Source organism: Capricornis sumatraensis, chromosome 13 (genome assembly GCF_032405125.1).
Source record: "Capricornis sumatraensis isolate serow.1 chromosome 13, serow.2, whole genome shotgun sequence".
Lineage (NCBI taxonomy): Eukaryota > Metazoa > Chordata > Mammalia > Artiodactyla > Bovidae > Capricornis > Capricornis sumatraensis.
The window spans coordinates 77,880,168-77,952,256 of record NC_091081.1 but is presented as its reverse complement, the minus strand read 5'-3'; the positions used below and the strand labels follow the sequence as shown (position 1 = coordinate 77,952,256).

Here is a 72,089-nt window from a genome sequence, read left to right as displayed (position 1 = left end):
GTCCCCCCACCCTGGCTAGTAAATGGATTGAGTTTATTCAAACAAACAAAATCATTGGTCAGTTTTTCACATTAACCCGTTTTTTTCACTGTTGTTATTTTGCTCCAGTTCACACAGAAGTTACATGATTGGTTTGCAGACAAGCAAGGGGATCCATGTGCCAGGTTCTACTATTTGCAATATTGAGTTTATAACTCTTGAAAATAAAGTCATTTGAACCTAATTTATATAGATCCAGTCACTTGCATGGAAAGTACCCGGCTGGTAGGAGGTCTATTGGTTTTCTCCATTCCCTTGAGAAATAAGGGCCATGAATTTCCATAAAGCAAATGAGTTTTGAATTAATGCAGCAGTGATCAGTAGCAGCTTTCCACTGAGTCAGAGGGCCAGGTGAGCCTGGGAGCAGATGGGAACAAATTGTCTCAGCCAGAGAGAGCAGCGGGAAGACTTTGTTATTTTTCTGAATGGACCCCTGTGGAGGCTGGAGCAGAAATCAGGCTTTCCACTTGCAGAGATGCAGCTGCAGAATCAGCTGATGGGCTTCCTGTGCTAGACAGGATGTAGGAGATTGAATTCTGACCAGCTCTAAAATCCAGATGATGTAGGAGGAGGGGGCCGTTGTTTGGCGAAAGGATGTAGGTGGCCCCACCAGGGTGTCTAACTATCCGCAGAGATGTGCCTCGGTTTTCCACTTTATTCCAGTAAGGATGCTAACCTCCTACACTGGTCATTACAAAGGGAAATCCATTCAGTAGGGAGAATAGAGGCACATGAATTTGTGTGGTGACAAACGTTCCAAAGAGACCTGAAAAATCTTGAACAGTAGCAACAAAAACCCACACATCATCTAGCCAACCAGCCAGCCAACAAAAACATCTCCAAGGGTCAACAAATGAGGAATAGGCATTCTGAAACACCTAGCTGACCCTTTTGTTTCAAAATCACGTTATAAATGGGAACTCTTTTCTTTTGGAAGTCTTTAGTTATCAGAAAGCTTAGACAATAATACATGTGTGGTCAAGGCATCAGAGCAAAAGACAGATGTTAGGTTTCCTGCACATGATAGTAGGGTGAAGGACAAAGTATATTTGATTCATGACATAGCTTTGAATGATAGCAGGTCATTTAAAAGCGTGATCACCGAGCAATCCCACTGCTGGGCATATGCACTGAGAAACCAGAACTGAAAGAGACACGTGTACCCCAGTGTTCATCGTAGCACTGTTTATAATAGCCAGGACATGAAAGCCACCTAGATGTCCATCAGCAGATGAAAGGATAAGAAAGCTGTGGTACATATACACAATGGAGTATTACTCAGCCATTAAAAAGAATACATTTGAACCAGTTCTAATGAGGTGGATGAAACTGGAGCCGATTATACAGAGTGAAGTAAGCCAGAAAGAAAAACACCAATACAGTATACTAACGCATATATATGGAATTTAGAAAGATGGTAACAATAACTCTGTATGAGAGACAGCAAGAGACACAGATGTATAGAATAGTCTTATGGACTCTGTGGGAGAGGGCAAGGGTGGGATGATTTGGGGGAATGGCATTGAAACATGTATAATATCATATATGAAACGAATCGCCCATCCAGGTTCAATGCATGATACCAGATGCTCGGGGCTGGTGCACTGGGATGACCCAGAGGAATGGGATGGGGAGGCAGGTGGGAGGGGGGTTCAGGATGGGGAACACGTATACACCCATGGTGGATTCATGTTGATCTATGGCAAAATCAATACATTATTGTAGAGTAATTAGCCTCCAATTAAAATAAATAAATTTATATTAAAAATAATAAAAATAAAAGGGTGAGCATTGAGATGTACAGACAAGAGCCAAATTTAGCTACTGAGAAAACTATCCCCTTTTATGAGATGTACTTATATACTTGTAACCGAAGTGTCAAGAACGATTGTTCAAAACCAAAACTAAAGAGGACACACCATTTGAAAAATATAAAAATATTTATACTTCCATTGAAAAATTGGAGGCTGCTTTGATGCATATTGGGTAATTTTTACATTAACATAGGGCTGTTTGTGCTATTGCCACAAGTACAGAGTTTTTCCAGAAACACTACTTGCACTCAAATGTGGTTTTAATAGGACTTGCTTCTGGTCTGATGGATCCCATAGACCCTTTGCAATTTTGAGTAGATTGCTACCAGCTCTATAAAATATCCGAGTACTTTTTATAGATAATCTCTTTGCATAAGGGTACTACTGTGGGAATTCCCTGGTGGTCCTGTGGTTAGAACTCAGTGCTTTAACTCCTAAGGTCTTGGGTTTGATCTCTAACCCAGGATCTCTAACTAAGATCCTGCAGGCTGTGCAGCATGGCCAAAAGAAAAAAAATGTATCATTTTTCTAGATTCCATATATATGTGTTAATATATGATATTTGTTTTTCTCTTTCTGACTTACTTCACTCTGTATGACAATCTCTAGGTCCATCCATGTCTCTACAAGTGACCCAATTTCCTTCCTTTATAAAGCTGAGTAATATTCCATTGTGTATATGTACGACATCTTCTTTTTCAAAGTTTTAATTGAAGGATAATTGCTTTACAATATTGTGTTGCTTTCTGCCATACATCATGGATCAGCCATAGGTATACATATGTCCCCTCCCTCGTGAACCTCCCACCAAGCTCGCACCCCAGCCCATCTCTAGGTTGTCACAAAGCACTGATTTGGGCTCTCTGAGTGATACAACAAATATCCTCTGGCTATCTATTTTGCATATGGTAATATACATGTTTTCACGCTACTCTCTCCATCCATCCCACCCTCTCCACCCCTCCATGTCCACAAGTATGTTTTCTATGTCTGTGTCTCCATTGCTGACCTGCAAATAAGTTCATCAGTCCCATCTTTCTAGATTCCATATATAGGCATTAATATATGATATTTGTTTTTCTCTTTCTGACTTACTTCACTCTGTATAATAAGCTCTAGGTTCATATACCTCATTAGAACTGACTCACAGGCATTGCATTCCTTTTTAAGGCTGAGTAACATCCCATTGTACGTATGGATCACATCTTCTTTCTGAAAAAGAGGGGGTGTGTGTATACATACAGCTGATTCATTTTGCCGTACAGTAGAAACTAAAGCATTTTAAAAAAAGAAGAAAAGGATGGTAATGCCAACTACTTTCTCTGAGTGGCAGTGAAGTGTTATGCTAATTCATTCTAGTGATTATGGTTAAAATGAATAAACTCTCTCCTTCCTGCTTTATCCCATATTGATTCTTCTTGATTCTTAACTCACTTATTCCAAATAAATAATAAAGCTTTCCTATTGTCTCACACCTAGTAGTACATTTTAGGAATGTCTTAATCTACTGCTATAGAGTTTTACTGTCTTTAAGTATCTGAGAAGCTCTTGGATGTGAATGGAAAGAGACTTGCTAAGTTTCTGGAGGTTGGGAGAGAAGAAAGGAGATAATGCTTTGTACCGCATAAGATTGTAGAAATATTTTTTCTAGGCTTGGGTTCTGGAATACGGTGGATCTTAGAACTCCGTAGCATTAGCATCTAGATGACTTTTCTATGAAATGCAAGCCTGAATTTCTCTCAAAGTTCAGAAGAAACAGTAACTCTTCCCATTTCTCTCTAACTTTGTAAAGTTTAAGTGAAATCCAAAGTGCTGACTTTAATGGAGTTCTCATTTGCTATAAGCTGATAGATGATGCAAAGTGAGTTGAAAAGTACCTTATCAGATTTCTATTAAATGTGTGATGGGGAAAACCCCATAAAAATTTTCTTTTCTCTGAATATGTGCCCAGGGTCTAGAATTATCTTCATATAAGTCAAGAGATGCTTTTGAAGATTGATAGATTTAATTTAATGATTTCTGAACTCTTAAAATTCCTTTAAAACACATATGTAGCTATCCAATGTTACTTGAAAAGTACCTTGTTCTCACAAGATTCATTTTCAATCCACCTGCAAGCCACTTTTTGTAATCTTAAAATTTTAGTGTTGATGGTCTTATATTTATAACCCAATCACCCATGATGCAATAATATTGGTTGAATTAAGCTGAACTTGACTCCTTTCAGGGCTTGGATATTTGCCACATACTGTAGCACACTAAACTTTGGGCATTTGGTTTTGCTTAATTTTGAACAGTGAGTAATATATATACTTCCTAAAATTTTTAATATTTTGATCTCACTGGAAAACAATGACTGCAGGTTGAAATTATTTTAAGTTAAATTCTATCGGCTCCTGGCTGAATGTCCCAAAGTTAAGCCTTTTAATTAACTTGTCAATTTAGCCCCAAGGTCCTAATGACAATAGTCTTAAAAATAATCTGGAGGCTGTGTTCCATGACTACGAATCCTAAAGCATCTCACACGAGGGGAAAAAAACAGTTGTTCTGCATTGATGAAGGTTCATGTTCTCACCCTTTCCCTAACCCAAGCAACATGGTTCATGAGAAAAGACTTATGTTGAGAACCTAGACAAGAATTTTGTTGCTTCTATAATGGCAATAAGGATTCTCCAAGACACTCCTTTCTTGCTGTTGAATATTCTGTGAAGAGGATAGTGTTTTGAATTATGACCAGCCTCTGGAATTACACAGAACAGGGGCATGTGTGACATGTAAAGAGGTCAAGACGCTGAGGCTGCTATGTCCTGTTCTCAGTTTGCTCTGGTTGGAATGCTCCAAAGTTTGGAAAACCCCAAGGGACAGCATCAGCTTCTGCAGTATTCATGTCTGAAGCTGGAAGAGCCACTTGTGAGCCATCTCATCTTGGTAATTACCAGCAGACAGAGCATAAGTCTGTATAAATGGATTACCTCCATTACATGGGAGATGCACCACATATCTTATCATTTCCATGCATCTTGAATGAAACAGTCCAACGTTTATCAAGAAGGTTTTCTTTTAACTTTTGAACATATAAATATACTTGACTTAAGGACTTTGAATGCTTTGGGGGATCCTTGTGATAACTATGATCAGACGGAATCTTTTCAGAAGTACTTTCTTTGTATCTTAGTTACATTTCCCTAATAGATTTTGAATCTGTGCTTCTGAATTTCAGCCTTTGCCTGGATCCTGAGACATAAAGTGTTGGCTATGATAACGCTGGAAATTGAACTCTGTTAGCATCATTTTGGGGGGAGGGTAATATTAAATAAGCTAACTGTGCTTTTTCAATAATGAAATTTGCAAATGAATGGATATCAGTTTTAGCAAGACCTGTATTATTATTTAAGGAAATTAATATCCTCTTACCAACTCAAAGCTGTTTTTTTTAGATGAATTTATTTTAAAACTGCCAACTGTCTATTTCCGTGTTGACAGTATTTCAAGTGGCCAAGTTAAGAATCCCATTCTACCAATGGCAGTTGGGATGCCATCCCATCACAGTAAATTCTGCTTGAGATACTTCCTGCCTTTTCAAAAGAGGTCCCTCTCAGGGTTTTGTGCCAAGGGTGATTAGAGGTGATTTCCAACAAATTCACCTATTTACTCTAGCTCTTTTTTTTTTTTTTTGACATTGATATTTTCATGTATAAAATGTTCACTACACATAAGAAGCATTTGCTATGTGGTAGGTCAAGTTTTTTATAAACATTATCTGACTTGATCCTGAACACGACTCAATAAGTGTACTATTATAAGCCTACTTTTAAAGCTAAAGTCAAAAAGCTGAAATGTATTACTCAAAGCCAAAAGATGTCACAGTGTGTTTCAGACATGGCTCTAGATGAACTAGGAGCCCATACTTTTAGCCTCTCTACTAGACTCAGTAAAAGTTTGACATCATCAGATTGTTAGGGTGGATCTAGAATAGTACAGGAAAAGTTTAAAACGAAAGTGTGATCAAATCCCCTTCCGGAGGACCCCATCCATCCAGCAGGGAGATCGGCAGTAAAGTCCTGATGACTCACTTTTGCTCCAGCCGAGCCTCACCTGCTTCTTCTTTCCTTTCTAGTGACAGGCACGGAGAGAATCAGGAGCAAAATATCCGCGAAGGTAGAGAACAAAGAGGAAAGACCACTACCTACTGGTGATGAGAAATTCCACAGCAAGAAATCAGACAAAGAAGCCAAACTTCCGCTTCACATCTAGAGTCTGCATTACTAGAAAGCCAAACTAGAAAGACATCCCATCCATAAGGACAGAGTGAGATACAAGAATAAAAGGAGGAACAGAGCAGAACATTACATTTTCTTTATCTTCACATTGTATAAGAAGCTTTAGCTCATCCATCTGGGTCTGGGCTGTTCTTTCTCTATTTGCAAAGGTAGTGCTAGCAAATTTATGATAAAAAAAAGAGCAGATACATGCACGTGTGCAACTGACTCACTTTGCTCTACACCTGAAACTAACATTGTAAACCAACTATAACCCCCCAAAATTTTTTTTTTAAAAAAAGGAACAGAAGAAATGTTTCTTTTAAAATAAAAAAATGGCTTTGAATGAAACATATAAAACCCCACTAATGTACTGTTTAGAGTGTCTTAACTAAGAGCTGGTCATTAGACAGAAATAATGAATACTGAGAAACATTCATGAGCAGGAAGTAGTGTCCTGTCATCTCTTGAGAAAACCCTTGTTATTATGGCCCATTAACAACAAGAACTTTCCTCCGCAGTACGCCAATATTTCATTTTCCCTTATTGGTGGCGTTTCATTTGAATTAGCACTTGTACTTGTGGAAGCTCTAATAGTGTGTATATGTATATAATGTACATAAAACAAATGCATTTATTCACCACTCTAAAACTTTTCAAGGCCCCAATTTTAGTTATTTTGATCTGAAAATCTAAAAGATAAAAAAATAATGCATATCCATACTGGGACATTATATTTGAGAAATGAAGATTATTAGAGGCAAACAGAAGACTTCATAGAAGGAAACACTAAAACACCCATCTTGCATCCTTTTTTTTTTTTTTTCCTCATCCAACAGATTCATGGGCGATATCCACATATGGCCATATAACTACAGCCAATAGGATCTGAGACAGTAAATTCATTTAGTCCAATCTGTGACAGCTGTCTTTCTGAAACATTGCCCTTAGATAGCTGGTGCATATTTGTGCCTTGTTAGATTCAATAATGAAGACAGATTGTAAGGTTGAGACTCTTGGCAGACCATGGACTCAGGAATATTCTTACAAGGGAAGCTGGCACCCCGTTTGCTACCATGTCTTCACAGAAAACTATGATGTATTTGATTCATTTAATCGGTGCAGTCAACAGTTCAAAGTGGAGAGCTTTTTGGCTTGGACCATCTAACTCGATTGTCTGTATAGATTAAATAAAATGGGTGGACTGCCAAATCTCTAACTGTATTTCATGCCAAAGAAAACCTGTCAAAGAGAATTGTCTTAGAGAAGCTACTTAGAAGACTGACATTTTACAAAGGAAATCTTGACATTTAGCAAAGATCAAAAAGACCAACATATTGGTGATGCCATTATAGAAACATAATCTTCAGGAAAATATTCTTGGGTCACTGTTAATATATCATGTCCAAGGAACTACATAGAAGTGAAAAGTAGATAACCCATTTTTCTCCACGGTCTTTTAGTCTTTCAAGTTTGAGATTAAGCTTACTAGATCCATATTTTCTTAGAGTTTAAACTTTTGAAAATCAACAAAAAACAGCTGTCATTTTGTCGTGTTGATTCAAAAGGTGTAAGTATTCTGAGAAGAGTTAAAAAAAAGAGAGAGAGAGAAAGTATGATGTAAAGAGCATTTAGTAAGAAGAAATGATCAGAAATAAAGAATCCATTTTAGGGCTTGACTTCCTGTGGGGATAAAGCAATGAAATGAAGGTGGAAACTATATTTTAACTCTGAAGATAATTTTGAGGTTAACATTAGAGGATAAAAATGGGACAATTAATTCTCTTGCAGACATGGAAAGTCTTGGATGTTCACATAAGGTGCTTTGATCAGAGGTAGCATTTAAATTACATTATACGATGAATTTAACAAGTGATGGTTTTCCTTCGATGAGGCTGTAAATATTTGCTTGAAAACAGAATATTACATACAGTAGGGCCGTCTTCCATGATGACCTTAACGCACATACCACAGCAGGTTTCGGCCCCGTGGGGCATCTTCCTTGCGATTATGTACACACAAACTCAGAGTGGTTTAGTTCTTTCCTCCCCAATACTTGATTTAGTCTGGATGTCCCTCTCATGTGCAGAGTGGAGGGGCCAGAGAGGAAAGAGTTTTGATGACTTTGGGCAGGAACAGGCACTTTCCCAGGAAACCAGAGCTTTCCACGCATTCTCACAGTGACCTGCTTCCACATAGACGGTGGCGTCTAAGCTCAGTGAGGGTCTGAGTGGTATGAGACCCAGTTAGGGTAATGGAGTGGTTTCTGCTTCCAGATTTTCTAGCTGAAAGAAGAGAAAGTGCAAAGACAGTGAATATTTCAGGTTGGGTTGCAGTACACCGTTATTAGACATCTTCTGTGTCAGAAAATACGTTGAGAATCTTCATGTATACTTTCGTCTGCAACTCTCAGAGTTTTTCCTAGATATCAAGACATTATTTAATCTCTTGGGTCTTTGTGAATGTGCTATTGCACCTGTATACACTGATGAATAAGAATTATATGCTAATCATAAAAGAGATATGATATGATGGCTCTTGAAAAAAAATAATTTAACCCAAACTGTTTCCCTCTGTGCTTGATCCTCTTCCCTCCTTGTCTTCAAAAATTATTCACGATTTGGTCAAAATTTCAAAAGAAAAGCAACACTTCTCTTTGTAGTACTTTTTACATTCTTTCTTTCTAGATGAAGAACTTTTATTTTTCATCGAACTCACTAAATCAGTGGATTTTTTTTTTTTCCTGAAGCCACGGATTTGCAGTTCAGAGATATTTTCCCCTCGCTACCCCCGCCATAAACCTAGCATATCTGCTGAGCACTCACTGGACATTTGTTCACACACAAAAATGTGGCTTGATATTTTCTAGTAAGGGAGGAGGATCACAGACATGAAGTGAGTTTTACAATGAACAAATAGTTGTTGCTGTCATACTGGTTGCTAAAAAAAGGAGTTGTTTGTATAGTAAGTGGAAAGACATGAGATTTTTTTTCCTTTAACTTTAGTTTGGTAACTTTCACACTTCAGGAAAAGTACAAGAATTAGACTGGTATTAATACAAAGAACACCTGCGCACCTTTTACCCAGATTCACCTACTGTTAACATTGTACCCCATTTGCTTTACCACTTGCTTCCTCTTCGTTTTTTTCCTCCTTCAACAGACACACAGACTTACAGACACACACATACACAGACATACACACTTCGTCTTATTGAACCATTTGATGCTAAAATTTGATCCCTAAATATTTCACGATGCATCTCTTAGGAGTAAGGAACAGAGAGCTCACTATGGGATCTCTGTGGGAGAGGCAGAGTCCGCCATGACCCCTGGATGCTCCTGTTCATGCTTGCTGATGGTAGGGCTTGACTGATCTCTGACCCAGAACCATTTCTGCAGTGGTAGCATAGGTGATTAAGTAGGTCGAGCTGACCACAGCATTGATCACTGTGTGACTGCTTGCTCCTAAGAGGCTGGTTTATTACTTGTTACCAAAGGGACTGAGATGTCAGCTCTGGTTCCCCAACTGTGATACAATCATTGTGTGTACAGCCACCATCTGGTCCCATCGCATCACCCTTCGCAACAGCTAAAGTTTCTACTGTTCATTGTGCTATGACTACCTAAGTAATTTTTATCTACTTTTGGCAGATAAAAGTATCTTGCTTGCTTGCTTGCTTGCTCTGTCATTTCCCACTTTGGGGTCTTGCTACCTCCTGTCCTCTTCTAAGAGGCTGAGGTTCTTCCCCAACTGGTACAACGAGCAGTATGTTAAGATGGATGATGAGTGTTTGAAAGAGAAAAGACAAGGGCTCATGGAAGAGATTTGAGGATGTGAAGAAACTCCTTGGGAGCTGGTGGCACATGTTCTGGCCCACGTGGTGAAGAGAAGGTGTGAACACTCCACCCTGTCCTTTGTTGTTGTTGCTGTTTAGTCACTGAGTTGTGTCTGACTCCTTTGTGACCCCATGGACTGTAGCCCTCCAGGCTCCTCTGTCCATGGAATTTCCCAGGCAAGAATACTGGAGTGGGTTGCTATTCCTTTCTGCAGGGGGTTTTCCCAATGCAGAGATTGAACTCGAGTCTCCTGTAAGGGCAGACAGATTCTGTACCACTGAACCACCAGAACAACTCTGTCCCATCTGTTGATAAACAGGAGTTGAGTGGATGGATGGAGGCTGAGCGCTGAGGGGTAAACTCTAACCAGATGCCCAAGTGGTGCCATGGTTGCCGCTTGGGCTCCTGTGGGCTAGGGGGCTAGGAGAGCACTCTGACACCACGAGGGAGGAAAGTCCAGCTACATCCAGTCTTAAGTCACAAGTAGAAACATCTAGAGGACAGTGAGTCCCTATATTGAGCACCAACATATAGACCCTTAATGAGAGGGAAAGGAAGCACGCTCAGGAGCATTTTGATCAACAGACTGAGCAACTTGTACACCCGTGGATGACAAAGGAGTGAGGAAAGTTATGCTTTTAGAGGGTGAATGAAGCACCTAGGCTGTCAAAATCATGAATGGACTATGACTCAAAAGTGGATTCTGGAGGCAGTAAAGAAAATATTCTTTGCACTATGACTCTCTATTATCATAAATGTCGCCCAGCACTTAATTGCACTGTCCAGCTATTGGAGACAATATGTGCCTTATCTATGCATGCATTTTGTTGTCTGCAAGTTAATCAGATAACCTGTCAAATTTTGCTGAAGACCTAAGCAGCAGGTGACACCCTGGGGCTTTTCTGAACTACAGATTTCTGTAAGAGGAGGCAGCCTCCGTGAGGAGTGTCCCTTGGAACCTTCCTGGGACCATCAGTATCTACTTCAGCTGGGGAAGGAATAGCTCAGGCTTTGGAGCTACTGGGAGGGGAACATGATTAATGCTCTCTTTGTTTCCAAATTCCAGGCTGCAGCCTGGCAAAGCAATCACATGGTCCACTGGTCAGGGAGCAGCTCTGATAGCTAAACTGACCTCCTGCAGGGTTTATCACCCCAGACTGTGTGCTGTGAGATCAGAGGAACTCGTGTGGGTTTGGCTGGTCTTGAGTTACTCTACGATGCCTAATGTTATTAAAGGCAGCTCTTAAATGTGAAAATCTTGTACATGTACAAACACACACAGATAGACGCAGCCATAGAGTTATAACTAGCTGACCTGCTTAGTTGCTAAGATATCTCTCTTGAAAGCTTGCAACTCCCTGACATTTTCTAAGACCAGGCTTCTTTCCTGACTGTAATCACAGTTGCTGTTATAAATTCAGTAAATTTAACATTTGACATAGATACAATATTTTAATCTACCATCAGCTTCCCATTTTTAAAAAGAACTTCTTAAACTGTTATGTTCTCCAGAAAGTCAACCAGCAAATACCCTTGAGCTGTTTTTTAGCCTACATTGAAAAATAAAGTTTCCAAAAGCTTTTAGGTTCAAACTGAAGCTTATTTGGGGCACTTTTAATCTCTAGTGATACAAAGATCAGTACGTGCTTCCTATCACTGGAAGGAATTTAAAAGCCTGCCTTTTCCCATTTTATTAATCTCTGGGAGGAAATAGAGGTCTTGAGTGGTGAAGTGACAGGCCCAAGAGTACTGCTGGAGGAAGGCCCCTTTAATATTTTTATTTTCACTCTTTGTAGTGCTCTCTTCCACTTTTGTTTTCTCCTTCCCATCCTTGATGACACCCAACGTTGCAGGTGAAGCCAGTACCAGGCTTGGGATATTTCTGAAGCTGATCAATGTTTTAGTCAGTCATAGACTTCAAAATCCCATTCATGACAGAATCCATAAAAGCAGAGCCACCCACCCACAAGAAAACTTTGGGAGTGGATTACTCATTGGCAAAGATGTCTATTTATGTAGGCAGTAGAGAACTCACCCTCTCTTCCATGTTTCATTGCTAGAACCAGACACTTTGGAATGTAGAGTGTAACAAGGGGTCATACTTTAGTAAGGGAGAATTCAAGGAGAGGTGGAATTTCAAAGGTTTTTGTTTAACTGCTAAGTCATGTCTGACTCTTCGCAACCCCTTGCACAGTAACCCAACAGGTTCTTCTGTCCATGGGCTTTCTTAGGCAAGAACAGTGGAATGCGTTGCCATTTCCTTCTCCAGGGGATCTTCCTGACCCAGGATCAAACCCATATCTCTTGCATTGGCAGGCTGATTCTTTACCACTGAGCTAGTAATCTGGACTCAAATATGCCATATGCTTCTTTCTGCTTTTAATATGAATTTTTGTTCAGTATAATAAATTCTTTTACAAAAGGAAGCTTTGGTGGTTACCTCTTTTGTTGTTCACTAGGAGCAGTTAGTCCCAAGAGCCTGAATGGGGGTAATTAATCAAGACCAGAAATGAGTCTGATTCATTGGCTAGCAAAAGCAGGTAGGAAAGTCCCTTCCTAAAGGTAGAAGAGAGCCCCTAGGCAGCCAGTAGCATGAGATGCCAAACCCACACAGCTGGCACCAGAACCCAAGTTTTTTGATTTCTGATCTTGTATTGTTTCACAAGAAAGACTGTAATTATTTAACCTTTGGTATGATTTTCACAGTTAAATATAGATCACTCTTAAAAGAAACCTATTTTCTAGAGGGGCCTTGCTGCACAGCACGGGGAGCTCTGCTAAATTCTCTGTGAAGACCTAGATGGGTGGAGTGGGATCAGGGTGGGAGGGAGGTCCAAGGAGGGGATATATGCAGAGGTGTAGCTGATTCTGTTCATTGGTCAGCAGGAGCTAATACAACATTGTAAAGCAATTATACTTCAATAAAAAGGAAACACATTTTTTCCTCCAAGACGTTTCATTCAAAACAAAAGAATCTGTCCGTTGTAAGGCTTCTTACTAGCAATGTGTAGTTTAAAGCACTGAAAACATATCCCAAAGCTATGTAGATTTTTTCCCGCTTTAGGATGGTAACCAGAAAGCAACAAGCTTCAAAATGAAACAAAACAAAAGTGAGAACCCAAACAAAATACAATCTGTTCTATTTTCAGATGTATAAAGTTTCATTATCTTGTTTGTATTTAGACCTTACGTTTTGAATGAGAGAGAATAAGAGATCAATAATCAATTTTAGAATCCTGGTTAGTGCCTAGAATTATAAGACCTTGTCATTCATTCTAGTAAAACATTGAATTTGAAACAGATTTGTGCCTAACTGGAACTAATGCTCTATGTTGGGCTTTTTGAAGTGCTTAAACCATTCTGTGATTTGTTAAAGAGAAAAGCAAATATCATATATTAATGAATGTATGTGGAATCTAGAATCATGGTACAGATGGACCTATTTGCTGGGCAACAACAGAGATGCAGACATAGAAAACAGAGGTGTGGACACAGGGAAGAAAGGGGAGGGTGGGACGAATTGGGAGTTTAGGACTGAGATATGTACACTACTGTGTGTAAGATAGAGAGCTACATGCTAGCAAAGTTATGCTCAAAAATTCACCAAGCCAGGCTTTAACAGTACTTGAACCATGAACTTCCAGATGTTCAAGCTGGTTTTAGAAAAGGCAGAGGAGCCAGAGATCAAATTGCCAACATCCACTGGATCATCGAAAAAGCAAGAGAGTTCCAGAAAAACATCTACTTCTGCTTTATTGACTATACCAAAGCCTTTAACTGTGTGGATCACAACAAACTGGAAAATTCTGAAAGAGATGGGAATACCAGACCACCTAACCTGCCTCTTGAGAAATCTGTATGCAGGTCAAGAAGCAACAGTTAGAAACAGATTGGTTCCAAATAGGGAAATGAGTACATCAAGGCTGTATATTGTTACCCTGGTTATTTAACTTATATGCAGAGTACCTCATGAGAAATGCTGGGCTGCATGAAGGACAAGCTGAAATCAAGATTGCCGGGAGAAATATCAATAACCTCAGGTATGCAGATGAAACCACCCTTTTGGGAGAAAGTGAAGAGGAACTAAAGAGCCTCTTGATGAAAGTGAAAGAGGAGAGTGAAAAAGTTGGCTTAAAAGTCAATATTTGGAAAAAGAAGATCATGGCATCCGGTCCCATCACTCCATGGGAAATAGATGGGGAAACAGTGGAAACAGTGTCAGACTTTATTTCTTTGGGCTACAAAATCACTGCAGATGGTGACTGCACCCATGAAATTAAAAGACGCTTACACGTTGGAAGAAAAGTTATGACCAACCTAGATAGTATATTCAAAAGCAGAGACATTACTTTGCCGACTAAGGTCCGTCTAGTCAAGGCTATGGTTTTTCCTGTGGTCATGTATGGATGTGAGAGTTGGACTCTGAAGAAGGCTGAGCACCAAAGAATTGATGCTTTTGAACTGTGGTGTTGGAGAAGCCTCTTGAGAGTCCCTTGGACTGCAAGGAGATCCAACCAGTCCATTCTGAAGGAGATCAACCCTGGGATTTCTTAGGAAGGAATGATGCTAAAGCTGAAAGTACTTTGGCCACCTCATGCGAAAAGCTGACTCATTGGAAAAGACTCTGATGCTGGGAGGAATTGGGGGCAGAAGGAGAAGGGGACGAGCCAGGATGAGATGGCTGGATGGCATCACGGACTTGATGGATGTGAGTCTGAGTGAACTCCAGGAGTTGGTGATGGACAGGGAGGCCTGGCATGCTGCGATTCATGGGGTCGCAAAGAGTCGGACACGACTGAGCGACTGAACTGAACTGAACTGAAGACCATGGCATCTGGTCCCATCACTTCACGGCAAATAGATGGGGAAACAATGGAAACAGTGACAGACTTTACTTTTTGGGGCTCCAAAATCATTGCAGATGGTGACTGCAACCAAGAAATTAAAAGACGCTTGGAAGAAAAGTTATGACCAACCTAGATAGTATATTAAAAAGCAGAGACATTACTTTGCCAGCAAAGGTCTGTCTAGTCAAAGCTATGGTTTTCCAGTAGTCACACATGGATGTAAGGATTGGACTATAAAGAAAGCTGAGCACCGAAGAATTGGTGCTTTTAAACTGTGGTGTTGGAGAAGACTCTTGAGAGTCTCTTGGACTGCAAGGAGATCCAACTAGTCCATCCTAAAGGAAACTAGTCCTGAATATTCACTGGAAGGACTGATGCTGAAGCTGAAACTCCAATACTTTGGTCACCTGATGTGAAGAACTGACTCATTTGAAAAGACCCTGATGGTGGGAAGTATTGAAGGTGGGGGGAGAAGGGGATGACAGAGGATGAGATGGTTGGATGGCATCACCAACTCGATGGATGTGAATTTGAGTAAACTCCGGGAGTTGGTGATGGACAGGGAAGCCTGGTGTGCTGCAGTCCATGGGGTCTCAAAGAGTCGGATACAACTAAGCAACTGAACTGAACTGAACTGAATGGGAATCTGCTGTGTAGCCCAAGGCACTCAGCTCAGTGATCTGTGACAACCTAGATGGAGTGGGATGAGGAGTAGGTGGGAGGGAGGTCCGACAGGGAAGGGACCTGTGTATATGTATAACTAATTCATTTGGTTGTTAATGTTGAAATTAACACAACATTGTAATGCTTTTATGTCTGTGTTAGTCTCTCTGTCATGTCCAACTCTTTGAGACTCCATGGACTGTAGCCCACTAGGCTTCTCTGTCCATGGGATTCTCCAGGCAAGAATACTGGAGTGGATTGCCATTCCCTTCTCCAGAGGATCTTCCTGACCCAGGGATTGAACCCTGGTCTCCTGTATTGCATGCAGATTCTTTACCATTTGAGCTACAGGAAAGTCCCAGAAATCAAGTACCCCATGGACTCTACAGTCCATGAAATTCTCCAGGCCAGAATACTGGAGTGGGTGGCCTATCCCTTCTCCAGGGGATCTTCCCAATCCAGGGATTGAACCCAGGTCTCCCGCATTGTAGGCAGACTCTTTACCAGTTGAAGCACTAGGGAAGCCCAAGAATACTAGAGTGGGTAGCCTGTCCCTTCTCCAGCAGATCTTCCTGACTCAGGAATTGAACCAGGGTCTCCTGCATTACAGGAGGAGTCTGTACCAGCGGAGCTACCAGAGAAGCTCAATGAAAAAAAACAAAAACAAAAACAAAAAGACCAGACTGTGTTCAGATAAGTTTGAACAGTTTAGCTTAAAAACAAGATGTGAGTACATATACGGAACTAAATGCAACACATACACGTACACACACATAAACACACAGTAGGGCTTTTCAGAGCCTTTAAAATGCTCATCCGCAGCATCAGTCCCCATGACCTAAATAAGATATGCAACATTTCTGAATATTCACCTAACACCTATTTTCTCATGGACCACATATTAGCATTTCACTGTAATAGTGTTCTGTAAGAACTCAGTGGAACTTGTAAAAACTAAAAAACTTATGAAAGAGTCATTTGTTCTGATTCCCTAAATATCAAATCCTAACACTTGAATTTTTGTAGCGTCCCGTTTTATGCATGCAAAATGTGATGTTTGGACTTTTAAGACTGCCAGGGGCAAGGGAATCCTTGTGTCTCTAGGCTTAGAAAATTAGAGAGTCCCATTCAGTTCAGTTCAGTCGTTCGGTTGTGTCCGACTCTGCAACCCCATGCACTGCAGCACGCCAGGCCTCCCTGTCCATCACCAACTTCTGGAGTTCACTCAAACTTATGTCTATTGAGTCAGTGATGCCATCCAACCATCTCATCCTCTGTCATTCCCTTCTCCTCCTACCTTCAATCTTCCCTGGAATCAGGGCCTTTTCAAATGAGTCAAATGAGATCCCCATCACTGAATTTCTAATTCCCTATGCTAGTCATTAAACATCATTTGACTGCTTACTTTTACACACAGATACAAAAATACACTGAGTACATCTAAACAAACCTATATAAAGGTCTTATGGCTTTCAAACTGTCAGTATATAAATGCTATAATCTAGTTCTCAAAGCCACCACTAAGTGAAGGGGAAACAGACTGGGAGGAGAGTAGGGTAGGTCTATAATATAAAATTTAACTGGATTCATTCCTCAGCCACTACTTTTTACCTATGACCTTGGGCGTGTTAATTCCTTAAACATTGATTTCCTCAACTGTAGAAATAATCCACACCTTATATGATTAAATAAGATACAGTGGATACAAACTGGTTAATAAATGTTATTTCTAACAGTCTTATTTCAGACAAGCCTAAATTTATCCAAATGCAAATATTGTAACTCTGTTTTCTTTTCTTTTTTTAGCCATTTTAAACAGAAGTATAGTTAATTCACAATTTTGTGTTAATTTCAAGTGTACAGCAAAGTGTTTCAGTTATATATGTACATATGCATATTTCTTTTCCAGATTCTTTTCCATTATAGCTTATTACAGGATATTGAATATGGTTCCCTGTGATGTACAATAGATTTTGTTATTTATCTACTTTATATATAGTAGTGGGTATATGTTACTCCCATAATCCTAATTTGTCTCCTGCCTCCTGTTATCCCCTTTGATAACCATACATTTGTTTTCCCTGTCTGTGAGTCTGTTCCAGTTTTATAAATATATTCCCTTGTGGCTCAGCTGGTAAAGAATCTGCCTGCAGTGCAGGAAACCTGAGTTCGATCCCTGGGTTGGGAGGATCTCCTGGAGAAGGGAAATGCTACCCACCCAGTTTTCTGGCCTGAAGATTTCTATGGACTGTATAGTCCATGGGGTCGCAAAGAGTTGGGCACAACTGAGCGACTTTCACTTTCATTTGTATCATTTTTATGTAAGTGATACGTATGCTATTTGTCTTTCTCTTACTGACTTATTTCACTTAGTATGGTCATCTCTAGGTTTATCATGTTGTTGCAAATGGTGTTAATTTAATTCTTTTTTTTTGTGGCTGAGTGTTATTTCACTGTGTGTATATATATATATATACCACATGTTTATCCATTCGTCTCTTAATGTACATTTAGATTACTTCTATGTTTTATGTTACTATAAATAGTGCTGCAATAAACACTGGAGTGCATGTATATTTTGAATTAGAGTTTTGTCTGGATATGTGCCCAGGAGTGAGATTGTAGGATTGTATGATAACTCTACTTTTAGGTTTTTAAAGGAAACTCATACTGTTCTCCATAGTGGCTGTACCGATTTATAGTCTTACCAACAGTGTAGGAGGAGGGTTCCTTTTTTTCCATGCCTTCCCCAGCATTTATTATTTGCAGACTTTGATGATCATTTTGATTTATGTGAAATGATACCTCATTGTAGTTTTATTTTGCAGTTTTCTAATAATTAGTGATGTTGAGCATCTTTCCATGTGGCTCTTGGCCATCCATATACCTTCTTTGGAGAAGTGTCTATTCAGGTCAGTTATTACTAATAGCCAAATATTTTGTGGGGAATAAACATACTTCCAAGTAAACAAGATTTTCTTTTCCCAGACCGTAGTCAATTTACAGAAACATGCTATTTCTTCTGCTACTTGTGAATGGTGGCATTCATTTTAAACTTAGATATACTTTAGTACTACACATGCATAGAGGCACACCTGTATCATGCACAGGTATGCTCTCTCTCTCTCACACACTCATCACTGGAACTGTTTTCCTTTTAAGTCAAACAATTGCAGGCATAGCCACTTTGACCCCATTCATAAAATATGTATTAATGTAGTCAAGTGCGGTAATTTTGCCAGCTATTCTCATGTTGGGTCTTTTGTCACAGAATTGAAATACTTTTCCATCTTAAATTGGCTCTCCACAGATGTCTTGTTAAAAAACAATTGAGAGCCGAATTTTGAGAATAATGTAGTTGATTTGACAAACTAGGCTTCCGCTTTTAGTTTAGCTAGGGATAATATAGTTTTATAGTTAATACAAATACAAAGTATGTCATTTCTTGACCTGCTACTTTGATTAAAATGTCAAGAAACTGCTTTAAAAATACTAACCCAAGGATTTAGGAATGGGCTTGCCATATCGAAGAGGAGTTGGCAGGAGGCAACTCTTCACATGAGGTGGCCAAAGTACCGGAGCTTCAGCTTTAGCATCATTCCTTCCAAAGAAATCCCAGGGCTGATCTCCTTCAGAATGGACTGGTTGGATCTCCTTGCAGTCAAAGGGACTCTCAAGAGTCTTCTCCAACACCACAGTTCAAAAGCATCAATTATTCAGCGCTCAGCTTTCTTCACAGTCCAACTCTCACATCCATACATGAACACAGGAAAAACCATAGCCTTGACTAGATGGATATTAGTCGACAAAGTAATGTCTCTGCTTTTGAATATGCTGTCTAGGTTGGTCATAACTTTTCTTCCAAGGAGTAAGCGTCTTTTAATTTCATGGCTGTAATCACCATCTGCAGTGATTTTGGAGCCCCCCAAAATAAAGTCTGACACTGTTTCCACTGTTTCCCCATCTATTTCCTACGAAGTGATGGGACCGGATGCCATGATCTTTGTTTCCTGAATGTTGAGCTTTAGGCCAACTTCTTCACTCTCCTCTTTCACTTTCATCAAGAGGCTTTTTAGTTCCTTTTCACTTTCTGCCATAAGGGTGACGTCATCTGCGTATCTGAGGTTATTGATATTTCTCCCAGCAATCTTGACTTGAGCTTGTGTTTCTTCCAGTCCAGTGTTTCTCATGATGTACTCTGCATAGAAGTTAAATAAGCAGGGTGACAATATACAGCCTTAACGTACTCTTTTTCCTATTTGGAACCAGTCTGTTGTTCCATGTCCAGTTCTAACTTTGCTTCCTGACCTGCATACAGATTTCTCAAGAGGCAGGTCAGGTGGTCTGGTATGCCCATCTTTCTCAGAATCTTCCACAGTTTCTTGTGATCCACACAGTCAAAGGCTTTCGCATAGTCAATCAAGCAGAAATAGATGTTTTTCTGTAACTCTCTTGCTTTTTCCATGATCCATCGGATGTTGGCAATTTGATCTCTGGTTCCTCTGCCTTTTCTAAAACCAGCTTGAACATCTGGAAGTTCATGGTTCACGTATTGCTGAAACCTGGCTTGGACAATTTTGAGCATTACTTACTAGCATGTGAGATGAGTGCAATTGTGCAGTAGTTTGAGCATTCTTTGGCATTGCCTTTCTTCGGGATTGGAATGAAAACTGACCTTTTCCAGTCCTGTGGCCCCTGCTGAGTTTCCAAATTTGCTGGCATATTGAGTGCAGCACTTTCACAGCATCATCTCTCAGGATTTGAAATAGCTCAACTGGAATTCCATCACCTCCACTAGCTTTGTTCGTAGTGATGCTTTCTTAGGCTTACTTGACTTCACATTCCGGGATGTCGGGCTCTAGATGAGTGATCACACCATCGTGATTATCTGGGTTGTGAAGATCTCTTTTGTACAGTTCTTCTGTGTGTTCTTGCCACCTCTTCTTACTTTGGCCACCTCATGCGAAGAGTTGACTCATTGGAAAAGACCTTGATGTTGGGAGGGGTTGGGGGCAGGAGGAGAAGGGGATGACAGAGGATGAGATGGCTGGATGGCATCACTGACTCGATGGACATGAATCTGAGTGAACTCCGGGAGTTAGTGATGGACAGGGAGGCCTGGCATGCTGCGATTCATGGTGTCGCAGAGTCGGACATGACTGAGCGACTGAACTGAACTGAACTGAATTGAACATAACATTAGCTTTATCACTGTTGTGTTACTTTTTCCTATAAGACTCACTGATTGATAAGACTTTATCAAAGGATATCTATATCTTTTTGCTAAACACAAGATTCATTTGGTGAAAAACATAGGGCCAATCATCTTGACTGAATGGGTTACTCAAGTTAGACACACCAGTAACTGTGATAATGTTTGGATGAAGTCATATTTTAATTCGGAGTTTTCAGTTTAGTACTTTATTCAACATTCAGATTTTTGGATCCTACCCTGACTCAGTGAACCAGTCTTTCTTAGAGTTCCCCCCAAATTATTCTGGAGTTCATAGTAAAGCTTGAAATCGTCTGCTTGAGGCCACACCCTAATATTTGAATGCACAATGGTATTTTGTGGGATAACAGGAAAGTTTTGGATTTGCATTAGAATTCTATCTAAAAAGAAATGATACAAACAAACTTATTTATGAAACAGGAAAAGACTTGCAGAGAATGAATTTATGGTTGCTGAGGGGAAGGTTGAAGGGAAGGGATAGTTAGGGAGTTTGGGATAGACATATACACACTGCTATATTTAAAATAGATAACCAACAAGGACCTACTGTATAACACAGGGAACTCTCCTCAGTGTTGTGTAGCAGGCTGGTTGGGAGGGGAGTTTGGGGGATAATGGATAAATGTATATGTATGGCTGAGTCCCTTTGCTATCCACCTGAAACTATTACAACATTGTTAATACTCCAGTACAAAATAAAAAGTTAAGAAAATATTAGAATTCTACATGTCTTTCTGAGTTTTACCTCTTACTGATGATTTGATATTGTATAATTATTAACCTCCCTGAATGTTTATTTTTTTCATGTTTACCCATTAGGGTTATTATTAGAGGCTGATATGATAAAAGTACTTTTTAATCAGCGTGCTATCTATCATATGAGTAAGATACCATTATTATTAATATTATAGTTATAGTTAATACAAACTGAATATTAATAACAATCCAGTAGATATAATAGAATTCTCTTTTCCAATATAATGTTATGCATTAAAAATCAATCTTTTGTCAAAACAAAAATGCATTTGAGAATATGATTAGAGTGGAAACCACACAGGAAGGCAGGTCAGTAGTGGTCAGTAGTGGTCTCATGTCTGAGCTGGACCTGGACCGATTTGAGCAAATGATGGAAGTCTTTTGAAGCCAAATAGAATCCAATGAGGACAACAAAAGGGTGGTACACATACAAAGAAATTAAACTTCACTGACAGCAAATGGAAAATGAATACCTTTACCTAAGTCTACCTAACAAAGATCTAGAAGACTTAAAGACAAGTTGAACATAAATCACGCATTATTCTGGAGCAGTAGGCTAGACCCTGGAATGCACAAAGGAATATGAGCCTATCTTTTTTTTTTTTTCCCCATAATGAGCCAGGACATGACCTCTTTAGGGCACTGAGTCTCGTTCTTGATTGCCTCATCACTAGTATTTATTTAGAATTAGAAGACAAGCACAAATGCAAGAAAATTTTTGAAAGGTGTAACTGGATTAGAGGACTAAAGGCTGGAGAGAAAAAAAATGAAGAATCCTTCCTGTGAATATTTTCCTCTTATTGAAGGGTAAGTATGAAATAAGTCAAGGTGCCACGCAATCCTTTAGCCTGTCAATCAGTTCCAAGAAAAGGATCATTCTGGCCCCTTCCATATCTCCTGAAATACCAACAGCCCTCTGAGGTCATTCATGTATTCAGATATGGAGGTACAAGGAAGACTGAGGCAGATGTGATTTGTCCTCTCAGGAAGCTGTGACTTGCCTGACCCAGGCAGCATGTGTTACTGTAGATGGTGATCAGATGTGGCCACAGTGACTTCCCTCCCTTCATCCACATCCCTTTGCAATGTGACTGCAGCTCCGAACATCCATAGGTGGAGTCTGTTTTCCCATCCTTCGAATCTGGAGCCTGTGATCACCATGGAAACATGCCTCGGCTAACATGAATGACAGAAGATGCGGATCCATGAAGAGCCAGCCATTCTCACTATGGCCACTAGATCAGCTGGCTGACAGCCCAACTAAGGCTGGGGAGAACTGTCCATCTTAGCCCAGCCCAAATCACTGATCAATAGAATTGTAACCTAAGTAAATGGCTTCTTTCAGCCAATAAATTTTGGAACGATTTGTTGTGCAGCCAGAACTCACTAAGTAGTCCTTACCTCTCTATGTGACTCAAAGTTTATTCTGGGCACAAAACTCTCTTATAAGGTTTATTGAATTACCTTGATAACTGCCACCTCTCCACTTGACTTTGCATTGTATGGACATGGTCTCAGTATACAGTTGTCAGAATACAGACACCCTGGGAAGGTTTGATATTGGATCTCTGATCTGCAGAATATGAAGTTGACTAATGTGCTTGAGATATGACATAGAACAACACATTTCTTGGAGAAAATACAAAGACAAAGTCAGGACATCAATATCTACAATGGTATAAATTTAAGACGAGCAGTTAAAAAGTTAATATTAGCTCTGTCTCATAACATGATGGCTCATGAGTTAAAAGAAAAGAGAAAGAACAAAACCTGCCTGTCAGATACTGAATTTGTAAGCTAATCAACTACGTCCTATGTATTCTGTGTGCTCAATTGCTCAGTTGTGGCTGACTTTTTGTGGCCTCATGGACTCTAGCCTCTCAGGCTCCTCTGTCCATGGGATTTTCCAGGCAATAGTGGAGTGGATTACCATTTCCTCCTCCAGGGGATCTTCCCGACCAAGGGATCAGACCCATGTTTCATGTGTCTCCTTCATTGGCAGGCAGATTCTATACCACTAACCCCACATAGCCATAAAGTCTCCAGTTTTTTCCTCAAATAATGTTACCATTTTGATATATTACTGAAGTGATCATCAAAGACTTGCATATTGTTCCAGATGTATATGTGTAACTGCCTTGATTCTAATGATGACACACCAGTGGAGATTAGTGAAAGAAATCTTTGATTTATCTTAATTTTCAGATATGTCAGTATGTCTCTTCCTCTTTCCCCAGCAGCGGCTCTTCTCTGTCCAACTCTCCCAGCTGGGCATTTTGGGAAAGCAGCCAGCTCCAGGGCTAATGTGTTTCTGCTGTTATCTGACGCTGATGCTGCTTCATAGAGGCAGCAATGAAGATAAGCCCTAATTGGATGTATTTTTAAGGCAAACCTTTTAGTTACTCAGAACAGAGCTTCCCTAATTAGCTTCCTTTCTCTGGCTGTGCAAGGACCACACGGATGTGGAAACACAGGATTTGGAGGTGACTCAAGGGCAGTGGCAGGACAGCTAGAGGACATTCATGGTGAACTCAGGAAACACGCTCCAGCAGACAGGCTGGGAGCTGTCTTGCCAGGAGAGCAAGGCAAATGAAGGATGCTGAGAGGATCAAATGTGACGAGAAGCCCTGGCAGTGGTCCAGCGTATAAGACCAATACCCACACTCCAGAGGAGAGGGAAGGCATGAGCTGGTGCTTAAGGAGAAAGAACTAATCCTTTGTAATGGCCGTCGTCTTGTTCCCATGGAAATATATTTCTCCAATGTAAAATATTTGAACTGCAGTTTAGGACTGAGAGTTTGAAGTTGCACTCGTTAATGTATTATCCTCGCCTTAGAGAAAAATCTATTTAAATGCCTCCCCTTTTTAAGTTATTCACAAGATTTCCGTAGCCACTGAGAAGGAGCTATGCTTAGCAAAAAGAACAGGCTTAGAGGTCTTGATGATGAAGGGAAAAAAAAAAAAGGAGCAGAGTAGGAAAACACTTCTTTCTGGCTTTCCTTTCGGAAATGGAATTAGAAATGAGACATAATAAGTTAATCATTTCCCTTTGGTTGGAAGTAGGTCTGCCATCATTACCTCATGCTCCCTAGGGCTTGCCAGTTCCTGGGTTCATTTGAGCGTGATTTAATATCGAGGGTATGAGGATTAATGCGCCTATGACAGATCCATCTGGGCCATATTGCATTAGTCCTGCAGTCAATTAGAAGAGTGAGCCCGGGTTGGGGTTGGTTCGGTGGCGGTAGTGGGACAAGAGAAAGCAGAGATGAAGCAGCTGCATCTTAAGGGAGTCAGGCTCTCCTTCTGGCCCCTTGATTTGGCTTCTGGGTGATTGTCATGGAGCCATCTGTTCCCATGGCTGCTCCCTGATCCTACAAACTTTATCTAAGCTTCTGACATGAGGATTTACTTTCACAGGGAGTTTGCATTTGAGCTCTGTGTTATAAAATTACATACGCCACTATTTAGGGGATGCCGGCACCATTATTTGGAAGTTTACTTGCTTACATTGATAAGTAAGTGACTGATTTATTTAACAGGTCAGAGGCCAAATTTTCGAAACCAGAGGCTGAACAGGCAACAGTAGCCTAGAGACAGATGTTTTTCTCTCTTCCGTGCAGGCTTCCGTCTGTACTCTTTTATGTGTAGGGATACATCTTCCAGGAAATAGTTACTCCTTATGATATTAGCCTCAAGGGGCATGTTGACTGGGCTTCCCAGGTGAGTTGGCGGTAAAGAATCCACCTGCCAATGCAGGAGATGCGGGTTTGATCCCTAGGTCAGAGGGATCCCCTGGAGGAGGAAATGGAAAACCCAATCCAATATTCTAGACTGGGAAATCCCAGGGACAGAGGAACTTGTTGGGCTACAGTCAGTTATAAAACTAATTTAGTTTATAACTAATTTTTAATATTAGTTTATAACTAATACTGTTACAAAACTAATTTAGTTCTAAGAAGCAGTAGGTTTGAGTTCAGGTATGAAAATTTACAAGTCAATGACTTAACAAAGTAAAGGTGTCCATTTGACTTTCTCCTTTTCTGGGACACTGGGAACATCGTCCTCCATTACCACAGTGGGCAAAATGCTGATGCTTTCTTTGCAACCACAGAACCAGAGCAGGACTGGCTTTAGAGAAGTGACAGGGACTTTACTTGGGGATAGAGGCAGATGCCACAGAAGCACTGTGGCAGAGCTAGTGGTCACTTAATTCTATACCCCCAGCTAAATTTCCCAGCCTCCTTTGCCCTTGGTTAGGGCTTTGTGACCAGTTTGTTCCAAAGGACTGTAGTTGAAAGTCAAATGTGTTGTGTCAAAGTTAAGGCAGCTGAAAGTCGGTGCGCCTTCCCCCGTCTCTCTCTACTCATCCCCTCGCTGATCGTCGTCATCATGTTAGTCGCTTCAGTCATGCCTGACTCTTTGCGACCCCATGGGCTCTAGCCCGTTAGACTCTCCTGTCTGGATTTTACAGGCAAGCATACTGGAGTGGTTGCCATTTCCTTCTATAGGGGATCTTTCCGACTTAGGGATCCCACCCGGGTCTCCTGCATTGCAGACAGACTCTTTACTATCTGAGCCACCAGGGAAGCCCACCAGTTATAAAAGCCATCTATTCCTGGTGGAATATCCATGAGCTGAAGGAGGGCAGTGTGTCCTCTGCTGGGCTCTGTATTCTAGTGAACAAGAAATAAAACCATTATATTAAGCTAAAAAAGAAGTGACAGGGATGTTGGAATGATATGCATGAAACGCCTAACATTAGGGGAAATCAGAATTCTAGATGGGGATCTCTTCTTCAATGTGCTGAAGTCATTAACCTTGCATAGACGAAAAGGCTGCGGCAACACAGACTTCTAGCAGATTTATGGAATTCTAATTGGAATGTCTCTGTATCTAAATGATTATGTGCAAAATACATAGAGCTCGGTTTATATAATGAAGTGTTCCTTGGCCATAGTGATCATAATTTCCTCCTCTCCTCCCTCCCTCCTTGTACTGACCTCAACCCCTGAGTTACTGGTCCACTTCTAATGGATTCTAATGTTGGACTTTAAAAAGCTCTGTAATTTTTATGTCATCCCTGGTAGGTACACCCAGTCCTAAAAGCTGCATACCTGATGGTTAGTCCTATCCACCGTATTGGCTGTGGAGGGGTGGTCTCTGGTGTTCTGACGAATTCGAGTGGAGTTTTGCTGCTCAATGGTGGAGGAAGTTGGGATACAGAACTCTCTGAAGCATCGTTTGAAGTTTTCATCCAGAAATGCATAAAGGACCGGGTTCAGGCAGCTGTTGGTATAACCTAGAGCAATGCAGAAATGCCAGGAAACGGTCTGGAAAGTAGTTTCCGGGATTGTGATCAAGGCTTTAATGATGACGTAGATGTGAATGGGCGTCCAGCAGACAATGAACACAGCCACAACCACCAGCACCATCCTGGTAATTCTTCGGAGGTTCCTGTCCTTTTCTTTGGAGCCAGAGAGCATGCGGACACTCTTGAGGCGTAAGATCATCAGCCCATAACACACTGTAATGATGAGGATAGGCATGATGAAGGCAAAGATGAAAACGCAGATTTTCAGCAGGTTTTCCCAGTACCACGTTGGGTGAGAGAATATTAGTGTACAGTCTATGGAACCTAGAGAAAAAGAAGTATAAGGAAGAATTAGCAGCAACATTTAATGCTACCATCAGGTGTTAATATGGCCATTTCGCTTTCTAACTTATAGCCTTGACCCGAGGTAACTTATGGCTCTTGGTACACAAATCCTAGAAGGAGGATTTAAAGAATTCATGGAAAAAACACTCAGATCTCTGTTGATTTTTCCAAATATGTCATTTGGTTGTCCACTTTGATGATGTTATGTATCTCTCGCCACGAGCTAGATTCTCTATGGAGTCTAAGTTGACATAAAAATATAATCGCTGTCCAGACTCTAGGAGTTTCCAGCTACTGGGTGCCTTCACTCCACTTTTTTTTCCTCTTTTTTTGGCTTCTGAAGAGCTTGTGGGATCTTAGTTTTCCTACCCAGGGCACCACAGTGACAGTGCCAAGTCCTAAGCAATGGACCACCAGGAAATTCCCTAAACTCCTCTTTTTGATGGGTGGTTTCTCATTCTGAAATGAGGTCTAAAAAGACACACTTGTCATGTAGGCAGTCACTTGACATTTTCAAACAAGCCTCCACTTAATGTTCTTTGGGTCTAAGCTCTAATTACTGTTTAAAGATCTGTGTTCTTATGCTGCCATCATTTGGATGAAGTAATCAGGAATGATTACAGTGCAGAGGAATCAGGAATGGATAGATTTTGGTTTATATTCTCTCTAAAATGTTCACTGGACTTAAACTTTTAGGGGAAAATTCCTATTTCAAAATATTCAGAAGTATTTTATGAGAAAGAATCATGGAAGCTGCAGTTTGCACAGCACTGGACCACTCTGTAAATTCTACTTGGGTCATGACGTCACCCACATATCTATCTGTATACTCTCCACCGCCCAGGCCCGCAGCATCAGTCACCTTGCCGGTACTTTGTCGTTGCCATGAACATCACAGGCAGACCAATGGCTGAAGAGAGGATCCAGTTGCAGATGTTGATGACCTTGGCATTACGGGGAGTGCGGAAATCCAGGGCCTTGACAGGATGGCAGACTGCAATGTAGCGATCCACGCTCATGGTGCAGAGGGTGAATATGCTGGTGAACATATTGTAGTAGTCTATGGAGATCACAATCTTGCACAGGATGGTTCCAAACGGCCATGTTCCCATCAGGTAATTGACACTCTGGAAAGGCAGGGTACTGGTTGCTAGGGCATCTGCCAGAGCAAGGTTGAAAATATAGATGTTGGTGGCAGTCTTCATTTTGGTGTACCTAGCAGATGAGGGAAAAGCAGTGGTAGAGTCAAAAAAAAAAAAAAGAAAAAAACCCCATCAGTGTGAAATGCAGTGAAGTTTTTAGTAAAAAAATTGAAAACTAAAAGGCAAAAACCAAACAACCCTCCCAAAACCAAAGCAAAAGCAATAGCAAGGATTAGTGGAAAGCATCTGAGATTAGATATAAAGGAACTCTTTCAGAGTACTAGGTTGGCCATTTATAATCATGTACCTATTTCTCTACTTTTCTGTTTTGCTATCTGTAAAATGGTTATAAGAATAGCTGCCATACTGATTGATTGGTTTGTTTGCTTTTTTTTAAAAATGTGCCAGGCACTGTGATAAGTGTAATAGACTCAGGGAGCTCTCAGTAAAGTATCTACTCAGTGAGTAATAATGCATTTAATTCTAAATAAGTAAGAGAAAATTTTCATATATACAACTAAAACTATGGAACAATGTAATTGTACTAGAGTATATATATATATATATATATATATATATATATATATATATATATGTGTGTGTGTGTGTGTGTGTGTGTGCTTGCCAGGTGGCTCAGTGCTAAAGAATCTGCCTGCCACTGCTGGAGACATGGGTTTGATCTTTGAAGAGGTAAACCAATTTGATTGTAGCATGCTTGTGTGTTAAATCGCTTCAGTCATGTCTGACTCTTTGTGACCCCATGGACTGTAGCATGCCAGACTCCTCTGTCTATGAGATTCTCCAGGCAAGATTAATGGAGGGGGTTACTATTTCCTTTTCCAGGGGATCTTCCCAACCCAAATCTTCTGAAGTAAAAAATCAAAAATGAAATAAAAGATATGACTTTTAGGACCCTTGAGTAATTGACCTTGATGCTCAAGAAGTTTTAAACTTTTTGATGTTGTTTATTAGCTGAAATTTCTCCCTCACAGCAGAAAGAAAACAAAAATAAACCAACCTCCCCAAACCTTGCTAGCTATACCATAGCACACTCGACTGCGTTAATCACCATCTCAGGCAGTAGACGTACATTCCACAGCTTATATTTAGTACAATGTTTTATGTTAAATAATCAGTTTCTTTACTGATTTATGTAAAGTTTATGACTCATTATACTTCTAACCTTTTCTTCAGGCTCATCTTAGCCCTATGTGCTTATTAATGTATGATTATTTCAGTTAAAAAAGCCTTTCCTCCTTTAGAATGAGATGTTTTGTGAAATAAAATTAGGTTAGAGTCTCACATCACAAAAGAAAAAGTGAATATTTGTCTATGAAAGTTATTTCGCTTGGCATCTTATGGGAACAATGATGTTTAATTTTCTCCATTTATTCAAAGATCCTTCCTCTACAGATAGGCAGTATTTTTATCTCAGTTACTCACACTTTAAATCACAGCAACATATAAAAAGGGGTTCAGCAGTTTCCAAAATACGTGAAAGAATAATACAAGACTAAAGGTCTGAGAATTCCAGTTGCCTCCAGTATAGCGTCAAAGGCTTCAATCTAAAACAATAGTCTGATCAGAAAAGGGGTCATGCTGTCCAGCAACCATGAGCTTTTCATTTTGTCCTGTTCTATGTGGTAGTATGAACATTGCCCCCGGAAAGTGACATGAATGATTAGACTCACACTACAAGCTATAGGAGTGTATACACCAGAGTGAGCAAGCGTGCCAAAGAAGGGAGCCGAAGGAAGGGTCACCTTTGCTGTTCAGTTCACCTGGGTGGGTCTGAGTCGAACTCCTGGATGTCAACACACAATCCTTCACCCATCCTTCGGGCCTTTTACTTCTTACTGAGTCAGAGATGAATTTGGTGGCAAAATGGACAAAACAAACTGGGAGGGATAGGTGACATATTCCTAGAGTGTCTCCCCTGGACCATAGGGCCTTCCTGACATTGATCGTTCCTGCTGTAGTCACTGAATTGGGTCTTTTCCTCTAGGTAGTGGGCCAAGCTATTTTTCTCCTTCCTAGTTATCCTACGGAAATTTTCCTAGTATGTATTTTTGAAATTTTGTTCTAAGTGATCTAGTAGCTTATTTGCAATATGATTCCAAATAAATTGCCATAGAAATATTTGAAAAATAGATTCTCAGAACCTTCAATGATTGATCCAGTAAAGTGATTTTTATGGAGCTTTCAGATGATATACTAGGGAAAGGGTGTCAGGAAACTCACTTCATGGGCAGCTCATCTATTCTTCTGTGCTCCATATATATCTTTTGTTTGTAAATGTCCTCCCTTGTTTGTGGCTATAACTCCTATTTATTTTTAAACCTGTTCTTCAAGCTATTTCCCCAGTTACCAAAACCTCATTGAATTTTGACCCACATGTACTAAATGAAGCCACCCTGAACTAAGTACTTTTGCAATGAGATAGGCTTTGTAAACCTTTGGTTATTCTATTGTGTTTTTGAGTTAATTCTTGAGTTGTGATGACCCTGTTTTTGTCCAGAAACAAAAAAGATCAAGGATGCATGAAAACAGGATGAACTTCTCTGGTGGCTCAGGGGTCAAGAATCCATCTGCCAATGCAAGAGACAGAAGAGACGCAGGTTCAGTCTCTGGGCTTGGAAAATCCCCTGAAGGAGGAAATAGCAACCCATTCCAGTATACTTGCCTTTATAATATCATGGACAGAACAGCCTGTTGGGCTACAGTCCATGGGATCATAAGGGGTTGCAAAGAATCACACACTACTTAGCATACACCTACTCCACCTACATTCCAGAATCCATCTTGCCAGTTTCGTATACCATCGTGAGCTTCACATGGCTCTCTACCTATTTTCAGTTCAATTCAGTTCAGTCGCTCAGTCGTGTCTGACTCTTTGCAACCCCATGAATCACAGCACGCCAGGCCTCCCTGTCCATCACCAACTCCTGGAGTCCACTCAAACTCATGTCCATTGAGTCGGTGATGCCATCCAACCATCTCATCCTCTGTCGTCCCCTTCTCCTCCTGCCTTCAATCTTTCTCAGCATGAGGGTCTTTTCAAATGAGTCAGCTCTTTGCATCAGGTGGCCAAAGTATTGGAGTTTTAGCTTCAATATCAGTCCTTCCAATGAATACCCAGGACTGATATATACTCCTTTAGGATGGACTGGTTGGATCTCTTTGCAGTCCAAGGGACTCTCAAGAATCTTCTCCAACACCACAGTTCAAAAGCATCAATTCTTTGGCACTCAGCTTTCTTTATACCCCAACTCTCACATCCATACATGACCACTGGAAAAACCATAGCCTTGACTAGATGGACCTTTGTTGACAAAGTTATGTCTTTGCTTTTTAATGTGCTCCCTACGTTGGTCATAATTTTCCTTCCAAGGAGTAAGTGTCTCTTAATTTTATGGCTGCACTCACCATCTGCAGTGATTTTGGAGCCCAGAAAAATAAAGTCTGACACTGTTTCCACTGTTTCCCCATCTATTTTTTATGAAGTGATGGGACTGGATGCCATGAACTTCGTTTTCTGAATGTTGAGCTTTAGACCAACTTTTTCACTCTCCTCTTTCACCTTCATCAAGAGGCTCTTTAGTTCTTCACTTTCTGCCATAAGGGTGGTGTCATCTGCATACCTGAGGTTATTGATATTTCTCCCGGCAATCTTGATTTCAGCTCGTGCATCTTCCAGCCCAGCGTTTCTCATGATGTACTCTGCATAGAAGTTAAATAAGCAGGGTGACAATATACAGCCTTGACGTACTCCTTTTCCTATTTGGAACCAGTCTGTTGTTCCATGTCCAGTTCTGTTGCTTCCTGACCTGCATACAGGTTTCTTAAGAGGCAGGTCAGGTGGTCTGGTATTCTTATCTCTTTCAGAATTTTTCAGTTTCTTGTGATCCACACAGTCAAAAGCTTTGGTATAGTCAGTAAAGCAGAAGTAGATGTGTTTCTAGAACTCTCTTGCTTTTTTGATGATCCAATGGATGTTGGCAATTTGATCTCTGGTTCCTCTGCCTTTTCTAAAACCAGCTTGAACATCTGGAAATTCACGGTTCATGTATTGCTGAAGCCTGGCTTGGGGAATTTTGAGCATTACTTTACTAGCGTGTGAGATGAGTGCAATTGTGCGGTAGTTTGAGCATTCTTTGGCATAGGTTTTCTTTGGGATTGAAATGAAACTGACCTTTTCCAGTCTCATGGCCACTGCTGAGTTTTCCAAATTTGCTAGCATATTGAGTGCAGCACTTTCACAGCATCATCTTTCAGGATTTGAAATAGCTCGACTGGAATTCCATCACCTCCACTAGCTTTGTTTGTAGTGATGCTTCCTAAGGCCCACTTGACTTCATATTCCAGGATATCTGGCTCTAGGTGAGTGTGAGTGATCACATCATCATGATTATCTGAGTCGTGAAGATCTTTTTTGTACAGTTCTTCTGTGTATTCTTAATTTTTTAAGGAGTTCACAATAGAACCATCTGGGATGTACAGGATGTTTTTATCTCTTGGGGGGCTGATATTCTGCCCTTTGTTGTTTTTGACAAATGAAGTTTCTCTTTTTTCTCTTTTACTGTTTATCTGTGAAGAAGAAAGCTATCTAACTCTTCAAGGATTCAATGAGCCCCTTTTCTATGTTCAGCATTGTGCTTGGATACTTTTTCATATCTGTCATGATTTTTATATCCACTTACCCTCACGTAGAAAAATTCACAGTTTTAATAGAGAAAAAAACCTCAGAGTGTCATCTTTTAATATTCATGATTAATTGGATAAATTGGATGAAATAAAGTCACTTGTCCTACATTTCAGGTTGTTATTTAGAAGAAGAAAGTAGATATATGAATACCCACCTGAATCTCTCTTCTATTATCTAGACCATTCTGTTGTCTCAGGCAAGTGTGTGTGTGTGTGTGTGTGTGTGTGTGTGAGAGAGAGAGAGAGAGAGAGAGAGAGAGAGAGAGAGATTGAAAACAACCAAAACCTATGATACACTCTCATCAGGCATTAACACAAAGAGACTATATATTAGTTTATTATTTTCTGTTAAGTTTTCCGCTAGCTTAGTGGAGCAAACAAGGGATTTCTCACTTTACTATAAAATATTCTAAAACATTTTATTTACATTTATTTCAAGTGGTCTTATGTGGTCAGTGACCAAATTTCCAATGAGTTTATGTTAGCAAAATGAGACAGGAGTATTCTTAGATCTCTGAGCCCTGCAGGCAGAAAAATGACTATTCTTTGCTAATTTGCCTCAGAAGAGAAGACCAAGCGAGGTTTACAGGAAATTAAACAAAGACACACTGCCCCTTTCTGCCCCTGTATCACCAGAGTGTAACAACCATGAGTCTTTTTGATTGAGTGGTGCTCTCTCTTCATCTACACCTACTTTTTTTTTTGCTGTTGTTCTCTGTATTCCTACTTTCTTCTTACTCCATCATACATTAATGACAATTCAGGGGAAAAATAGCCTTCAGATGGAAAAGGGACAAAAATCTGCTTTCTTCAGGCAATGGATGTACTTTATAAATAGAAAATGTGAAACAAATGACTGATCCTCATGAACCCCCCTCCCACCTCCCTCCCCATAACATCTCTCTGGGTCATCTTCATGTTTGGGGAACGCATGTACACCTGTGGTGGATTCATGTCAATGTATGGCAAAACCAATACAGTATTGTAAAGTAAAATAAAGTAAAAATAAAAATAAAAAAAAAATAAATTAAAAAAAACAACAAAAAAAACCAAATAACTGATCCTGTTTTTATTTTTGCATTTGGTGCTAGAAAAAATCAGAGTGAAATGTGTGGGTCCTTTTAATAATTGCATAGAATTCTAAAGGCACTAGAATCTAATATATTTCTATTGTACTGAGTCTCCAGCTACTCTCATCATTTTGTTCTCTTTTGGCTTCCTATTTGCTGGTTTTCTTTTTCATTTCTCTCATTTTATTGCATGCATTTTAAAAGGTTCTTCAAATCCTCTTGTTGGAATTGGAAACTGAGGTGGAGGATTGGTAGAGAACAGGGAGGCACATCAGGGCAGAGGAAAGAAAAAGAAAGCGGAGACTTCCATTACGGCCAAGAGACTCTGTTTAATAATTTTTTGCATTATGCCTTTTGAAACTGCTTATTTCCTGCTTTTTTTTTGGTTTTTGATTTCTGAAAATTTTACTTCAGCACATTTATCTCCTCAAACGTTTATATGAAAAAACATGTTTTTTCTTGATTCTCATATTCTGTGATAGATAACATTGATGTACTATAGAAAAATATGATGCTAAATCCTCTGATGTATGTACACCATTGTCATTGAATGAAACATTCTTATCTGTGACTTAAGATTTTTATTTCCTGAAATATTGATTTTCATCTCTTTAGACCAAATTACTTGAAAAACATTATTAGAACATCTACCTCAGCCTTTGCTTCATAGATAACAATGTTTTATTTTTATTCTAAAGGACTGATTTTTAAAATTTAGAAACACTTTAGCTTTCAAGTTTGAGAGTGCTAAGAGAAAAGGAAATTCTCTTATTTTAGAATCTGAAAGTTTTGGACATAAAAAATAATCAAATGTGTTACCACTAATATCAAATTATGATATATCCCTAGGCATTTCTTTAATATTGAAGGAACACAAGGAAAACTTCAAAATATAATAAAACAATTCTATCAATGTCAATATTAGAAAATTGCTTTTTGAGAAGCTCAAGCATATGCTGTAGAATATACATTTTTAGAGTATAGACTATCAGTAGAATTATTGTCTACTGCACTGAGTGCAACAAACATGAAAATTTTGGTGATGATATGGTGCATATACTCAATGCAAGTATAAGATGAAAGACAGCATGAACAGAAAAATTTAAACCATAATAGATTATCCATTCAGCATAGAATCCAGCACAAGATGGGCACCAGTAAATCAAACTGAAAACAGGAAAAAGGGCTTGGGTTATTTTATTTTTTTATAGTAAAATGAAATAAATTTTTTACGGGAACCAATGGCTTTTGAAGTAAAAGTGAACACGGAGTATTCCTTTCTGCCTTGTCATTCGGTTGTCAAATTGAGAAGAACTTTGGCCATAAAAAGTCATAGAATGATGAGAAGTGAGATCTGAAAGGGGCTCTGAGGACCACATCATTTGATCACCTTCTTTTATGGTGGAAGAAACTAAGCATAGAGAGATGTACAAATATTTGAGACCTTCTCTCTGCCCTTGCCTAGGCTCCATTTAAAAATGAAATGATCTTCTGTGCAGTAACTGCATTGCGTGCCATGTGTATTTCTGGATGTGCATTGCTGATATACTCAGCCACTATGTAGCTAATCGAGGTAGGTATGCAAAGGTTTTTAATCTTCTTTTCAAAGATGCCCATGCTGGGAATGTACTGGGAATTTTGAGATATTTTCTCATTATACTGAATGTGGTAACAGAACCATATTTTTAAAGGAGAACCAAGGTTGCTCTTTTTCCTTTGTTTTACTCTCTTACAATCCATGATTTAAACCTATCAGTTCCATGCAGTTGACTTACAACTTCTCTCTCAAGTTCAATCACCATGTTTCCAGGTTTTTTTGGGACATCTGTAATTTACTCTAGGATTCTCAAGTGCAATGTCTCAGTTCAGTTCAGTTCATTTCAGTCGCTCAGTCGTGTCTGACACTTTGTGACCCCATGAATCGCAGCACGCCAGGCCTCCCTGTCCATCACCAACTCCCAGAGTTCACTCAGACTCACGTCCATCGAGTCAGTGATGCCATCCAGCCATCTCATCCTCTTTCGTCCCCTTTTCCTCCTGCCCCCAATCCCTCCCAGCATCAGAGTCTTTTCCAATGAGTCAACTCTTGGCATGAGGTGGCCAAAGTACTGGAGTTTCAGCTTCAATATCAGTCCTTCCAAAGAGAACCCAGGACTGATCTCCTTTAGAATGGACTGGTTGGATCTCCTTGCTGTCCAAGGGACCCTCAAGAGTCTTCTCCAACACCACAGTCCAAAAGCATCAATTTTTTGGCACTCAGCTTTCTTCACAGTCCAACTCTCACATCCATACATGACTAGTGGAAAAACCATAGCCTTGACTAGACGGACCTTTGTTGGCAAAATAATGTCTCTGCTTTTTAATATGCTCTCTAGGTTGGTCATAACTTTCCTTCCAAGGAGTAAGTGTCTTTTAATTTCATGGCTGCAATCTCTGTGCGGTGATTTTGGAGCCCCCCAAAATAAAGACTGACACTGTTTCCACTATTTCCCCATCTATTTCTCATGAAGTGATGGGACCAGATGCCGTGATCTTCGTTTTCTGAATGTTGAGCTTTAAGCCAACTTTTTCAGTCTCCTCTTTCACTTTCATCAAGAGGCTTTTTAGTTCCTCTTCACTTTCTGCCATAAGGGTGGTGTCATCTGCATATCTGAGGTGGTTGATATTTCTCCTGGCAATCTTGATTCCAGCTTGTGCTTCTTCCAGCCCAGCGTTTCTCATGATGTACTCTGCATATAAGTTAAATAAGTGGGGTGACAATATACAGCTTTAACGTATGCCTTTTCTTATTTGGAACCAGTCTGTTGTTCCATGTCCAGTTCTAACTGTTGCTTCCTGACCTGCATATAGGTTTCTCAAGAGGCAGGTCAGGTGGTCTGGTATTCCCATCTCTCTCAGAATTTTCCACAGTTTATTGTGATCCACACAGTCAAAGACTTTGGCATAATAGATAAAACAGAAATAGATGTTTTTCTGGAACTCTCTTGCTTTTTCGATGATCCAGAGGATGTTGGCAATTTGATCTCTGGTTCCTCTGCTTTTTCTAAGACCAGCTTGAACATCTGGAAGTTCACGGTTCATGTATTGCTGAAGCAATGTCTCAAAGGGTGCTTATTCTTTCTTATGCACTACAAACACCACGACCATCACCATCATAACAATCAGTAATAGCAAAATAACCATCATTGAAGGAGATGTAATGAATGGAGAGTTGAGATAATTAGAAAGGCAAAAGCTAATTATATTTTTAGAAATAGGGAGTAAAGGAGGAAGGGTGAAATAGAACTCATAAATTTTAGCATGCAAGAATGGATAGATAGTAATATCATTATTTAGCAGAGAAGGAGGAGAAGAAAAGGAGATTTGGTTTTGATAAAGAGTTCATTTTTGAGTGTATTATGTTGTGTAACAAAGGAAACATGACCATTATACGTGAATATATGTTTGCAGTTCAGCTGGGCAATTTATTTATAAGTCATCAAGCTCTAGATGGTATTTCCAATCATGCAAGTGGATGGAATTGCCTTTCTGTATGATGAAAAATGTGAAGAATGTTGAAGGCAGAGAAGAACAAAGTTTCATAAAGGGACAGAAGAGAAGAGAGGGGGAGAGGAAGGGAGAGAAGGAGAGAGGATATGAAGATGTTAATATAAGGATACAATACTTCAGGATGTGAATGAGAAAGAAATGAATTTTTAAAATGTCAGAACCAGAAGCTAGTCTGTGGAATAGTCTTCTAATCAGAGGACACATTTTTGTAAATGAGGGATTTGATTTTTATCAATATCCAAGAAAATGGCTCTTTTCCATTATTATTATATTTAGTTATACAACATAAAATGCATTTATTCATAGACTATAATATTTTCAATATTTTTAAATATTTATAATATTATTAAATTCTGATAAATAGAATTTATCAGAATTCTTGCTTCTGAAAGAACAAGTTTGTAGGAGTACCACAGCTACAAGTGTGTCTATATGTGAATGCATATATTTTATATATTCTAATATACTAAATCACATTTATACCTAATTTCCTTATAAATCTTATAGCTCATATAAGAAAGAAATTTGATAGAAATTTCCCCAAATTTAACAATATTAAAAATATACATTGCAATTTCTATATAAACTTGTAGAATGGGAAGAGATTTTTCTATAGTCTTAATAAAAATAAATTTTGATCAACAAAGCTAGAGAAAAATTATTTTTCTACTTTACTATAGAAAATGATAAGGCAAAATTGTTGTCAAAAACTTTAAAATATCTACCAATCTCTGAATGATATATAACATGTCATTATCATTTTAATTAAAATTTTAATGATTATAGGTTGAAAATAATTTAATGTATTCCTTGATGAGTTATATTGCCTTCTGTATTAATTGGTTTTTACTTTTTGCCCATTTTTGGATCATGTTTTTCTTATTGACTTGTTAGAGATTAAAATAGATATTATAAATATTTCTTTCAGGCTGCTAGTGTTTAATTTTATTCATCATGGTTTTCTGTTTCCTAAAACTGTCAAATTTAATTCCTTTATGGTGTGTGTATGTACATGTTTGCATCTATTTTTCATAAAGACTTTTCTTATTATGTGGTTGTTGAAACATTTTTGAAATTTCCTTTTAATAATTTGAAAATATAGATATTCTTCAGAATGTACTTTTGATTTTTTAAAAAACGCGGTGCTTGCTTATTGTAAAAATAAATAATACAGGAAAGCACAAAAGAAAAAAAATGGAATACCATAATCCAGAGATAGCATTTTGGCTAACATCTTTCTAAACTTTTCATATATATGAGAAGAGTAACATTCATTTACAGTGGCTACTGGCCTGACATTGCACTAAGCAAATTTATAACATTGAGGGGAAAGGCACTTTATCATCCCCATTTTACAGATGAGCAAACTAAGCCTCAGAGATCCGATACTTTACTCAAAGTTATAAAGCCTGTAAGCGACAGAACTGGAGTTACCCTGAGTCTGTTCACTCATCCATGCTGCCTCCCTGAAACACACAGAAAACCCCTCAGGTAGAATTTGAGTCTTGCAGCTCTTCTAAGCCCAGCACATAGGAGACACTAAAAAAATGCTTATTTTATTTGGTTATCTAAAAAATGTATTTGATCTGTATAAAAAAAAACAGCTGAACATAACTTTATCCTTGGGATGAAAAATGACAATTCCTCTCCTCCCATCACATTTCTATTGCTCATGTGGTCATCTTCAGCATTTGTCACTTGCCTCTGAATTTATAATTTGAGAATAACATCATCAGCAACCCTTAACACTACTGATCTCGCTGTTTCATCATTTACTCTTTTCAAAAGGAGTAACTTATCCAGTTTATGTGTTTAGGATAAAGAGTTGGTTATGTACAGCTCTGCCACTTTTCCTCTCTCTCTCTGAAATTCAACTGCTAAAAGGGAATATGGTATATTCCACTGATCCAGGTTCCAAATTGTAAAGGGGCTGGTCCACACATGGGGAGGTTGCCAGTGGGCCAGGCCTGTGGGATACATTTCATTCTGGGTTTATAATTAAGAAGCCATTATTATTGCATAACTATGTCACATCAGCTAAGTATTTTTCAGTAATAAAGTTGACTTTTTTCTTTGCTGATTCTTTTTGGGCTCTCTCACAGTTGGTCAAACAGCAGAGAAAGCAGGAGTGACATTTAATAGGACCGTTTAAACATTCATATTGCCTACTGGGAACTTATCTATAATTTTCAAAAATTTATTTCATTGATTTATTGATTTTTAACTTGTGTTCTTTAAAAAAAAAAAAAGATTTCTGAAAGGTGGAGTAAAGGGGCCAAAAGTAAAATCTTGTGCCTGTTCTCAGTCATTTTAAAAATGAAAGATTATTTTGTACTCACTTTGAGTATTTAATAAAGGCAAATCTTGTGCTATTTATGAACTTGAGAATAAATTTCAACCTTTAGCAAAGCTTGCACATGAAATCTTCCTGCTATGTAATATATGTGTGGATTGTATTAGGATTACCTGTTTTGTTGTTTTTCTGTAAATTTGTGGAGTATAGCGAACAGACGCGATCTGTGCTCTGCAATGTGTCTGTCTGAACGACAGGCTCGATTCTCCTGACCCCAAAGCCCACATCTATATAATTTCTTTAAATTTGAAATTCCCATTCATCTCATGTTTTTAAAGTATTCCCTACTCCTTAAGAACAAATCAAAAATAAATTATACCTCCCCATCCCATGTCATCTTATCATTCCCTCATTGATCACCATTTTTTTCCGCCCCCCTATTGCCAAAGGAAAAGAGCAGATGACTTTTGAAAGTAGTGAGGCTGAACGATAGATAGAAAGAAAAGAAGCCCTGAGAGCCTTCAGCAAGCAAGTCTAGTTACTGACAACTGGGTTGTGATATTTCTTTGTGGAACACAATTCTATAGAATATCAGCCTCAGAGGAGAACTCTTCACGATTGGCTGTGATGCAATAAGACAAAAACAGGTGGATTCTATAATCATGCCTGGTTAGAGATAAAACCAAAATCATTCAGAACCATAAAAAAGGCAGACATCTCCCTTTCCTGGTTCACATTAAGTGACCACTGCTTATTAGTCAGTGATGACTCTAGCTCTACTCTGTTAATTCTGCCTCCAATATTAAAAAAAATCTTTGATGCCATGTGTCAAACTTCTCTTGTTCTGAGACAGCATCCTATCCAGACAGAGCTCTGCTTTCTTGAATCCTCTTCTAAATCACCAAACAAAAATTAAAATCCCTGTGATTTTGCTGCAGCAAAATTAATGTCTCATTTCATTTGCCTCTAGGTATATTCCCAGTGGCTTTTGGCTGGTAGGCATTGATAGTAGAGTGAGCTCGCATCAGGAGGGATCAGCAGCAGCGGGCCAACAGCAATCAGCAACTGGGGGAAGCCACACGACTGAGAGACTTCACTTTCACTTTAGGAATCTTCCAGCGATGTCCATGGATGGGCTACAGGCTACTTGGACGGCATGGTAGCTGCAACAGCTGTCTGCATCCTTGCAATCTTGGCAAATACATTTACCCAGTGTCTATCTGTAGCAGGCAGAATCTGTTCTTGGTGGACCTGGGGGCTTTGAGAGCTCGCATTGGATACTATCTCACATTTTTTCAGGGCTCCTCGCCTCTCTCAGAGCCTACGATCACGCACTGCTTCCTCAGCTGCATCCTCAGCGCGCCTGAGGTTAACTCCTCTCCTCTGTGATGCATTCCATCCGTGCAAGGACTGTTCAGTGTGCGTCTTTAGGTCTAGATGTCCCCAAAGCAAAGACCTACTTGCCCAATTGTAGTCATCAGGTTTATATTTATCAGGTTTATTTTCAATATCTTTCAGAGATATTTGGAACTTTAAAATGATTATCTGGGGCTTCCCTGGAGGACACGTGGTTAAGACTTTGCCTTGCAATGCATGATCCCTAACTGGGGACTTAAGATCTCACATTCCTTGAGGCCAAAAAATCAAAACATAAAACAGAAGCAATACAAAAAAAAAAATTCAATGAAGACTTTAAAAATGGTCCACTTATGGGGAAAAATGTAAAGTGACTATTTAATGTTCTTTTAATTAAAATCTTATGTGTTAGGAGCTTAAGAAACAAAAATTTTACCTTTCAAGGTAAGACTATACATTTGTGGCAATTCTCTAATCACACCAGTTGTTTACTTAATCTTAAGAGCAAGACCAACCCTGTTTAAATACTGTGCATCTACACAAGAGTGAGTAACTAAAACTACCTTGATTTTGTTCACTTTCTCCAAATTTGACTTCTTAATCATGTTAGGAGTAAGACATTTCAGCATAGCATAGTAGAACGAATATTGGATTTGGAAATAGGATACACAGGTCTGAGGGTCTTCTCTGGTAGCTCAGCTGGTAAAGAATCCACCTGCAATGCAGGAGACCCTGCTTCAACTCCTGGATCGGCAAGGTCCACTGGAGAAAGGATAGGCTAGTCACTCCAGTATTCTTGGGCTTTCCTTGTGGCTCAGATGGTAAAGAATCTGCCTGCAGTGCAGGAGACCTGGGTTTGATCCCTGGGTTGGGAAGATCTCCTGGAGGAGGGCTTGGCAACCCAATCCAGTATTCTTGCCTGGAGAATCCCATGGGTAGAGGAGCCTGGAGGGCTGCAGTCCATGGGATCACAGTGTCAGACACGACTGAGTGACTAAACAAAGCAGAGCAAACAGGTCTGAGCACAATGTCTTGTGACTTGGGGGAAGTGGCTGAGCTTCAGTTCTCATAGCTGTAAGGAGGTTATTATATTACCACTAACAATAACCATTAAAACAAATTAAATTGTGATGGTGACATATTATTTTTTAAGTATTATAATTGTAGCTGGTATTTACTGAATGGTTACTCTGGGTTAGGTATTGCTATAAGCAGTGAACTTGAATTTTCTTAATCTTTGCAACAGACTTATAAGTTGCACATTATCACTTCTTTTGTCCATGAATAAGCCAACTTTTATGAAGCTTAAATAACTCTTAAGAATAGCTGCGGCAGAGGCAGAATTTAAATCCATATCTGTTATAGTTTATGCTCTTTGTTACATTACACTGCACAGTATGTACCATGTGATGTAAGTTTTTTATGTGAGAAATAATAACTTTTATAAAGTACAGTAAGGCTTCAGTTCAGTTCAGTTCAGTTCAGTTGCTCAGTCATGTCTGACTCTTTGTGACCCCATGAATTGCAGCACGCCAGGCTTCCCTGCCCATCACCAACTCCTGGAGTTTACCCAAACTAATGTACATCGAGTCAGTGATGCCATCCAGCTATCTCATCCTCTGTCGTCCCCTTCTCCTCCTGCCCCCAATCTCTCCCAGCATCAGAGTCTTTTCCAATGAGTCAACTCTTGGCATGAGGTGGCCAAAGTACAAACACTTATATATACCTTTGTGTAAACTGATGCTCACAAAAATCTTACTAGTATCTAAAACAACTATGATCATTATCTTTAATTTTCAAATGAAATTTCTTTTTTTTAAATGTTAATTTTTAACATTGTATCTTTTAAAAAAACTTTGGCCACACCATGTGACATGTGGAATCCTAGTTCCCTGACCAGGGATAAAATCCAGGGCCCCTGCATTGGAATTGTGGAGTCCTAACCATTGGACCACCAGGAAAGCCCTTATCCTTATTTTAAAGAGAACTGAGCTTTAGAACAGTTGTCAAGGACAAAAAAAGCTTAATGTCGTACACTTGAAACATTTGGATGCTTGTTGCTATGCAAGTAAAATGCCTGGATAGTTTGAATATTTTTACTGGGAGTGTGTGTATGTGTCCTGTAGATAGAACCATTCACTGCATTTAATATTAGCACAACATGTTGGAGAGAATGATACATTAGGATACTGTGTAGGAAGCTGAAATAAGAAAGTTCTCATTGCTCCTGAGTTTTGCACCAGAGATTTAATTAAGATCTGTGAAGATTCAATTTAAAATTCCATTTGTCAGAACTGTTGATGAGCATTCCCTGTTTATCCCCTTTAATGTGTCATAGCACCTGCTGATATCTAAATATTTTGGCATTCAATTAATTTCTGCAACAGTAGCTGTCCAAAATCTTTTAGGACCAATTGAAGGAAATATGAAGGTAATGCAATTAATTAGTGCCTGGAGATCTTGGCTTATGTAAAATCGTGTATTTATAATAACTATTTGCCACCCAAGAAGTATATAATCCTTTATAATTCAACTATCATGTTGACCTGGGATTTTTATTGGAAACAAAACACAATGTATTGAGATCTCTTAAAAAGTATTTTCGGGCAGAAAGATTTTTGGTATTTTTCCTTCCCCTGTGGAGAATTCAACAGCACTTGTTAGGAGAAAACATAATTCATGAATAGACTAGCTATTTGGCAAAGCAGATAAGTCCCATTAATTTTTAAAATTAGAAATTTTAGGCTTCTGGCGCAACAAGAGCTATTAAATCAATATAGAATTATCTTTCAACTGGGACTAAAATCACTTGGCACTAACAACATTTTTAGTCACAGATTAATGTATGTAACAGTATTTTAAATAGGGAAACTGTAAACATGATCTTGAATTATCTTTTGGTGAAAAAGCTCTTTAGTGCAATATTTTGTCACTTTTCAGGATTATCTATTACTTTTGAAAATTTCTCCTCTTTTATTTTTATTTTTTGTATTTTTCCTTATACCATTATACATTCTTTTTTTTTTAGAATCTGAGGAATATAAAAAGTAAAATACAAAAGTATAATGCACCATAAGTTTAATAGGTAGAGACAAACTTTGATAACATTTCATGTTTAACACTCTATGATCAAAGTTATATATTTCACATTTCTTCTAGCTTAAATACTTATATTGGACTTTATGTATGAACTAGAATATCAAGCATTATAGCATATTTTTAATTTTCATAGCTACATTTATATTTTCAAATTAACTTATGTCATCATAAAACCCTCTGAGTGTCAACACTGAGTCAAACATGCATTTATTTAACCCCTTTTTATTTTTGCCAAGTACTGTACTGGGTAGTGGTTCTCAACTGAAACGTATGTTGGAGGGGCATTCAGTATGGTAAGAGACCAGAAACAAGTGTTTTCCAAACAGTATGTGAGGTTTTATGGCACAGTAGCTGGTGATGTGGCAATGTTGAAAGAAGTATCTCACCTGTGTGCAGGCTTTAGGAAAGATACAATTATTCAACATTTGTTTCATCACATGTAGAGTGCCCAGGGAAGTATTAAATTTGCTTCTCGAGTCACCTGTCTGGCTCAGGGTGTCCAGGATTTTGTCTCTGATTGTGACAGGAAGGGGATAGTAGAAGACTGACTATAAATAAGTCTTTCTATTGTTTGTTTTTCAGAAATAAATGTAAATCTAGTTGTTTTCCAGTTGGTCTGTTTCCAAGAAACAATTACAAATCTATGTTAAATGCATTTAATTTAGAAATTTTACTACCATTTTGGGCTTCCCAGGTGGCGATAGTGGTTAAAAGCCTCCTTGCCAGTGCAGCAGATATAAGAGACACAGGTCTAATCTCTGGGTTGGGAAGATCCCCTGGGGAAGGGCATGGCAACTCACTCCAGTATTCTGGCCTGGACAGAGGAGCATGGTGGGCTACAGTCCATAGGGTCCAGAATCTGACATGACTGAAGAGACTTAGCACATACGCATTATCGTTTTAGCTGTTCAGCTACTGTCGTGTCCAACTCTTTGGACCCCATGGACTGCAGCGTGCCAGGCTTTCCTGTCCATCACCATCTCCCAGAGCTTGCTCAAACTCATGTCCATTGAGTCAGTGATGCTATCTAACCATCTCATCCTCTGTCATCCCTTTTTCCTCCTGCTTTCAATATTTCCCAGCATTAGGATCTTTCCTAATGAGTCGGCTCTTCGCAACAGGTGGCCAAAGTATTGGAGCTTCAGCTTCAGCATCAGCCCTTCCAATGAATATTCAGGATTGATTTCCTTTAGAATTGACTGGTTTGATCTCCGTGCAGTCCAAGGGACCCTCAAGAGTCTTCTCCAACACCACAGTTCAAAAGCATCAGTTCTTTGGTGCTCAGACTCTCACATCCATACATGACTACTGGAAAAAGCATAGCTTTGAATAGACGGACCTTGTTGGCAAAGTAATGTCTCTGCTTTTTAATGTGCTGAGTAGGTTTGTCATAGTTTTTCTTCCAAGGAGCAAGCGTCTTTTAATTTCATGGCTATAGTCACCATCTACAGTGAGTTTGGAATTCAAGAAAATTGTCTGTCATTGTTTCCATTGTTTCCCCATCTATTTGCCATGAAGTAATGGAACTGGATGCCATGATCTTCGTTTTTTGAATGTTGAGTTTTAAGCCAGTTTTTTCACTCTCCTCTTCACCTTTATCAAGAGGCTCTTTAGTTCCTCTTCACTTTCTGCCATAAGGGTGGTATCATCTGAATGTCTGAGGTTATTGATATTTCTCCCAGCAATCTTGATTCCAGCTTGTGCTTCATCCAGCCTGGCACTCCACATGGTGTACTCTGCATATAAGTTAAATAAGCAGGATGACAATATATAACCTTGATGTACTCCTTTCCCAATTTGGAACCAGAACATTTTTCCATGTCCGGTTCTAACTGTTGCTTCTTGTCCTGCATATAGATTTCTCAGGAGGTGGATAAGGTGCTCTGGTATTCCCATTTCCCTAAGAATTTTCCACGGTTTGTTATGATCAACACAGTCAAAGGCTTTAGCATAGCAGAACTAGATGTCCTTGAATTCTCTTGCTTTTTCTATCATCCAACAAATGTTGCCAATTTGATTGCTGCTTCCTCTGTCTTTTCCAAATCCAGCTTGAACATCTGGAAGTTCATGGGTCATGTACTGTTGAAGCCTGGCTTGGAGAATTTTGAGCATTACTTTGCTAGTGTGTGAGATGAGCGCAATTGTGTAGTAGTTTGAACATTTTTTGGCAGTGCCCTTCTTTGGGATTGGAAGGATAGGATTCCAGTCCTGTGGCCACTGCTGAGTTTTCCAAATTTGCTGGCATATTTCATTTTACTGATAGTGGATAATTATCCTTTTTTACCAGTGTATTTTCTGCTCTATGAAGTGGGACTTCCATTTCTTGGCCTAAACTTTGTGCTTTTAAATATCTGTGAAATGGTAAGTCCATAGCAGAGGCCAGAAAAGTCCCTTTAGTCACCTAGGGTGACCTCTCACATGACACAACACTAAGATGGATCTGAATTTCTTAGTCTCACATTATCTTGAGATTTATCTTCTTCTGTGTCCTGGGAGGAGCCTCACTACTGTTGTTCTAATATCATAGCTATGGTCATCTCCTTTCTTCTCCTAGGGAGTCATACATCCATTGGTTTTTCAGGGGGAAAAAAATCTGTCCATTGAGGATCCCTCTCACAATGTTTGTCAGTGTTTAGTCTATCCTATTGATACAAGAGGCAAAATTCCATGCCCTACTCATCTCCCTGGATAATTCACGTTCTTCAATCTGCTTCTAAAGCGTGGAAGGTGAAGTGAAGTGGAGTGGAGTCTTTGGGAAGACTTTGGTCATAGAAATGGAATAAAATAGGTTTCCACATCTTTTCATAAGGACATGAGAAGCAAAGAAAGAATTAAAGGTGAGAGCCATGTGTGAGAAGGGAGGCTTGTCAGTACTTCAGACATCTGCTTACCTTATTTAGGCTCTCTGGAGTTAATACTGACATGCCTGGTTACTTTCACTTGGCAGTAACTCCAGTCGACTTGCCCCTAGCTTGTCCGTCTGGTGTTTTGCTCAGTAGAGAGACAGAGGAATAGACTAAGATGCTTTTCTTTGAATTTAATTAGGCAGATGATTTAGCAGAATCTTTCAGTCAAAGTGTATCTTTTCTTACTGATTGATTCTCCTCAAATTCTTCCAGAGTTAATGCTTCCAGATCCAATTTTTTCTCAGTCTCTCTTATCTCTCAATAACCCCTCTCCCATTTGGATTCCTGGGGACAATGAAGTTGGAGAAGGAAAAGGCAAGGACTCCACAGACCTAGGTTCTCATCTCTACTTGAATATGGAAAACATTTTGCTTCCCAATTAAACAAAGACTACCCATGTTATAAGAATTTCACTTTGGAAAATTCCAAGTTTCTTTCAGCTATTAACGCTCAGAGAAACAATGTTCTCAAAGTTCTTATTTTGGCAACCTAGAACTAGAAATGGGACACTGAAACACAGAGGGCTGAAATAAGCATGGCATTAACATAACAGTATAATCAGTATAATTCAGTGTACTGAAACATTTCAGCTCCATTATGTCCTATTACCCTTTGTTACGCTGTAAAATTCAGGGATAGAATTTCTTTCTTTTTTTTTTTAAGATAGTCTCATCCTCGGAGAGCTTACAATTTAGCAATTTTGTAAATTTCAGAATTTTTTTTTTTTAGAAATGTAAAAAGGGATCCCTGAAATGAAGGGAAACTTGAGAATGGCTGGTGTTTGGCTGTATAATAGATCCAAAAAGCCTAGTTTGATCTGTCACTTGCAGTACTGACACTGGCACCCTGGCTGTCTCCTGGTCAGTTTATTCATGTAACTTGTTGGCATATGCTTCTGGGGATCAAGAAAAAGAGTACCTTTATACCACAATTGAGTTTTTGTAGTTAGAAGTTCCACAAATAATTAATGGATTTTATTTCATTTTTTTTTTCAGGTTGAAGGGCAGACTCAATCAGAGACCTGAATCCAGTTATCCCAGAGACAGAAGTTCAATCCAAAATGTCACAGCTTAATACGAAGGAAAAACTCCTGATTTTGACCTCTCAAAAGCCAACTTTCCTATTTTCTTTATTCCCATTTCAGTGGGGGCGCAGCCTATCAATAAAGAAAAAGTCATGAAGAGGTTATCAATTAGGGAACGTTCTGGGAAGTATGATAGGTAAGGTAAGATAATAGACTAGCCAGTCATCCTAGTGAGACCTCAGAAACTAGCTCGATGAAACTAAACATAACAGTTTTGAAAGATCTTAAGTTTCAGGGCCATGTAGGTCTTGTTTCAGATCTTGGTATTATCATTTATTAACTGGCAAATTGGGGCTTATTACTTAAATTTTCTGAGATCTGCTCTTTTCATTTGTAAAACTTGAAAGATATCAGTATCTTCCTTAAATGGTTAATGTAAAGATGAAAAACATTTCAATAGTATGTTTAAAGATTATTGGTATGGAGGCTAATGTATACTGTAACTTTCAGCAAACGTTAGCTAAAGTGATGATGATGATGATGCCTCTTATGGGTTTCAAATTTAATGAAGCAGATACTATGTGCTCTGATAAGACAGAGGTTAAATGTTTATACTTATAAAAGTGTTAATTTTGCTCTGCTTGTATTGATTTTTTAGAATGTTTTCTCTTGTGTGCTAAAGGTAACTGATGCATCAAAACCTAGATTTTTCTAAAATCACAGCTATTTTCCTTGACCGCTTCCCCCAATGATTTGATATGTTTAACTTCACATCTTCATCTATCTTGACTAGAACGTTGACTAGAATATATTATTTTCAAATATCAACATAACTTCAAACAACTGGGTGGGCAGAATATCTCAGCTACATCAAAGCATGAATTCTATTATTGTTCCAGGAGACTAAATTTTCTGATAAAGGACATATATCTTTTTGTAAAATATGTTTCAAAAAGCAATTAAAGTAAGGGTATGTGAAAGGGCATGCTTATTCATTCATTCATATGCTCTTATTTTTGAGTTTCTAAAGTGCTGAAAAAATAGTACTCGAGGAAATTATCATTGGTTTGGTTTATACGTCTTAATATATGCTTTGTGGCATTGACTCATGTACCAGTGTCTTTCATGGAAATGTGACACATTTATTTAAAGACTGAAAACTTCTATTTATTTTCAGAGAAATGATCCTTTTTCAAAAGATGACATCAATTTCTCCTTTGATAGTTGTACTGTAAATTCCACAAAATGGATAAATTTTGAATAACTTAAGATTTGAGCTTGACTTCTAACTTGAGCTCTCTGCTGCCTGTGTTTCTGAATGACAGGGTGTTCAGAAATAAAACCGACATTGTTTCAATGCAGGGACACACTGAGGAATGTCTTACAGCAATGGTTCTTGAGATTTTCTTCCTGTGAATCCCATTCATTCCAAACTCCACTCTTTCATTGCATTATCTTTCATACTTGTGGAATATTTGTAATATCTGCTTTGAGATATATTTATAAATCCTAGTCAATGGGGTTCTCTTTCACTGTTCTATGAAAATTAACCAAGCCCCACTCCACTCACTTTTCTTTACCTTGTCTCTGAAACATAAATACTATGTTTAATGAAATTTGGAAAATTAAATAAAGACTTAAATCAAAACATGTCCCATTGCAGTAAACCTTGGGAAGAGTGTTTGTCAGATAGTATGACTGAAGAACCCTGGGTTAGTTACCATAGTCCTACCTTTGACATTTATCAGCTGGTGAAATGGTTTAATTTTCTTCTCCACTAGACTGTACTTTTAGAGATAAGTAGAACCTGATCTGGGCTTCCCAGGTGGCTCAGTAGTAAAGTATTCATCTGCCAATTCAGGAGACATAGATTCAATCCCTAGGTTGGGACCATACCCAGGAGGAGGCAACCATTCCAGTATTTTTGCCTGAAAAATCTCATGGACAGAGGAGCCTAGCAGGCTACAGTCCATGGGGTTATAAAGAGTCAGACATGACTGAGCAACAGAGCATGAAAACTCAGCCTATTTTTCTCAATGGTATATTTTGGAGCCTCAAAGAGGGTGCTTTGGAAGTAGTGTTCAACAAACATGAGCTTCAAATTCATCTTCTTTAGTATTAGTTTGGTTTACAATGTTTTTCCCTGTCTATATACATATTCTTTATATGTTTTATTTTGCAGTGTAGTTAAATAAGCTTTCTTTTCTCATTAGAAGAAAAGACTGTTTGAAGGATCATTATTGCCTGCTTTTAATAACACCTCTTAGTGGCCTTGGATCACCATCACCAGAAGCATGCTCGTATTCAATTTCATTCAACCCATGTGGTTTCCTTTTTAGAACTGATGGGGACTGAGTAAGTATGAAATTATAATGTTGACAATAATTTCCCTTGTTCTTTTTGGCAGGCACAATCAGGGTCTGATATTCAGGTTATACTGCCAGCAGCATTTTTCAATTAGCATTTAATACTCCCTCACAATATGCTCAAACTTTCGCTGGCACTGAACCCAGTGTTTCAGTGAAAAATTGCTCAGAAGCAAAGGCCTTTTCTTTCATTGATCTCCTTGTTCCCCTACAGTTTCTGTACTTGGAATACTCTCAGCTTTCAGGGACACTGTAGATCTCAGAGATATTATTTTCTACTTTGTGCTTGCCTTATTTGTAGTGTTTACTGCTATGATTTTAAAAGTTGACAGGCATTGCCTTGCAAGTCCTGGAAAAATCTATTATGAAGGTGTTAGGGATAGACATTCACACAGACTCACTGTACCATCATTAATGCATCCTCCATGAAGAGTTCCATTTTTTCACCTATTTTACTGTGATTAGTGAGTCAGACTCTAACAGAAGCCAGGACTTTTTGCAAAGATGTTATTTTAAATTTCTAAATTTTCAAAGCTTGTATTCAGAGGACACCACTATTATAAGTTATTTTTTCTAATTCAAGTAAACTATTCTGCTGAGTAAAAAGGAGTTTCATCATATGAAGTCTGTGTTTAGACTTAGATTCTGCCTTAGACACTTTGACTATAATACCAGTTTAAATGTGAAACATCTAAGTTAAAAATAGATTTATTTTTCCAAAAAATAATTGGTTTGTGTCTTTTTTCTCTATCAAACTTTTTATATAACATAGAGAGGCTAATCAATAGGGAGCGGAGTAAATTGTGGTTAAATGTCCTTAGAGTTCTGTTCACATCATCTTAGTGCAAACAAAATGAAATTAGAGTAATCCAGGGCATTGGAATGAATCAAAGAATGACAACAGGGACCCCATGCAATGCCTTGCCTTACCTCTGCAGAAATCGTAATTCCAAAAGGCTAAGCTGTGTTTCAAAGTGTAATAATATGATTGATTTATGAGAAGGCAAGAATACTGAGTGAATGCTGAGATCTTGCATGCTGATGAGTGAACCCAGTGGGAGGGAAGAGAAGAAATTCCCAGAGGGAGGGAAAGTGAAAGTGAAAGTGAAAGTCACTCAGTCTTGTCTGACTCTTTGTGACCGCATGGACTATACAGTCCATGAAATTCTCTTGACCAGAATACTGGAGTGGGTTGCCATGCACTCCTCCAGGGGATCTTCCCAACACAGGGATCAAACCCAGGCCTCCCACATTGCAGGCAGATTCTTTTACTAACTGAGTCACCAGGGAAGCAAATAACTAAACTTCTTGCTCTTATATAGCACTTTTAGAATTTACCACACATTTCCGTATATCTTATCTAATTTGGACCTAAACTCCAAGTGAGGTTGAATGTGATTACCATTCCTTTGGTAAAGTTAACTAGTGAGACTCAGGGAAGCTCTGTGGCTCTGATAACTAGTGAGAGGCAGAGATTCAAACGTGAGTCTCCTCATCCTAAGGTTAGCACTGTGTCCATGTTAGAACGCCTATTATTAATGGAGCCGATTGGTCAATTTCAGGAAGCTTTTTAAGACATCCTGGGCTTTTGCTTTTCAGGGAGGTAGTTTAATTTAAGATTTATTCTATAAACAGCTTCTTAACATTCAGAGAAATCAAACATATGGACAGATCTCTTAAACCTCCTTGCCCAGCAAGACTGTTTTCTCCTCCATGAAATAGACATCCAGATCTGTGCACCTCAATCTTGACTGTACACTAGACTCATTAGACTCATCAGGGAAAATTTTAGATCTATCTATGCCCAGGAGCTATGCCCGGACTGTCTAATTTAATTAGTCCAAGGTGGAAATGGGTTTTCTTTCTTTTTAAAAAGCCTTCCCAGGTGATTCTAGATTTCCCTGCTGGTCCAGTGGTTGAGAATCCACTTGCCAAAGCAGAGAACATGGTTCGATTTTCAGTCAGGAAACAAAGATCCCACATGCCATGGGGCAACTAAGCCTGTGAGCCACAACTACTGAAGCCTGTGCACCCTCAAACCGTGCTCTATGATGAAAGGAACCAACCACCACAGTGAGAAGCCTCTGCACAGCAAGGAAGAGTAACCCCAGCTCTCCATAACTAGAGAAAGCCCACACGCAGCCAAAATAAATCCATAAATAAATAAATAAAATCATTAAAAAAAATCCTTCATAGTTGATTCTAACGTGCGATCAGTATTGAGAACCACTGGAATAGAAGATTGAGAGATCTTCTTGGTGTCTAAGTGTGTTGCAAGGGTTTCTGCAATACCTCAGATGCTCCAAGAGTTAACTCGAAGGAGATTCACATTTGATTATCCATTTTATCCTGCCTGGGTTTCTCACTAGAATTTAGCTCCGAAAATCTCACCTAAATTCTGGGAACTGTAGCATTCTTCAGCTAGACTATTTTACTCATCCAGTTGGAACCCTCTTTAACTTGGCTCTTCTTGTGGACTTGAACCTACTGGCCACCCTGCTGATCTAAAGAATTCCTGGACATTCCAGAAAGATTTCTCTGAGCACAAGTAATCAAAGAAGCAGTCATTGGAATACAAATGGGGACTGAATTAAAGATGCGAAATCAGACAAGGAAGAGATTCCAGGGAATTTTAGAAAGTGATTGGGCAAAACCAAGGGCAGGAAGCCAGAGTATTACAAGTACCGCAGAACACCTAGGCTGCCCCTAGTCCTCTTTATCCGGCTGGACAGTCTAAGTTTAAAAACACAGTCAATAAACCTTTTCAAAGCGACTTTTGAAAACCGCTAAAAACAAAATTTTAAAAAATGATCAAGTTATGTAAGTCAGAAAGAAGAGGAAAAAATTCCAAGTGACGAGCTTTTGTGCTTCAAAATGCCTAAATAGAGGTGGAGGGAGATGAAGCTGCCAGTCACCACCTGGGTGCATGGGGGTGGATGTGTGTGCAGGTACAGATGTCTTTGAGGACAGATTTCATATTTGCTAAGAAGCTAATATGAATTTACAGGTGACAGTTCCAGTTTTTCCTGAAAGCTTCAAATGACTGAAGATGAAAATACTGTGAGAAGGCCTAGAAAATTACACCGATTTAAGATAACCTGCAGCCATGAAATTAAAAGACGCTTACTCCTTGGAAGAAAAGTTATGACCAACCTAGATAGTATATTCAAAAGCAGAGATATTATTTTGCTGACTAAGGTCCGTCTAGTCAAGGCTATGGTTTTTCCTGTGGTCACGTATGGATGTGAGAGTTGGACTGTGAAGAAGGCTGAGTGCTGAAGAACTGATGCTTTTGAACTGTGGTGTTGGAGAAGACTCTTGAGAGTCTCTTGGACTGCAAGGAGATCCAACCAGTCCATTCTGAAGGAAATCAGCCCTGGGATTTCTTTGGAAGGAATGATGCTAAAGCTGAAACTCCAGTACTTTGGCCACCTCATGCGAAGAGTTGACTCATTGGAGAAGACTTTGATGCTGGGAGGAATTGGGGGCAGGAGGAGAAGGAGATGACAGAGGATGAGATGGCTGGATGGCATCACTGACTCGATGGACGTGAGTCTGAGTGAACTCCGGGAGTTGGTGATGGACAGGGAGGCCTGGCGTGCTGCGATTCATGGGGTCGCAAAGAGTTGGACATGACTGAGCGACTGAACTGAACTGAACTGAAGATAACCACAAAGCATATCTAATAGATGGTAATTTTTCAGAACCACTATTTTCTAAGCACTTACTCCTTAATCCCTGACCAAGAGTGGTAATGGATATTGTAAACTGTCTGGGTTAGATGAAGACTAGGAGTTGAAGATGGCTGCTGGGGTGACATGGAGATGGTCCTATGTGATTACTTCTTTGACCCAACTTCAATATTCGCTTCAGAAAAACAGTATCCTCTGTCATAACAAAGCAGTATTCTCTTTCCAAAAAATCAGTGAGAGCTTTTCTGTTTTGTATGGGACTTCCCTGATAGCTCAGTTGGTAAAGAATCTGCTTGCAATGCAGGAGACCCTGGGTCAGGAAGATCCACTGGAGAAGGGATAGGCTACCCGCTCCAGTATTCTTGGGCTTCCCTTGTGGCTCAGCTGATTTGTATGAAACCTCATTTTGTACTGATATTTCTTCTTCTTGAAAAACACTGCAAGTTGGTACTAGATATTTTAACAAATGCTTTGTTTCCATCTAATAAATAACAAAATGCAATCAAATTTGCCAAAGAAGAAGATATGCTCTTTTTTATGACCACTGCAAGACTATGAATTCTACTCAGTACATCTGTACCAGAGTTTGGCAACTGACAGCTTGTGGGCAAAATTTGTCAGCTAAAAATGGTTTTCTGTCAGAATGGTTTTACATTTTTAATTTGTATTTTAATTTTTTATATGTATAATAATTAGCTTGGTTATTTTTAATCTGAGGATGCTATAAGGAAGTAGTTTGGTAACACTTATTATGGAAAAATTTGTATTATAGAATCAAGTAAACCAAAAGAAAGGTTTGTATTATTTTGTACTGAAAGAAGAATCATTTTATTCTTACAAAATGAGTCAACAAAAGAACATATGGCATGATTATTTTCTGATAATCAAATGTATGGATTTTCATAAAATTCAAAATATTATATTCATAAAACATTAGGTAAAATTATTAAATATGCTATTAGAAAATAAATTCTTTTTTTGTTATTAATGATAAATATTTTAGAAGCTAAATTTTTCCATGTCTGCCTTCTACATCTGTTTTAGTTAGAATAACAAAAACCAAAAATAAGTTTATAGGTAGTTTTATATTTTTAAGTGGTTGAGAAAATAATATTTTGGGGCATGCAAAAATTATATGGAAATTCACATTTCTGTGTCTACATACAGTTTTATTGGAACACAGTTATGACTATCTATTTTCATTTTGTCTGTGGATACTTTTGGACTACTGTGGCAGAGTGGAATAATTGTAACAGATACCATGTGACAACAAAGCCTAATATATTTACTTTCTGGCCCTTTACAGTAAACCTTTTTAACACCTGGTCTAGACTGCGAGGTCATCCCTCTATCTGATGGGTGGTGTGTACATCTAAATGTAGTAAAATAAGGTGAATTCTTTCCTTGGAATCACTTAAATCCAAACTTTACATTGGCTTATGAAAACATCTTGGTATCAAATAGATTTTTTTAGGTTCCAGAATTGTCTCCCTACTTCACTGGTGCATTCTCACCCTTTTCAGAGTGGAGGGACCAGGCTAATTCATACATCTGGAGCCATTAAATTACAGGCAGTTTAGCTTTCTATTGAAAACTAGGGTAAGAATTTTGTGGCTTAAAAATTACTCTAAACTTTGTTGAATATAAATATCAAGTACACTATATAGAAAATAATGAACAAGGACCTGCTGTATAACATAGGGAACTCAACTCGATATTCGGTATTACCTATATGGAAAAGAAACTGAAAAAATAATAGATATGGGTAAGTGTGCTGTGTGCTAAGTTGCTTCAGTTGTGTCTGGCTCTTTGTGACCCCATGGACTGTAGCCCACCAGACTCCTTGTCTATGGGATTCTCCAGGCAAGAATATTGGAGTGGATCGTCATGCCCTAAGGGATCTTCCCAACCCAAGGACTGAGCTCGCATCTCTTACGTCTCCTGCATTGGCAGGCTAGTTCTTTACTGCTAGCGCCACCTGGGAAGCCCCAGATGTAGGTATGTGTTTGCTGTACTTGGTTGCTCAGTCGTGTCCAACTCTTTGTGTCCCTGTGGACTATAGTCTACCAGGCTCCTCTGTCCATGGGGATTCTCCAGGCAGGAATACTGGAGTGGGTTGCCATGATTTCCTCCAGGGGATCTTCCTAACCCACGGATTGAATCCAGATCTCCCATGTTGCAGGCGAGGCACCAGGGAAGTCCGATATAAGTATATGTATAACTAAATCACTTGGCTGTTCACATGAAAGTAGCATATCATTGTTAATCACCTATACTCCAATATAAAATAAAAATTTTAAAAATGGCTCCAAATGTAGTGCTGAAGTGCTATTCGTGTCCTAAACACAAGAGGACTGTGAGGTGCCTAACAGAGAGAGTAGACATCTTAGATAAGTTTCATGCAGATGTTATAGAGGTGTTGGTCATATGTTCAAAGCCCATGAGTCAGCAATACATATTAAATAAGATGCCTTTTAACAGGAACACACATGACAGAACATTATGTGTTGATTAGTTGATGAAAATGTAACTGTATGCTCACAAGATCCTCCCCCTATATTTCCCCTAGAAGCAAAGCTTCAGTCTTCTCTAATTCAGTAGGTAAAGTGAATTCATAGGGGGGGAAAAAAAAACTGCCATGAAAAATGAGAATTGATTATAGTAACTTTTAATTTTTTCACTCTTTAAAATTTGACTTTCTGTAGGTAAATTATAAGACTAACAATCTATTTCTCATTCAAAGTTTGTGGCTCATGTGTAGATATATATGCATTTTATTTGAAGTTATTATTTGCTGATATCAATCCATTGGTACAGATCAGTTTTCATAGCTCAAGTCATAAAGGCTAAATATGCATGAATAAGGCAACGAATTAAGGGAATTTTCTGAATTAAGCTTTACATTTGAATAATCTGAGGAATATCTGCTGTGCTGAAAACTTTGGATTACAGAGTATTTTAAATATATGCAGTCCTGTTATTCAAGTCTGAAATGTTGAACTTTTTGGCTAACACAGAGAGATCTACAACCATAGATCAAGTTTTCAAGGATTAGTATCAGTTATTTTGATAAACTTATGAGAAAATGCAGATTTTTCACATAGTAGCATTTATTATGGACTACACTTCAGGAAATTGGTGGTAAGAGTAGTTTGAGGAGGCTTCAAAGAGGAATGGTTTTAAGTTGGGACTTGAAGAAGAAGAATTTTTATAGAAGAAAGAAGTATTGAGGTCATGAGGGAAAATAGAAAAAGTAAAGAAAAGGTATAAAAGAAATTAATACATAGCATTTTTGAAAACAGTGAGTGGATCAGCTTGGTTTAGTTTATTCCACATTAAATTGTATTAATACTTGTTAGTACATCTTAAGTATTACTATTTGACCCACTTCAGGACACCTACTTATAACCAACTGATAAACTAATACATGAAACTGCGCTTGAAAATATTCTTGCCTGGACAGAAACTGATGTCCAGAATAGAATGATCTCATTCTCATTTCATATACTCCATTGCATGTTTCATCCTGTGTAAAAGCCCTACCTACCCTCCCCATTGGCTTACAAAGATTTACTTGATTAGACTTGGTAGAATCTCTCTGATAAGTTTTACAATGCAACATCCAGAAGGTGATTAATTCCTGAAGGCAATATTAAAATAACTTCTGAACAAATTAAAGAGAAAATGAAAAAGAGAGAGAGAGAGATCAGAACTTAAGCTGAATCTGAGAAGTCTGGGTCCAGATCAGAATCTTCTGTGTGATCTTTGAGACTCAACCACAGGCAATCACCAAGGGTCTACCTGGCAGGCTTCATGAGGGAAAGCATCCTTCCTACCACTACTTAGTATACAGTCTCCAGGGAGTTGCGGGCAAGGACATGTGCCCCTCCCCCGCCTTTACCAACCATGCTCTTGGGTGTATATGCATCCTTAGCCCAACAACCTCCATTTGGACACCTTCAGGAAAGGCTTTAAGATACTTAGCTTAACGGATAGGGAGTAGGCAACAGCCATGGATCGTATTCAGCATAATTCTTTCTTTCTTTCTTTCTTTTTAAAACAGAAGCATGACCGTTTCTTTCTTTATTTGTTTTTTTAAAACAGAAGCGTGACCGTTTCTTTCTTTCTTTATTTTTTTTTTAAAGAGAAGCATAATTCTTGAGGTCAGGGAGCCCTTGGTGCTTTTGGTGAGACTCTTCCCAGGGGTGTCTCTGAAGACCTTCGTATCAGGGGTCCTTTAAGAAATTCTTCTTACTCTGACTCTGTGCTTTCCCACTTTTACCCCATCCTTTCTTGTTAGTCCTGGTCCCTCGGTCCGTAAAATGGGAGTATCCTATGATTTGGGGCTCCTTGAGTAATGAGATGATGGCCTCTTTTCCCCTTCTCCACATCTGTGCTCATACATGTGACCTGGCGTCTTTCTGTGGGGAAAATGGAACACTGAGGATGGCACCTTTCCTGTTTAACCTTTAGCTTATTCCCTCCCAGGAAGTGAAGAAAGGCTTGAAGGTGACTTTCAGTGTCGTTCATTGTCTTAATCGACCACTACAACATCAGGGCACTCAGCATTTTCTCTCTCTGACAGAATCTGTTTGAGCTCATTTAGAATCCAAGGAAGTGAGATGGAATGCGAAATCGTTTATTGTTGTAGATGACTAGCTTTTTTATCTCCAGATAGTAGAGGTGTAAAAACTATGGGGAAACAGTCCTTGAAGTTACCGCAGAAAATGTTAGTACTACAAGTTACCAACTAGACTAGATGTTCGTCTAAGCAACCCATTTTACAGAAGAGGACTATTATGCACTGAAGAGTTTGAAGTTGAACCATTATTGGCACTTTTCTTCTATGCTACTCTTCCACTCTGGATTTATTTCTTGGTTCAAGGACTCTTAGACTGAGGTACTGGTGGGGAAGGAAATAAGGTGGCCTGAAGCAAGAACGGATGGGTAAAGAAAGGAGTTGCTATGACAAGCTCATTAAATGATGTTTCTTGTATATGATGCTTCTTGTGTCTGTTGTTTCAGTTCACGTTCAAGGACCCTGACATTTGCTTGAGCTTACCTGCTATGAGTAGTCTTACAGTTATTACACAACAAGGGATCAGTGCAGAAAGAGATGGTAGTTTGTCTCTTCAGAGAGCCTTCACTTTCTTTACATATCAGAGATCCTACTGCTACCAACACCCTGACCTCAAGAAGTATACCGCATACTATCCAGGGCTGTTGCCTACTCCCTATCCATTAAGCAAAATATACTAAAACCTATCCTGAATCCAGAGGCAGAAAAAAGGTGAAAGGAAAAGCTTGGTTTATAAACGGTCATGGTAGTTCTGACTGGGGCTATGTAGAATTTTCCTTAAGAATTTCTAATTGCTAACAACAACCTATACTCAATGAGTCTGTAAAGCTCTATTTATTAATCAGAAATTACATAGTAGCCAGTTATAAAATAACAGAAATGATGAGCTTTGCAGTGCCTGAGACAAGAGCTTGGGTGAAGGTAAACCATTTTGGAAAGGGATTTCAGAGAACTGAGGTGGGAGGAAGGCTGAGCACTGAAGAACTGATGCTTTCAAACTGTGGTGTTGGAGAAGACTCTTGAGAGTCCCTTGGACTGCAAGGAGATCAAAGCAGTCAGTCCTAAAGGAAATCAACTCTGAATATTCATTGGAATGATTGATGCTGGAGCTCCACTACTTTGGCCACCTGATGCAGAGAGCCAACTCATTGGAAAAGACCCTGATGCTAGGAAAGACTGAGGGCAGGAGAGGAAGAGGGTGACGGAGGATGGTTGGATGGCATTACCTATTCAATGGACATGACTTTGGATAAACTCCAGGAGATAGTGAAAGACAGGAAAACCTGGCATGATGCAGTCCATGGGATCACAAAGAATTAGACACGACTTAGCAACTGAACAAAGAACAACAAAGGTGGGAAAGAAGAAAAGTGAAACAGACAATGAAGAAAAGCCAGCACATGGCTTGAAATGGTCACAGTGTGGACCAGACCTTCCAATGTGCTTTGTGATCTGTACAGAACTGTGCCTTATTTTGATTGATTTTTTTCTTTAAAACATTCTTGACAATAATATACTACTATCCCATTTAAAATGATGGCCACATTCAACCTGGGTGGGAGAGGAATTTAGGGAAGAAAGGATACATATATATATGTATGGGCTGAATCCCTTCACTGTTCACCTATCACAACATTATTAATCAGCTATATCCCAATAGAAAATAACAAGTTTAAATTATATTAGAAATTTAAAAAATCCCAAGTGGAAAATGTCAGCATTCTTCACACAGAGAAGGCCACCTGATCCCAGATTCAAGGAACCAGAGAGGCACACCAGGAGGCCACTGGAGACCAGATTGAAGGATTACAGGCCCTATACACACCCTAATCGTATCAACAATCCGACCTTTGAACTGTTGCTGTAAAACTCTCATCAAATCCTCCTGTGTGGGACCACATAGTTTCTGAGGCAGAAGCCCACTCTGTCCCCCTTTGCCTGGCAAAACAATACAACTATGCTTTTCTACTTAAAAAAAAAGAAAGTGTTTGCCATATCTTGTAATATTTTATCACCAAACTTTTCCAGAATATTTGTGGTAATTTTCATAATATAGTTATCCCGCAAGAAATTTTTTTCTTTAAGACCATAAAGCCTTTCAGATAATGAACAGTTATAACATTCTATCATCTAATATCTGGATTTTAAAACTTTAGATATATGACTATCTCTTTTTCTCCCTCATGTTTCTTAGAACAACACTATAGGAATGATACTTAAGTTATATTCTTTAAAACTGTTGCCGATGAAGGTATGATGAAGATAAAGTGCAGACACAGGACAGAAAATGACTAATCAAGGCATCCATAGTATCTTTCTTGCTATTTTCCTGCCATTGTCATTGGCACCTCATGGTTTAGTCAATGTATTAAGACATTCTAATAAATGTTACGTTGATCTGGTTAGAAAACCCTAACTACTTAATAATTCAAAAGTATTTGTTGAATTTTGAATAATAGCAGGAAGTAAGCATTTTATCTCAGTACTTTAATAGATACAGCATTATATCCATCTTTTTAACAGAGGCAATAATATCTGTGAACTGATCACTTTGTAATGAAATAACCATAGCATGGAGATAGTCTAGTTAAATATTCTCAGCTAAATAGATATAGTTCCTTCACTCCCCAGAGGCTTCTCTCATTACTTCATTGGTCACTGAACTATTTTTCTGTTTCACAGTCATATTCGCAGAGGATTACCTGACCTTGGAATTAAACACCTGACTTGCACAGATGGGTGTTTGAGGTGCCTTTTCAAACAGTACTGTATTCTGATTGGAACTTTAAGCACAGAAAAATAAAGCATAATATCATGTTCTCAGTAAGAGACAAGGTCACCATCCTTTTCCAAGTCATCAAAAGTTCAGAGGTAATACCTTTAAAACAAAATCACCCAACTAGTAATATCTTTACCACTAGAATAAAACCAATCTGTTTATTCCACAGCCAGTTGTTGCTCTATTGGCTGTCTGCTTTATAGAAAAGCATAAACCAGAGAGGAGAAAAATTAGGAAGGAAAATACCAAGAGAAGCAATAAAAGCATAAATGATTATGTTTTAGATGACAGAATTTCAAGATGGTTTTATAGTTTCTTTTCATCCTTCATTCTCCAGGATTACAGAAATAAATTTGGATTAATTTATTATTTCCAAGTTATTATCTAACCTACTCTGTCAATGTTGTAGTTGAATTAACTCAAATCATGAGCCACTCTAAAACAGAAAATTACATTGGCTAAGAGCAATTCCATGGTATTGAACTAATGAACTTATCTGTCCTTGGAGAAATAATTTATATTTTCTGTGCCACATTTTACTCACCTAGCCTAGAAAACCTCTAGGTTTCCTTCTGGCCCTATAAGCTTATGAGTCCATGAATTTTCTTAGGAGAAAGAATAAATTTTCCCTTCATGGGCAGGGATTTAGTTGTTATTTTTATTATCATAAATGAAAACTAAGACAGTTTTCATATTTGAGAGGAAGCTTTGTATTGAATTACATAAAGTAAATGTTTTAAAAATAAATTTTCCCATTGATTCTCTTCCTGCATTTTTCCTTCTGTTGTTAGCTTTCTTTGCAATAGATGGTGCTCTTTACTCAGAGAAACTGCTTATATGATTCTTCATCAAAAGATCAAGAAAATTAGTTTTACTCTTTAACAATCATTAATTAAAGAAATCAGACATAAAAAGCAGAAAAAATCGATTACAAACAACTTGCACCACCTCGATAAAGAAAGCATAATGGAGAAAATGACTGTTAGATGATTTAAGAGCTCCAGTGAAACCTACGATACTTGCTGAATAGATGAAGCCAATATTGCAGCTAAACATGGAAGTGCCATAGTAGGAAGAAAATCCTAAATCAAGAGCCGTGTTAAAGTGTTAAAATAATCATATACTTCTCAAAACATAGTATTCCATATTAACGTGTAGGATTTGAATAGGCACATCAACACCAACACAATCTACATCAATCTCAGCTAATATTGAACTTGTATATTTTCTGCCAAATAAACCTGGAACATCTGGACAAATAGAAACCGGGCCACAAACTCTTCTGAAATAATTTCACTGGATGAAGACACTTTTTAATTTCTCTAGAGCAACCATTACAACTTCCTATGTAATAGTTTATTATCCAGAATTATGTTGTTTTTGGTCACTTCTGACTTGTTTCAACTTTTGGGGGCACTGAAAAACAGTGCTGCAGTTCCGAACCACCTGACCTATTCCTGATTCAGTTTGTGACTCCTCTAGCAGATCTGTAGCTGCCAACTGCAAACTGGTCTCGGCAACACAGCTGTCATGTTACAGCAAAACAGCACCATTTACTGTGGCAAGACACCAGAAAAACTTCCTCTAGGAGTGAGGAAGAGGAGGGCACAGCAATGGTGCAGCAAATACACTGGAATCAGCAGGAGCAGGAAAGTTGCCAAGGTTCATCTTTGAAAAGAATAGAGAAGGAAATCTGCCCCTTCTGCCCCCAATTAAGGATAAAATAACTAGAATTTATCTTCTATTTTCCATAAATTATTGTTTCCACAGCTCCTTTGGAAGGGGCTATGGGTCACTGTGGTTAAGAGCCCAGAGCCCTTCTGGCTCAGTATAAACAAGCTGTAAGATAGAGGCTTTTTCTCTTTTTTTTGGCCAGAGCTTTATAGCTTTTACTAAAGCAACTTCTCTGTTTCTGAAATTTTGGATTCTGTCTTTATTAACAGAGGGAAGAATAGAAAAGTAAGTTTTTGTACTCAAGCTGCAACCACTCTGTCTAATTTCACCTCTACATTCTCCCCTGTTTTACCTCCTTTTTTCTCATCCTCCCCCCCAACACCCTTTATGCCTCTATTAGCCACCGAAATCCGGAGCCCTGTGGCCTTCCTTACCTGACAATCACATACATGACCAGGAAGTTTCCGAAGAGCCCCACCACGCACACGATGGAGTAGAGGGCCATGATGATGATGGCCGTGATCATGGAAGGGCTGCCGGCTGAAGGGCACAGGCTGTCGCTCCCGCCCAGCTCGGTGCGGTTCGGACCGCATGGGTCGGACAGGTTGCCTTCTAAGTGGGAGAAGTTGACCCAGGAGCTGGGACTAGGTGCTGGGGAGCAACTTGAAGGGTGTGTGAAGGGGTCAGTGCAGTTGCTGGCGTTCGTGGGGACGGCGCCGCTGTCCATGGTGCTGACCGCCGGCTGGGACCACGTTGGGAGTAACCGCCAGCACCCTGACTTTTCGGGTTCCACGCGTGAGCCGCTTCGTCTCGCCGCTGCCACAGCTCCTGTTATTTCTTGCAGCGACCAACCCCGGCGGAGCCAGAGAGGAGCGTCAGGCAGGAGAGAGCTAAGCATCTGACATTATTCTCTGCTTGTAGCCCCCTCCCACCTTAGAAGTACACAGACAGGGCTCCAGCCCCACACCGCCGGTGGGGAAGGAGGGGAGAGCTGTGCGGGATCCAGAGGCTGGAGCCGAGGGAGGAGAGAGAAGGGGATTTTGCGCAAAGCGATCCAACGACTCTGTTTCCCCACTCGGCACTCCTCTGTGCAAGCACCTCTAAGGACAGGCAGAACCAGGAAGGGAGTTGGAGGGAAGGGGTTGAGAGTGAGACAAACGGAGAGTTTTGGACGGCTGCAAAGCATTAAGGAAGGGGGCTGACCTCACATTTTCCAGCACCGTTTTCTCAGTGTACCGTGACAGAAAAAGACACTGGTCTGACGCCATCCTGACATCCCAGACCCCAGAGCTCTTCTGTCTCTGCTGCCTAAGCAAAGATTTGGTGCAGGGTACACAGAATCCTCTTCTGTAGCCCTCCTTGCCTCAGACTTTTTCTGTCTGTAGAAAAAGTCACCATGTGTCTCTTTACTAAAGGAGAATTTCCAACCCTTCAACCCTGCCTGAAACAAGAGTGATTCCTTCTCTGAAAAGAGATGAAAAACAAACTTTTAGAGAGGATATCTATTCCCTTTACTTCATATTCCCTTATTTCTCCTGGAGCAGAAGCTTTATTTGCATGTAATTTCTAGCTTGCTGACAAAGAGGCACAGGGAGTTGTGGCATCCTGAAAAGTCAAAGAAAGACAAGGGTGACATTCCATATATAAATCTCATAGGTTTGGAGTTATTAATTATTGGTTTTATCTCCAGCCTTCCTACATATGCTTCTCAGTAGAAGACTGTGAAAACCAAGTGTTTACATTATTTCGGTGTATTCTAGTGTAGAGATTCCAGGAAAAACTACATAGACATCTGGAACTGGAATGGCTCATACAAGGTTAAGGATTATTGATATGCTTTAAAATTTGATAATTCACTTTTAAATCCACAAATGCTTCTACTTTATTAATAAATTTTGTTTTGTTTGTCTTTGTGTTTTGGTAATGTTAACACAAATTCTGAAGTAATTCTCATTTCTATTCATGGGTATATTTGTCTGAATATGTATCTTTTAACTACTAACACTATCATTAAAGATCCCCAGTTGTTTGTAGAAAGCTATATCCTTGGTGAACAGGGATCAAGGTGAGGTAGAGAGCTTGGAAAGAAGATTTAATTCCAATATTATTTTTATCACTTGTCTGGAAAACATAATACTGGTAAACTCCACTAATCATAGATAATTTTGCCAATGTTCAGTATTTTTATCTTTTTTTATGTTGTAGGATATAATTTCAGCGATAAAATGTTATAGAGATCTCCTACAGAATAATAAAAGTGCTTCACCACCTGTTCTCCTATGAACTAATGTATTAATTCACCCATATTCAGCTGAAATCTGTCTGCCATTATTCAGTCTCTTGAGGACACACAGAACCAATCTAAACTTACTTATGTGAAAGACAAATTAGCACAGTATAAAAAGTCCTTGCCTTAAACCCAGATCACTTTGTGAACCTTAGATTTGTAACTTAAACTTTTTAGCTGTAGGAATTTGCATACGTTACTTTACCTGACTGAGTGACAGCATTCTCATCAGTGGAAAAAAATGTATAATACTTCATATGTCTTTTACCAGGATTAAATGAAATACATAATGCAATTGAGTGATTTAATAAATAAGTCATTGTGATTATACTTCATATATTTGAAAATAATTGAGTAGTCTCTTCTGCAAATTAAACTTTAGTTTCCTTAGACTGGGTCTTAAAATATGTAGCTTTGAGTTCTTTCAGGAAATTGGCCCCTTTTCTAGTCACATTATAGTTTGTAGATCTGCTCTTAAAACAGTGTTCTAAGGATAACCTCACCAGTAAACACTGAACAATATTATAAACTTCCTTTTTCTACCATCACAGGTTTTGGAGCTCCATTCACTTTTTATTTTTGAAGTTACATTACTCTCATCTCCTTCTAGGTCTAGTATAGGCAAAATTTCTTAAACATAATCCAATTTAGTTCAACAAATATTTAATGATCTACTTTGGGCCAGGTGTTGGAACTGAAAAAGATAGATATGATTATTTTTGACCACAGAAGTTTACCTCTTATCCTTGGTAAATTATATTTTTCCTATTGTATAAATTAATACATTATAGAAAGATCAAAGTACAACACTGTAAATTGTTTTACTTTAAAATTACATTTAATTAGAGCTAGTTCATAATTCAGATCCAGCAAGATCCTTTAAAGTGATGATTCTATCGTCTTTTTTATGTATGCTTCCTATTTTGTATACCTTATTTACTCTCCCAGCTTAATATAGGTTCCTCAAGACAAGCTCAATCACTGCATAGTAGAATGTCTCCCTTTTGCTTTGTCTGTGTGCAAAAGATATACATACGTGCATATATATATGTACACACACACGTTTTTTGTATATGAGGAATATTTATAATTTTGTTGATATTTCTCCTTAGCCTACATTTTCTATTTAAAGAAAGAAAAATTTATCATATCAGTCAAGATTTACCATTGCTATAAAATTCATATCATACATTTTTTTCATAAAAATGTTTGCTTCAAAGCAACACATTCAGTAATAGCTAGGTTAGATCATAGGCAAATATAAAATGTTTCCCCTCTTCCTAGAATTTCAAATATAAATCAGTTTTAGTTATTCATTGGCTTCCCTGACAGCTCCATTGGTAAAGAATCCGCCTGCAATGCAGTAGACTCCGGTTCTATTCCTGGGTCTGGAAGATCCCCTACGGAAGGGATAGGCTACCTACTCCAGTATTCTAGGCTTCTCTTGTAGTTCATCTGGTAAAAAATCCATTTGCAATGCGGGAGAACTGGGTTAGATCCCTAGGTTGGGAAGATGCCTTGGAGAATGGAAAGGCTACCCTCTCCAGTATTCTGGCCTGGAGAATTCCATGGGCTGTGTAATCCATGGGATCACAAAGAGTTGGACATGACTGAGCAACTTTCACTTTAGTTTTTAATATAATTACCATCATCCCACACTTATTTGAATATTGTGATTTTTTTGGAGCATGGTTGTTAATGAAACACATGATTAAGAACTATTAATGAGAAATACAGGTGTAAATACTACACATGAAGCTATTACAGTGGTTTGAAGTTCAAGTGAAAAAGGACATTCAAGGTTACATCAGAAGAACATTTTATGTATTTGCTTACAGATTTTTTTGTTATTTAGTATTGAAACTAATGATATTCTAAAAGCATTTTATTATAATATTATTTTTGATCTCTGTATTGATGCATAAACATCCAGAGAAATGTAACAGATATCCTTACTTGCATGGCAAAAATAAAACAAATAAAAATTTTACAGCTACCTTAACTTGATAACCTGAGAGAGACCTCTGAGATAGAGACATCTGGGATAAATCAGAAAACAGCTCAAAATCTAGGGTCTGGTATTTACTTCCTTAGTTAAGGAAGTGACTTTGTTACTTACTTAGAAACTTAGTAAATTTTCTCATGCTTCCTGATACTGGATTTCCTCCTCTGGAAACACACACACACACACACACACACACACACACACACACACACACACACACATATAAGTTCCTCAGTTGCGTCTGACTGTTTGCGACCCCATGGACTGTAGTCTGTCAGTGTCTTCTCTGCACTGAATTCTCCAGGCAAGAATACTGTAGTGGATAACCATTCCCTTCTTCAAGGGACCTTCCTGACCCAGGGGTTGAACTCAGGTCTCCTGCATTGCAGGCAGATTGTTTATGGTCTGAGCCAGCAGGGAATCATATATATATATATATTTATATATAAGAATCAACTCCAAAGGGTTTTTTGCAGAACTGCTTGCATATGAATTTGTCGTTTGCCTTTCGGCTTTTTACATGTTGTTATATGTGGCTTGGAGATTAGCAAGAAGAGTTATTGAAATTATTATGTGATATTTAATATCATAGAGTTAACCATAAAAAATCTGATTCTTTTAAGAGACTGAAGATGGATGTCTGTGGGTCCAGCTCAATGCTCTTTCAATTCATCCAAGCATATACTTTAAGTGATTTATAAGCCTAAATATCTTTCTTAAAATATGAAGGAATTTCAATTCTATTTGAATCTTGAGATCATGGCCACTAAGAGAACAGACTCCAGCAATAATTTTATTTTCTCATACAGTTATTAACTATTGAGGCTTTTTTCTTAGGTATTTTTAAAATTTTATCTGGTAACCTGGTTTCCAATGGAGAGACTCTCCCCCAGACTCAATCTTACCTGCTGTACAATGGAGTTCCTCTCACAGTGACAGTACAGTCCACATGAAGTTTGCTTTCACACATGCCTGATTATCTGTTAGGTATGATTGACTGCAGAATAGAATTTAATGTTCTGTTAAAGAAGTTGAGTTTAAATCTACAGACTTGAGAATGAATTTCTGTATAAATTCTTTCAGTTCAGTTCTAAAATATTAAAATATGCAATCCCACTGCTGTGCATACACACCAAGGAAACCAGAATTGAAAGGGACACATGTACCCCAATGTTCATCACAGCACTGTTTGTAATAGCCAGGACACGGAAACAACCTAGATGTCCATCAGCAGATGAATGGATAAGAAAGCTGTGGTACATATACACAATGGAGTATTACTCAGCTATTAAAAAGAATACATTTGAATCAGTTCTGATGAGATGGATAAAACTGGAGCTGATTATACAGAGTGAAGTAAGCCAGAAAGAAAAACAACAATACAGTATACTAACACATATATATGGAATTTAGAAAGATGGCAGTGATGACCCTGTATGCAAGACAGCAAAAGAGACACAGATGTGTATAGCAGACTTTTGGACTCAGAGGGAGAGGGAGAGGGTGGGATGATTTTGGAGAATGGCATTGAAACATGTATACTATCATGTAAGAATCAAATCACCAGCCTATGTCCAATGCAGGATAAAGCATGCTTGGGGCTGGTGCACGGGGATGACCCAGAGGGATGTTTTGGGGAGGGAGGTGGGAGGGGGGTTCATGTTTGGGATCGCATGTACACCCACGGTGGATTCATGTCAATGTATGGCAAAACCAATACAGTATTGTAAAGTAAAATAAAGTAAAAATAAAAATTAAAAAAAAATGTTTTATTAACAATTAAAAATTTTAAAGTGAAGTATACAAAATCCTATGCTTTCTACAGAAGTTTAACTACTTTCTACCCACCACGCCTTTCTCTTCCTCCCTGACTTAGAGACAATCATTTAAAAAATGTTTTCTCCATAAATTTTTAAAAATTTTCTTTTCCTTACATTTAAAAAATTATAAACAGTTTTATATATAAAGCTGTCATATACGGATGTGAGAGTTGGACTGTGAAGAAAGCTGAGCACTGAAGAATCAATGCTTTTGAACTGTGGTGCTGGTGAAGACTCTTGAGAGTCCCTTGGACTGCAAGGAGATCCAATCAGTCCATCCTAAAGGAGATCAGTCCTGGGTGTTTATTGGAAGGACTGATGGTGAAACTGAAAGTCCAATACTTTGGCTACCTCATGCGAAGAGTTGACTCATTGGAAAAGACCCTGATGCTGGGAGGGAATGGGGGCAGGAGGAGAAGGGGATGACAGAGGATGAGATGGCTGGATGGCATCACGGACTCGATGGATGTGAGTCTGAGTAAACTCCGGGAGTTGGTGATAGACAGGGAGGCCTGGCGTGCTGCAGTCCATGGGGTCACAAAGAGTCGGCCACAATTGAGCTACTGAACTGACTGACTGAACATTTGAGTCCATTAAGTCCATTGAGTTTTTTTAAAATTTAATTTTTAATTTTTACTTTACTTTACAATACTGTATTGGTTTTGGCATACATTGACATGAATCTGCTACGGGTGTACATGAGCTCCCAAACATGAACCCCCCTCCCACCTCTCACCCCACATCATCCCTCCGGATCATCCCCATGCACCAGCCTCAAGCATCTTGCATCCTGCATTGAACATAGACTGGCGATTCATTTCTTACATGATAGTATACATGTTTCAATGCCATTCTCCAAAATCAACCCACCCTCTCCCTCTCCCTCAGAGTCCAAAAGTCCGCTCTACACATCTGTGTCTCTTTTATGTCTTGCATACAGGGTCATCATTACCATCTTTCTAAATTCCATATATATGTGTTAGTATACTGTATTGGTGTTTTTCTTTCTGGCTTACTTCACTCTGTATAATTGGCTCCAGTTTCATCCATCTCATTAGAACTGATTCAAACGTATTCTTTTTAATAGCTGAGTAATACTCCATTGTGTATATGTACCACAGCTTTCTTATCCATTCATCTGCTGATGGACATCTAGGTTGTTTCCATGTCCTGGCTATTATAAGCAGTGCTGTGATGAACATTGGGGTACATGTGTCTCTTTCAATTCTGGTTTCCTCAGTGTGTATGCCCAGTAGTGGGATTGCTGGGTCATAAGGCAGTTCTATTTCCAGTTTTTTAAGGAATCTCCACACTGTTCTCCATAGTGGCTGTACTAGTTTGCATTCCCACCAACAGTGTAAGAGGGTTCCCTTTTCTCCACACCCTCTCCAGCATTTATTGATTGCAGACTTTCGGACTGCAGCCATTCTGACTGGTGTGAAGTGATACCTCATTGTGGTCTTGATTTGCATTTCTCTGATAATGAGTGATGTTGAGCATATTTTCATGTGTTTGTTAGCCATCTGTATGTCTTCTTTGGAGAAATGTCTATTTAGTTCTTTGGCCCATTTTTTGATTGGGTCGTTTATTTTTCTGGAATTGAGCTGCATAAGTTGCTTGTATATTTTTGAGATTAGTTGTTTGTCAGTTGCTTCATTTGCTATTATTTTCTCCCATTCAGAAGGCTGTCTTTTTACCTTGCTTATATTTTCCTTTGTTGTACAGAAGCTTTTAATTTTAATTAGATCCCATTTGTTTATTTTTGCTTTTATTTCCAGTATTCTGGGAGGTGGGTTATAGAGGATCCTGCTGTGATTTATGTCTGAGAGTGTTTTGCCTATGTTCTCCTCTAGGAGTTTTATAGTTTCTGGTCTTATGTTTAGATCTTTAATCCATTTTGAGTTTATTTTTGTGTATGCTGTTAGAAAGTGATCTAGTTTCATTCTTTTACAAGTGGTTGACCAGTTTTCCCAGCACCACTTGTTAAAGAGATTGTCTTTACTCCATTGTATATTCTTGCCTCCTTTGTCAAAGATAAGGTGTCCATATGTGTGTGGATTTATCTCTGGGCTTTCTATTTTGTTCCATTGATCTATATTTCTGTCTTTGTGCCAGTACCATACTGTCTTGATGACTGTGGATTTGTAGTAGAGCCTGAAGTCAGGCAGGTTGACTCCTCCAGTTCCAATCTTCTTTCTCAAGATTGCTTTGGCTATTCGAGGTTTTTTTTATTTCCATACAAATCTTGAAATTATTTGTCCTAGTTCTGTGAAAAATACCGCTGGTAGCTTGATAGGGATTGCATTGAATCTATAGATTGCTTTGGGTAGTATACTCATTTTCACTATATTGATTCTTCCAATCCATGAACATGGTATATTTCTCCATCTATTAGTGTCCTCTTTGATTTATTTCACCAGTGTTTTATAGTTTTCTATATATAGGTCTTTTGTTTCTTTAGGTAGATATATTCCTAAGTATTTTATTCTTTTCATTGCAATGATGAATGGAATTGTTTCCTTAATTTCTTTTTCTACTTTCTCATTATTAGTGTATAGGAATGCAAGGGATTTCTGCGTGTTGATTTTATATCCTGCAACTTTACTATATTCATTGATTAGCTCTAGTAATTTTCTGG

General features: G+C 38.8%; 1 protein-coding gene across 1 annotated transcript; it reads right to left on the bottom strand.

Moving 5' to 3' along the window:
• Positions 1-22,978: 22,978 nt before the first annotated feature.
• OPRM1 (opioid receptor mu 1) lies at positions 22,979-64,244 on the bottom strand. The gene is made up of 4 exons (XM_068984991.1): positions 63,774-64,244; positions 27,969-28,321; positions 26,565-27,085; positions 22,979-23,023 (listed from the first exon to the last, which is right to left on the bottom strand). Exons 1-4 carry the CDS (start codon positions 64,235-64,237, stop codon positions 22,979-22,981), a joined length of 1,383 nt encoding a protein of 460 aa, XP_068841092.1. The 5' UTR covers positions 64,238-64,244.
• Positions 64,245-72,089: the final 7,845 nt, after the last annotated feature.

What these genes read in the sequence shown, in the direction of transcription:
- OPRM1 (XM_068984991.1), bottom strand. Translation starts at nt 64,237, where the DNA reads ATGCTTAGCTCTCTCCTGCCTGACGCTCCTCTCTGGCTCCGCCGGGGT. An exon ending in GTCATGTATGTGATTGTCAG is followed by an intron (nt 28,322 to 63,773) that starts GTAAGGAAGGCC and finishes CTCATCTGCTAG; the next exon opens with GTACACCAAAATGAAGACTG. An exon ending in TGGATAGGACTAACCATCAG is followed by an intron (nt 23,024 to 26,564) that starts GTATGCAGCTTT and finishes CATATTCTGCAG; the next exon opens with ATCAGAGATCCAATATCAAA.